We start from the raw sequence: 72,089 nt of genomic DNA, 5'->3' as shown, positions 1-72,089 counted from the left end.
GTACCGTGAATTATGTCGAAGAAAACTAAATGGTATTAATCTCTTCGGTTGTGACAAGACAACAGAGGCAGTGGGATCGTCATATGTTATATAAGATGATAGAACACTTTTGGAATCAAGAAAAAATATCTCCTTTATTTGCTACTAGTTTTCAGACTTAGTCATTATCTTAGAAAAGTAGTATTTGTTTGAACAAACACTTTCTTATCTATTGACAATGGGATGGTCCACCCCTAATCACTTAGAACAGCTAACAAACCATGGTTAACAGTTCTAGCTTTTCTTAAGATTTTGATTAGGTCATCCATGAATCTAGTAATGATTTACATTAAGTATACAACCATTACATCATTCTGAAATTGTATTACCGTAGAAGGAATTAGGCAACGACTAGTAACTAATCATCAACATGCAACTCGAAATTTCTGGGGAGGTAAGTTTGGATATAATTCAAAAATCAAATTAATGATCTTTGAACTGCATATCTACTAACTATTTCTCCACCCCTATCAGTTCGCAAGATATTTAACCACTTACCTTAATGGTTTTAACCATTGCTAGAAATTAATGAAATTTTTAAACATTTCAAATTTCTTGCTAAAAGTTATAATCTAGAGTTATCGTTTTAAGAATACAACGAAAAACTCATATCCACCCCTGAATGTACATCCATCTGCGAATGACATGAACTACTTTCAGTGGATATAGGCATATTAACTCTTTGCAGAGATTGATCTTGTCCAATCCACTATGAACAAGATACAAATGACATAGATTAAAGAAATGTGGTAGTGTCTTTTGATGACTTAGGTTTATAAAAGAATTCTTAGGATAGTGCAAGTGGATCCTGGTCACAGAATACCAAACTCATATTCCATCCAGTTTGAATCCATTAATAAAAGATGGATATTAAACACTTGAGAAAGTGTTAACTGTATTGTATCTGGAATTAGAAATATAAGAAAATTTCTATTTGGATTCTAAAATTAAAGTCAAAGACTTAAATTCAACCAAATATAATGAGTAATTCTATCTTGGACCACCACTACTAATAGAACTCTAAGTCTAATTTGCTTATACAAGTAGGAGATTTCTAAGATTGAGGTTTTATATCAATTGGGAATAGAATTTTGGGATTATAATCATATGTGTCATTTAATTTCTTAAGAGAAAATATAAAATGACATGAAATGATTTATAGACCATTCATCTAATGATATGTTTTGAAGCTAATTCGAAATGAATAAGCTAAGAGGAATTAGGATAATTTCGTTTATAAACAAGAATCCAACGATGCTTCGATTAGCGAATGTCAAAGTAATCTTATTTATACAATCTTCTTGTTTCATATCGTAAAAATACTAGTCTAAGGTGTCATCAATTGATGAACAGCTAGATGTCGCATATACAATATTTATCTTTCGAGATCTAACACTATTATGTATGTCTAATGGTGAAAATCCACTAGGGATTTATCTCATTAGATAAACAAGCCAAGTTAGACCAACAATGAAGATTCGAAATTAAACTACAACTTAATAACAGAAAATAACATGGTTCAATATAAATTCATACACAATTCAGAAATTATAAACATATAGCAAGTAGGAATGACAAGTGAAAATACTAAAACATACAATCCTAAATAATTTCCAAGGTTTTCAACAAACTGATATCAGTGTCCCGTTTAGGCGAGAGTCAAAGCTACCATCCATTGAATAGAGTTGTCAGCTCATCTAAAATGTTAAACATTCTAGCAACCTTTTATTCGATCAAGATTGGAATTCAGCGTTGTCCCGTTTAGGCGAGAGTCAAGGCAATTCTATCTTATGAGCTTCCACCATTGTTTCATAATTTCCAAGTCAAGTATGGTCGCCACCATTAGGGTGATCCATACCATACAAAACACTTACAAACTACTTATCATTCGAGATTAAACGGTGCGAAATTGCTAATGAACGTTCCTCCATTAGGGAGGATTACTCACTAAAACAAACGCGGTGTAAAACCCACAATGGAGATCGAATGTCTCTTGATTAAAAGCTCATTATTTAAAGAGAGTTGTATTTTCTTTGATTCTCTTTATTTAATCTATTTATTTTAAATATATATTTATTAAAATTTCCAATTTAGAATGAAAAATTCTGAATATAAATTTTAATTTAATATTTATAAATTTTACTTAGATGGATATGAAAATAACATGAATTATTTCCATCTTAGTAATAATTTCAAATAAATATTTAGAAAAATATTCAATTTAAGTTGTTACAAAATTAATTTAAATTAATTTACAACTCAAATTTAATTTTCTATAAATATATATTGCATTTCGAAAAATTAAAGTATTCAAGGACACAATTTTCGAAAATGCATGTTAAAATAAAAAATTAATCCTGGAAAAATTATTCTAATTTAATGTTGGCCCAAAATTAATTAATAAAATTAATTTACAGCAAAAAATATAATTTTCCTGTTTAATTAGATATATAAGAAAAATTTCAAATTTTTAAGTATGATGATGAAAATCAACTTAAATATTAATTTTCTATTTAATTAAATACACTAGAAAAATACTTCAAGCAAAATATCATCTATCTAGATTTTCCTTTGACTAATTAATTCAATTTCTAATAATATACTTTAATTCAATTTATTTTAAATTAATCAATAAATGAAAAAGTCATTGATTTAAGTTGATCCAAGAATTAAAATAAATAATTAATTTACAACTTAATCTATTTTTCAAGATAAATTCAAAATCATCTTGCATTATGAAATGCAATTTCAAAAATTGATTAATAAAATAAAGAAAAATATATTTTACTTCATTTATTTTAATTAATCATTAAATGAAAAAATTATTGATTTAAGTTGGTCCAAAATTAAAATAAATAATTTACAACTTTAATCGATTTTTCAAACAAAATTCGAAATTCTAGCATTTAAGAAATGCAATTTCGAAATTTGATTAATAAAATAAAGAAAAATATATTTTGAAAATTATTTAAATTTAGTTGAAAAAATAAATTTCAACTAAAAATAATTTTCTATTTAATTAAGTGTCATGAAAAAAAAAAATATTTAAGTATCATGATGAAAATCAACTTAGATATTTAATTTTCAAATTAATTAACTGTATTAAATTCAAGAAATAAATAATTAAGTGTAGAGAAGGCTTAATTATTAATCTCTAGTTTAATACTAGGAAAAAATATACTTAAAATAAATTGTACCAAAATTAATTATTTAAATAATTAATTTCACAATTTATAATATTTTCCTATTTAATATTAGAAATAATAAGCAGTCTAGAAATAACTATCTAGAAAATATATTATTTGACTAAGTATCTTTTCTAAAAAATTTGAAAAAATATCTAATTTAAGTTGTATTAGAAAAAATCTAGAACTTAAATATTTTCAAATTTGAATTTAATTAAATATCAAAAATTAAGTTGTAACCACTTAATTTAAAAATATTCCATTTTAAGTTAATATTCGAAAAGATATTAACTTAAAAAAAAATATCTAAAATATTCCATTTTAAGTTAATATTCGAAAAGATATTAACTTAAAAAATATCTAAAGAATCTTAATAACCAATGCCTAAAATTCGTCAACTTAATTTTGAAATTTTAAATCCAAAAGATATTCAGATTTAAGTTGGTTAGTTGTAAATAACTAAATATCAACTTAAATAGGAATATTTAATGAAAAATTTAAATTAAGCTTCAGAAAGAATGTAGATAGTTATAATTCTATATTTAATTAAATACAAGAAAATACATATAGTTTAGCTTAGAATAAAAAATTCTTTAAACTATAATTTTCTTAAATTAATTTCAAAATAAATGAAATTAATTATGTTGCTAATCAATTTTATTAGGTTAAACTAGTTTAATTAACCTAGTACAGTTATTCAAATCAGGCAAATGGGCCTTCACAATTGGGGTGGTTCATGTGAGGGGGTGCTGGGTTCAGTATGTCGTACCCACTACTATGGCTCCCAACTCTCACACAAAGCCCAAAAGAGAGGAATTTAACCTTAAAACGAACAACTGTTATTAATTGAATAGGCCCAAAAACTAAATGGGCCTAAATAAAATCTATCAAGAACTATGATATTTTATTTAGCAACAACAACCTATATGCATCTATAATGAAATTAAACACATAGGCTCACATAGGCACACTTTGGATGGGTCCTATCATGTTGCTAGGTCATACACAGATGAAAGAAGATTGTGAAAATTACCTGTTACAAATTATTTACTTGACCAAGGGAGCCATGAGTTAAAATCAGATCATTGGATCTGTCAACAAGTTAACCATGGCTATTTGCAATCAAGCAATAATAGGTTTTGAAAACTTACACATAAGCTAAAACAAAAACTCCTGCAACAAGGTTAGTTGGATAGTTGGATGTAGGATTTATTTAATTTTAAATTAAATAATTAATTTCGAAAATAATTAATTAAATAAAAAATAATTTTCGAAAATTTAAAAAAAAATATTTGAAAAATTCGAAAATTTAAAAATAATTTAAATTTAAAATTAAACCTACAATTTTGAAAAATTAGGTTTCAACCAACCTAAATATCATTTCAAAATTTGCTAACTACTTTTAAAATTTAAATGTTATTTTATAAATAAAAATTAAATAAAAAATTAAAAAAGATAAATGAATATCTTTTTCAGATTTTAAATGCAATTTAAATAAATCAAATAAAAAAATTTAAAAGTTAGCAAAATATCTTACATCTATTTAAAATTACATGATTATAGTTATCTTATTTTAAATTTAAATAAGGTCAAATTATTTAAAAAAAAATTAATTTAAAAATTTAAAATCTGACCTTAAATTTAAAAATAAGATAAGATATAATCAAATTTAAAAATAAGATAGATTATTAAGCAAAAAAGATAGATACTAACTATTTTTAAATTCAAATTACACTAATATTTTGATTTAAATTTAAAAAATATTAAATTAATTCATAATGATAATTAGAATTGAATTAGGAATAGTAATAGTATAAATACATAACTACACAAAAAATCGGAAGTTAAATCCATGAAAAAGCAAGAAAAATCGAAGAAAAACGAAAAAAATGCGAGTTGTACGGACAGTTTTCGCGCGCGTGGGACAGTGACACCATCCCGATATTTTTTGAAACTTCAAAAAATCATATATAATTCAAATTAAATCGAAATTGAGTTCTGTAAAAAAGTAAATTGCTTAATTTTTTCCATACTATCCAATAAAAATAATTCCAGAAACAGATATTCAATTATTTTTCACGAAAATTCACAAACATCAATCAATCATCAAATAACACTCAATACAACATGATACCATCCAAAACATCAAACATTCGTTTTAAAGTCCAAATTTCTTGCAAGTAAATCAATTACCATGTCTCTGAGGCCAGTTGATGGAAATTATTTTACCAGGATCTTAGATCTACTCACAAGTATGTTGATTAACACCCTAAATATGAACTTTCTAATACGATGAAATAAACACATATAAAGTTTAGGAAACCTTACATTGGTTGCAGCGGAATTAAATGACTCTTTCCGTTCAGATATCTAGCCCTTGATTCCTTTCTGTAGCAGAGCATTATCAATATCTGAACCTGGATCTCTTTCTCTGAATCTTTGATGCTGAAACTCCTTCTTGCTGAAAGTCTTTCTTCACGATCTTCCTCACTATGATTGAGGTATCACTTGCTGTGTGTGGGCACTACTCTCACACTAAGGATTTCGAAATTCAAGAGGGAAGAAAGAAGAAGTGGCAGCTAAAGATAGGGAGAGAGAAAGGCTCAGGTTTTTCTCTGAAGGAAAAATAGAAAATTTAAGTGTAATTTTCCTGAAGCCTTCACTATCTATTTATAGCATTCCACCAGGGTTAGGTTTGAATTATTTGGCATTAAAATAATGAAAATATCAGTTTAAATTCCCTACAAAAGTGGTCGGCCCTACATAGTGGATTTGGGCCTCACTTTTTGCAATTTTACAGTTTTATCTTTTCTGCATCTGATTTTCTCAAAAACGCCAATTTTCAAATTCAACCATTTAAATGTCAATTCTAACTATTTAATAACTATAAATAATTATTAAATAATATTGTCATTTATCATATTTATTAATTGAACCATACAAAGTATCATAATTAACAATTATGCCCCTAAAACTCTTTCTTTACAATTTCGCCCTTACTTAGTGAAAATTTCACAAATAGACATCGCCTAAATTGAGAATTATAATTGATTAATCAAAACCAATTATATGAGTCTTACAAGCAATATTATCTCAACTAGTGCGGGGACCATGGGTCTATATAACCGAGCTTCCAATAAGTAGATCAAGAATTTATTACTAAAATTCACTAACTTATTAATTCTTCATTGAATCCACGCATAGAACTTAGAATTGCACTCTCAGTTTATAGAATGCTCTATATGTTCCACCATATAGACGCATCATTAGTTATCCATTGTTATAATCCTAATGTGATCAATGATCCTCTATATGAATGATCTACACTGTAAAGGGATTAGATTACCGTTACACCCTACAATGTATTTTATCCTTAAAACACTTGACCCCGTATAAATGATATTTCAGCTTATGTGAAATGAGTACTCCACCATTTATGTTCGTTTGGTCAAGCTCGAAGGAGATCATCCTTTGCTTACTATTCGCTAGATAGAAGCTATAGATTCCATGTTTATGCTAGCACTCCCACTCAATTGCACTACCGTGTTCCCAAAATGTACGTATCACCCTAACCTAAAAGTAGGCTTAACTAACAAATCAAAGAACACGAATAGCCTTTCAAGATTGAGCCTAATCATGACAGGATTAAGAACATTTGATCTAGGATCAACTAGGCGATATTGACTTGAATAGATATTACGGTAAGTTTAATAAATCTAAGTCAAAGTTCAATATCGGTCCCTTCTGATGCATACTCCATGCATCCAACCTGAGCTTTACTTTAATTAATGCTCTGGAAAGAACATAGCATTTCTCCAAATGCAAGTTAACTCTGTTGTAGATTATCATATCAGTAAAACCCTATGTCTGATAAATCTAGAAAACTTTATTCACATAGTCATGTTTACTTTCCAATGTGTTGACAGCACAATAAACAGGATCAAGTATGTGAAAAGGGTTTCAGATGAATTTATACATTATGTACATATAATCATGAAATAAATCATGTGAACCATGCAACATTAAATGTTATTTTTGATCTATATTAATAAGTAAATCTGATTATATTGAAATGAGTTTTATTTAGGGCATAAACCAACATGTGCCACTTAACATTGGCCATCTGCAAAAATTGCGAAAAAGGCATCGTCAAAAATAACGCCTTTTGAGGAGTAAGATTTCTATTGATCTCCTCAATAACCCACGGGTTATTCCAAATCTAGAGCTTACTTGCGAACCGGTGCTCCAGTTTCATCTTCAAGTAAACATCCTGTAAAAAAAAAAAAAAAAAAAAAAAACTAGTTATAAAATAAGGTATAGCCAGTGACAACAACAATAAGCACATGATAAATAAAATAACTGGTTCTATAAACAAAAATTAAATCACATTAAAAATAAAAACAGAACATATATGTAAAATGAAAAACTTAAAGTACTTACTGTTAGGAATTATTTTACCAGGATCTTAGATCTACTCACAAGTATGTTTATTAACATCCTAAATATGATCTTTCTAAAACGATAAAATAAACACATATAAAGTTAAGAAAACCTTACATTGATGCAGCGGAATAAATGTCTCCTTCCACTCAGATCTCTAACCCTTGATTCCTTTCTGTAGCAGAGTATAATCAAGATCTGAGCCCGAATCTCCTTCTTCTTCAAGCTTTGATCCTTCACAGTCTTCCAATCTATGATTGAGTTACTGCTTACTGTGTGTGGGCACTTACTCTTTCACTAGGGTCACGAAAAAGATGAAGGAAAAGAGGGAGAGAGGTTTCGGCCAAGGTAGAGAGTGAGGGAAGGCTCAGTTTTTCTGAAGAGAGAAATTTCTGTCAGAAAGGCTTATGAAAACTTGTGTTTTGACTGAGCCATCACTTTCTATTTATAGGCAACTTACTAGGTTTAAGTTTAGAATTATTTGGCATTAAAATAATAAAAATAATAATTTGAAAAAGCCTTATAAGTGGCCGGCCATAGGTGTTGTAATGGGCCCCACTTAATTTTGCAATTTTATCAAATTTTATCTCTATTTTCTCAAAAATGCCAATTTTCCAATTCTAACCTTTTAAATGCCAAAACTAATTATTTAATAATTAAAATACATTATTAAATAATATTGTCATTTAATTTAATTATTAATTAGACATATAAAGTCTATTAATAAATAAATAAACCTAGAAAACTCTTTTCCTTACAATTTCACCCCGGCTTAGTGAAAATTCATAAAATCAGACATAGTCTAACTTTAGAATTATAATTGATCAATCACGAATCAATTAATGAGTCTTACAAGCAGAATGTTCTCAACTAGAATGGGGACCATGGATCTATATGCTGAGCTTCCAATAAGTGAACCAAATTTACCAAGTAAATTCCTACTTATTAATTCTTCGTTGAATCCACTCTTAGAACTTAGAATTGCACTCTCAGACTTATATAGAGCATATTGTATGTTTCACGATACCAATATACTATCTCATTTAACCATTGTTATAATCTTATTGTGATTTAAAGATCCTCTATATAGATGATTTACATCGAGATGGGATTTCTTTACCGTTCTCACCCCTCAATGTATTTTGCCCCTTAAAACACTTAGCTACCTGTAAATGGTGTTTAATGATCTAATAATTAGTCAGTTAAACAAGAGCTCATCCATTTACTTCTATTTGCTAAGCTCGAAGGGAATCATCACTTAACTTCTATACACCAGTAGAAGCTATAGATTCCATATTTATGTTCAGCACTCCCACTCAATCATACTATCATGTTCCCAAAATATACGTATCACACGACCCAAAAGTAGGCTTAACTAATAAATCAAAGAACATGAATAGCACTCCTGAGTTGAGCCCAAGCATATCAGGATTTAGATTCTTTTCAATCTTAAGATCAACTACTGATATTGACTTGGAAAGATATGTATAACGGTAAGTTTGTAATATCTTAACTTAGTTGCAATATCGGTCAAGTCTAATGTATACTCCATACATTCGAAACTAGTATACTTTACTAATGTCCTGGAAAGAACATAACACTTACTCCAAGTGTAAGTACACATCATCGCTGATTATCACATTAGTGTAAATCCAATAACACTGATGAAACAGGGACCAAAACTTTTGATTCATATGATCACAATCACATTCCACCGTGTTGACGATACCGTAATTGTGAATAAACATATGATCCGGATTTAGCGATTTTGTGTGTATGAATGTAATAAACATATTAAACATATTAAACCATCAGCATGTAAAATTCATGCAAACATAAATCACTTCAAATTTCTTATATTGATAACTAATCAGATTGTAAAGAGTTTTATTTAGGGCATAAAACCTAACAAACTCCCACTTGCACTAATATAAAACAAACTGCGCAAATAGGTCAATCTGATGTCTTGATCTTCAGATCAAGTGTAGTATATTTGAATCCACCCAAACTTCTGGAAACTAGTTCATAAATACTCTTATGAAACATCCTTTACTATATGCTTTACTCATCAAGGGATACTGAAATCTTTACTGTTTTAAAAGTACATCTGAATTAACAGAGGACATATCTCTCATATTTTAAAATATGTAATTGAGATAATACAGTGTAGACTTTTCTTCAGTGATATAACTTTCTGGTATTTTCGAATAGACCAAGTTATAGTTCTTCTCTGGTAGAGCTTGAATTATTATACAATAATTCCTCCACCCCCAAAGTAAGCACCATCTTAAGAATTTCAAAATTAGATGGTGTGATACAAAGACAACTGATACACAGTTCCTTAATATCTGACATATAGATCACTTTCATAAATCCTTCTTGAATATCTTCTAATGTTCCCTATTTGATTACATCTCAGATAGCTCCCACTCAATAGCAGATGTCTGGTTAAATAATACTTTTAACCTCTGATTGTTTAGAGAGTTACATAGTTGTGACTTTTGTATTAGTCTGAAACTTTAAGTTAAGACTAAGTCATCAACATAGCAGACTAGTATTTGAAGTGAAAAATACATGCCAGAGATAAAGTAATCAAAATTAAGATACCATCAAATTTTATGAGGATTAAGAATTCTATGTTCAAGTCATTTGAATGGACTGAACTAGAGTTCTTTATCTTATTCTCATAATTCTGATAAGCTATACCTATCCATGTGAATGGTTAGATTTGCTTTTCAGTAGTGTTCTTAAGTACCTATCACAATTATCAACCTAATGAAGATGGGTATAGAACTTTAAAATTCTCCCACTCAATTAAGGTAGTGTGAAACTTTAACAAAGAACTTTCAAAGGTATCAAACTCTTACTTACAACAGTAAAATTGAAATGGAACATACAATCAAGATCAAGAATTTATATTGACAATAGCTGACTCATTATATTACTTCTATGTTTAAACAAGATATGTGTTTCATAGGGAATTGTGGATTAGACTCCACCCCTAAGAATATACATATAGGGTACTATGGAAAATCTCCACCCCTAAGTATATAGAGATTATGATCCACCCCTAAAGGTTGTAAAGATCATGATTCTCTGTGTGATAGAGTTTATGTGGAGTTGAATACTATCCAGAGTTCATTAGATATAAAAGATCGTTGAACTGCATAGTTTTCTTAACTTTTCTCCACCCCTATCAGATCATAAGATCCTTTTATTAAACAAATTCTTAATAATTGTATGAGAATTAACAATTATTGATAAACATAGAAATAATTTCTAGTGTTTATATAATATAACTCTATGAAGAGTTGTAAATATTATAGAATTTGCATCAATAATAAAAACACTTACACATACAAACATACAAATATAATGTGGTAATAATTGATGAAGATAAAATAAATGAAGCTCAATCTCATAATTTGCAATAGTGAATTTCGAAAATAAAACTTTATTAATAAAAAAAAATATTGCAACAATATGAGAGAAACAGGGATAAATATCCCTAACTAAAATTTGAAATCCAAATTGTCTTAAACTAAAACAATTAATTCAAATTGAAGAGCTTCATCTTCATCTGGACGATTTTACCCTTTGGTCCAGCTTTCTGATCGAACTCAATTGAGTTCAAGTAGCTGGGCCTATCAGAAGAAGAAAATAAACAAAGTTTAGTCCAGAATCATAAATCCAATTGGATAATAATTCACTAAAACTTTTAAAGTTTATGAAAGGAAATACCTTGTTTCTTTGCAAGAAGTTTAGGACACTGGGGTTTCCAATGACCTTTTTCATTGCAGTGGAAACACTTTCCTTTAAGTGTAGCATCACCGGAAGGAGCAGCCTTTTTCATGGCTTTTGCTCGCTTCTTGGTGTTCTTCCACTTCTTCTTCGATTTGGGCTTTGAAGCAGAGGCAACATTTGCTTCAGGTTTTATCGTCCCATTACCATTACCAGGATGAGGTTTACTCCCTTTCTTCTTGGGTCCTCCAATCAAATTTTCATAAGTTTGAAGGTCATTGACTAATTCATGAAAGTCAATTTCCTTCTTATTCATGACATAATTTGATGTGTATGGTAGAAATGCTGGAGTCAGGCTGTTCAAGATAAGACTAACTTGAGTAGCACTGTCCATTTCAGCACCATGATCCTGGGCTTCTTGGAAATAACTGGACATGAGGAGGACATGATCACGCACGTTTTGATGAGGTTCCATCCGTGCGTTAATGTACTTCTTAGTCGCGTCAAAGCGTGACTGAAGTGATGCCTTACCGAATAGCTCATTTAACTTCGTCATAACTTCAGCAGCCTTCTCAGTTTTAGAAAACCGAGTTTTGAGGGTGTCAACCATGCTAGAAAGCATAAAGTATAGAGCTTTGTCATTTGCCTTACGCCAACGCTCATACTTTTCTTTCACGGCTTTGGATGCATTATCCCTGTGCACTTCAGGTGACGGCTCAGTTAAAACAAACAAGGCACTTTCTCCTATGAGAGCAATATTAATGTTCTCATTCCATTTATTAAAGTTAGATCCATTCAGCTTATTTTCAGTCAACAGTGATAACATGGGATTCATTTTGACAAACAGGATACTACAAAATAATAGAAATCAACAAATAGAAATTAATAATGGTTTAACACACAAAATCAATTCAGAAATTATAAGCACATAGCAAGTAGGAATGATATGAGAAAATACTTAAAAATTCAATCCTAAATAATTTCCAAGGTTTTCAACAAGGCGATATCGTTGTCCCGTTTAGGCGAGAGTCAAAGCTACCATCCATTGAATAGAGTTGTCAGCTCATCTAAAATGTTAAACATTCTAGCAACCTTTTATTCGATCAAGATCAGAATCCAGCGTTGTCCCGTTTAGGCGAGAGTCAAGGCTATTCTATCTCATGAGCTTCTACCATTGATTCGCAATTTGCAAGTCAAATATGGTCGCCACCATTAGGGTGATCTATACCATATAAAACACTTACAAACCACTTATCATGCGAGATTAAACGGTGCGAAATTGCTAATGAACGTTCCTCCATTAGGGAGGATTACTCACTAAAACAAACGCGGTGTAAAACCCACAATGGAGATCGAATATCTTAATAATAATAAAGCTCATTGTTTAAAATGTATTTTCTTATTATTCTAATAAATAAATCTCATTAAATTCTATTTAAGAATTAAAATTCAAAAATAAGAATTTAATATAATATTTATAAAATTATACTAGATGGTGATTGAAATAAAATTAATTATTTCCATCTTAGTAATAATCTTAAATATAAATATTAAGGAAATTAATTTAAGATGAATTAAATAAATAATTAACAACTTAAAATTTCCTTTGAGAATATATTTATTGGGTTCGAAAATTAAGTATAAAAAAAATTATACAATTTTCGAAAATAATAAAAATAGAAAAGCAATACTTCAAGCAAAAATATCACCTATCTAGATATTCTTTTGACTAGTTAATTCAATTTCTAATATATATATTTTAAATTCACTTATTTTAAATTAATCTATTAAATGAAAAAAACATTGACTTGAGTTGGTCCAAGAATTAATTAAAATAAATAATTAATTTACAACTCAATCTATTTTTCAAAAAAAATTCGAAAATATTGCATAATTAAAATGCAATTTCGAAATTGATTAATAAAATAAAGAAAAATATATATTTTGAAAATTATTTAAATTTAAGTTGAAAAATTAAATTTCAACCTAAAAATAATTTTCGATTTAATTAAGTGTCATGAAAAATCAATAAATATTTAAGTATCATGATGAAAATCAACTTAGATATTTAGATTTTCAAGTTAATTAAATATATTAAATTCAATAAATAATAATTAAGTGTAGAGAAGCCTTAATTATTAATTTCTATTTAATACTAGGAAAAATATACTTAATAAAATTGTACCAAAATTAATTATTTAAATAATTAATTTCACAAAAGTATAATATTTTCCTATATAAGTATTAGAAATAATAAGTAGTCTAGAAATTACTATCTAGAAAATATCTTATTTGACTAAGTATCTTTTCAAAAATTTGAAAAATATCTAATTTAAGTTATATAGAAAAAATCTAAAACTTAAATAATTTCAAATCTAGATTTAATTAAATATCACAAATTAAGTTGTAACCACTTAATTTGAAGATATCTTTTAAAGTTAATATTTGAAAAGATATTAACAAAAAAATATCTAAGATATTCCATTTCAAGTTAATATTTGAAAAGATATTAACTTAAAAAATATCTTAAGAATCTTTAATAACTAATGCCTAAGATTCCTCAACTTGATTTAAAATTTAAATCAAATATTCAAATTTAAGTTAGTTAAGAAAAATCAGTTGATACAACTAATTTATAACTTAAATAGGAATATTTAATTAAATAAGCTCCAGAAAGAATCTAGTTAGTTAAAATTCTATATTTAATTAAATACAAGAAAAATACAAATAGTTTGTCTAGAAATAATATCTAAACTAAAAGTGTTTTTCTTAAAATTAACTTTAAAATATTAAAATGAAAAAAAAATTTCATATATTTTAAAAGTTAATTATGTTGCTAATTCAATTTTATTAGGTCAAACTAATATAATTAACCTAGTACAGTTATTCAAATCAGGCAAATGGGCCTTCACAATTGGGGTAGTTCATGTGAGGGGGTGCTGGGTTCAGTATGTCGTACCCACTTCTATGGCACCCAACTCTCACACAAGGCCCAAAAGAGAGGAATTTAACCTTAAAATGAATAACTGTTATTAATTGAATAGGTCCAAAAACTAGATGGACCTAAATAAAATCTATCATGGTGTGGCATTTTATTTAGCAACAACCTATATGCATCTATATATAATAAAATAAACACATAGGCTCACACAGGCACACTTTGGATGGATCCTATCATGTTGCTAGGTCATACACAGATGAAAGAAGATTGTAAAATTTACCTGTTACAAATTATTTACTTGACCAAGGGAGCCATCAGATCATTAGATCTGGCAAAAAGTAACCATGGCTATTTGCAATCAAGTAATAATAGGTTTTTAAAACTTACATACAAGCTAAAAACACATACTCCTGCAACAAGGTTAGCTGGATAGTTGGAAGTAGGATTTATTTAATTTTAAATAAATAATTTGGAAAAAAATAAATAATTAAAAAAAATATTTTAATTAATTTCGAAAAATAAAAAAAAAATTTAATTAATTTCGAAAATAAAATAAATTTAAAATTTCGAATTTTTTTTTTTTTAAATAAATATTTAAAATTAAACCTACTATTTGAAAAATTAGGTTTCAACCAACCTAAATATCATTTCAAAATTTGCTAACTACTTTTAAAAATTAAATGTTATTTTAAAAATAAAAATTAAATAAAAATTAGAAAAGATAAATAAAATATCTTTTCAGATTTTAAATTCAATTTAAATAAATAAAATAACAAAATTTAAAAATTAGCAAAATATCTTATATCTATTTAAAATTACATGATTATAAATATCTTATTTTAAATTTAAATAAGGTCAAAATATCTAAAAAGATTTAAAAAATCTTAATAGATAAGATATTTTTAAAATATCTTAAAAGATAGGATATTTTTAAATATCTTAAAAGATATTATAAATATCTTTAAAAGATATTATAAATATCTTAAAAGATAAGATATTTTTAAATATCTTAAAAGATATTATAAATATCTTAAAAGATATTTTAAATATCTAAAAAAATCTGACCTTAAATTTAAAAAAAAATATAATCAAATTTAAAAATAAGATAGATTTTTAAGCAAAAAGATAAATACTAGTTCTATTCAAATTCAAATTACACTAATATCTTGAATTAAATTAAAAAAATTAAATAATTCAAAATGATAATTAGAATTGAATTAGGAATAGTAATAGTATATATATAAAACCATACAAAAAATTGGAAGTTAATTCCATGAAAAAGTATGAAAAATTGAAGAAAATTGAAAAAATTCGAAACTGTACGGACAGTTCTGCGATCGCGAAACTATCAAGACAAATTTCCGATTTTGTCAAATCTTCAAAAAATCATAACTAATTCAAATAAAATCCAAATTGAGTTCTGTAAAAGGCTAACTTGCTTAATTTTTTCCATACTATCCAATAAAAATAATTCCAGAACCGAAATAACAATTATTTTTCACGAAAAGTTCATAATCATCAATCAATCATCAAATAACACTCAATACAACATGATACCATCCAAAGAACATACAAACAATCGTTTTAAAGTCCAAATTACATGCAAGTAAATCAATTACCATGGCTCTGAGGCCAGTTGTTAGGAATTATTTTACCAGGATCTTAGATCTACTCACAAGTATGTTTATTAACATCCTAAATATGAACTTTCTAAAACGATAAAATAAACACATATAAAGTTAAGAAAACCTTACATTGATGCAGCGGAATAAATGTCTCCTTCCACTCAGATCTCTAACCCTTGATTCCTTTCTGTAGCAGAGTATAATCAAGATCTGAGCCCGAATCTCCTTCTTCTTCAAGCTTTGATCCTTCACAGTCTTCCAATCTATGATTGAGTTGCGCCATCTTGTGTGTGGGCACTTACTCTTTCACTAGGGTCACGAAAAAGATGAAGGAAAAGAGGGAGAGAGGTTTCGGCCAAGGTAGAGAGTGAGGGAAGGCTCAGTTTTTCTGAAGAGAGAAATTTCTGTCAGAAAGGCTTATGAAAACTTGTGTTTTGACTGAGCCATCACTTTCTATTTATAGGCAACTTACTAGGTTTAAGTTTAGAATTATTTGGCATTAAAATAATAAAAATAATAATTTGAAAAAGCCTTATAAGTGGCCGGCCATAGGTGTTGTAATGGGCCCCACTTAATTTTGCAATTTTATCAAATTTTATCTCTATTTTCTCAAAAATGCCAATTTTCCAATTCTAACCTTTTAAATGCCAAAACTAATTATTTAATAATTAAAATACATTATTAAATAATATTGTCATTTAATTTAATTATTAATTAGACATATAAAGTCTATTAATAAATAAATAAACCTAGAAAACTCTTTTCCTTACAATTTCACCCCGGCTTAGTGAAAATTCATAAAATCAGACATAGTCTAACTTTAGAATTATAATTGATCAATCACGAATCAATTAATGAGTCTTACAAGAGAATGTTCTCAACTAGAATGGGGACCATGGATCTATATGCTGAGCTTCCAATAAGTGAACCAAATTTACCAAGGAAATTCCTACTTATTAATTCTTCGTTGAATCCACTCTTAGAACTTAGAATTGCACTCTCAGACTTATATAGAGCATATTGTATGTTTCACGATACCAATATACTATCTCATTTAACCATTGTTATAATCTTATTGTGATTTAAAGATCCTCTATATAGATGATTTACATCGAGATGGGATTTCTTTACCGTTCTCACCCCTCAATGTATTTTGCCCCTTAAAACACTTAGCTACCTGTAAATGGTGTTTAATGATCTAATAATTAGTCAGTTAAACAAGAGCTCATCCATTTACTTCTATTTGCTAAGCTCGAAGGGAATCATCACTTAACTTCTATACACCAGTAGAAGCTATAGATTCCATATTTATGTTCAGCACTCCCACTCAATCATACTATCATGTTCCCAAAATATACGTATCACCCTGACCCAAAAGTAGGCTTAACTAATAAATCAAAGAACATGAATAGCACTCCTGAGTTGAGCCCAAGCATATCAGGATTTAGATTCTTTTCAATCTTAAGATCAACTACTGATATTGACTTGGAAAGATATGTATAACGGTAAGTTTGTAATATCTTAACTTAGTTGCAATATCGGTCCAGTCCAATGTATACTCCATACATTCGAAACTAGTATACTTTACTAATGTCCTGGAAAGAACATAACACTTACTCCAAGTGTAAGTACACATCATCGCTGATTATCACATTAGTGTAAATCCAATAACACTGATGAAACAGGGACCAAAACTTTTGATTCATATGATCACAATCACATTCCACTGTGTTGACGATACTGTAATTGTGAATAAACATATGATCTGGATTTAACTGATTTTGTGTGTATGAATGTAATAAACATATTAAACATATTAAACCATCAGCATGTAAAATTCATGCAAACATAAATCACTTCAAATTTCTTATATTGATAACTAATCAGATTGTAAAGAGTTTTATTTAGGGCATAAAACCTAACACTTACCACATTCGAAAAACTAGTGGATTTTTTAACGGACTCTTCAGCTATCGAAGGACTAGGGCTCTTCGAAGCAACAGATTTAACGCCAGAACGTGTTGTACGACATACTGGCGGATTGGGAAGATCAGAATCAGCCACTGCGACCTGAAAAAAACAGGAAACAAAAAACAGAAATATACATAAGAAAAACAGCATTCACAAACAGTAACAAAGAACAAAATTATAAACATATAAACACCTTTTTTTACGGCCACAAGTTTTCCTAACAGAGGGCTGAATCTCTTTCTCAACTGGAACTTTAGAACTAGTTCCAAATTCAATATGTTGAACAAAATCGTCATCAGAAGGATCAGCATTAACCTTGAAACACAAAAAAAAAAAAAAAAAAACCGGTTAAATAAACATACAAAAACAAAACTTTTAAAAAAAATTTAAAAACCTGTTATAATAATAAAACAACAAATGAAACACAAAATATGTTAAAAAAACTAACAAAAGAAACCGTTTAAAAAAAAGTATAAAACTCAATTACATAATATAAACATTTGAAAACCCATTTCTTAAAGAAAAAAAAACCAGTTATAAATAATATAAAAATTAAATTACATCAATTAAACATTTATAAATACATTTCTTAAAAAAAAAAAAAAAAAAACCAGTTATAAAAAGTATAAAAACTAAATTACATACAATAAACATTTAAAAACACATTTTTATAATAAAAAAAACCAGCTAAAAAACAAAAACAATAACAGAACCAGTTAATAAACTCACCTTCTTCTTCTTAGTACGAGAATTCTTAACCTCTGGTTTCTTAGGTACATCAACTGGAACTTCGGAACCAGTTCTAGAATCAGCACCAACAAACGCAACATTACCAGCTCAACCTGTTAACAAAATAAAAAATACAATATTAAAACTGGTTATAAACCAGTTATAAACACAACAAGAATAAAAGAAAAGAATTCAAAAACAGAATAAATGAACATGAATTAACACAAATATGGAAAAAGAAACCAGTTATATACTTGGTCCTTTAAATTTTTGGAAAAAGAATCAGATTGATGAGAGTCCTTCTGTTGAACTCCAGGATCAACATAAGGAATAATGTCCTGAAAACATTGAATATAAAATAAACAACACAAAAACAAGAAAAAACAGTAAAATGCAAAAAACAACAACAAAATAAAACATGAAAATTTAAAAACATACCTTACTTACTTCACCCATTTTCCTTTTCTTTACATAGACAATTGAATCAAGGGACTTATCCATTGTATATAACCTAAAACCAAACAAAGTATACAGAGAAAACAAAACAAGTTAATAAGTGCACATTAAAAACTAACACCAAATATATATAACCAGTAAATTGTAACTGCCAACCCACATAAAACACAAAAAATAAAAATAAAACTGCCACATCGTGGCAAAAACAGGGGTAAAACAGTTACCACCCCCACTAAATACTCTAACTAATGAAAAAAAAAATATTAAAAAAGCAATTTAAAAAAAAAAAATAGAACAAAAAATCAAAATACAAAAAAACATAAAAATTAAATACAAATAATACTATTAACCTAAAAATTCAAATCTGTTGCACAAAAATAACCGGTTACATTTTATAAGCATCCTCAAAAACTGAATTGCATGCAAATGAAGAAACCCAAAACAAATACCAAAAATAACAAAAATTCCTCTAATCTGGAAAACAGATTCAACACAAAGAAAAAAAAAAAAAAAAAAAAAACCTAGAAAATTCATGAAGATTTAACAAAAATTAACGAGAGAAAAACAAAATCAACACAAACTCAAACTTAAAAAAAAAAAAAAAAAAAAACTAAATAGAACAATGATCAACAACCAAAATAAGAACACATTTTGAAAAAATTAGAAAGAATAAACACCAAAACACCAAACATAACCTAAAAACCCAATCGATCATCCCAAAAACAACAATAAACCCAAGAAAACCCAGCCGATCATGGAAAATCATCAAGAAAAAAAAAAAAAAAAAAGCAGAACAAACATCACAATACCGAACTATAATCACTAAAACTAAAGACATTACAAAAAAATAATGAACAACTGAAAACTTACCTCACTTAAACAAGTAACTGGGCTCCAAAATGACCATAACCGAATAACCCACGGCAGCACTAGTCGAAGCTTGAAAAAACAGCAACAATGGCAGCACTGTCGAAGCTTGAAGACGAAGAACAAGAAAAATATGAAGGAAAAGAATAAACCCTAAGCTGAAACTAAGGGGAAGCGAAGAGAAGCTGAGAGAGAGTAAAAGTGAGAGAAAACCTCTTGCTCAGAATATGAAATGACAATGGGATTGATTGAACTGTAAGAAACAATGAGTACAAAGCTAAGCTATTCCATGCAAATGCTATAAGCTTAAATTTTTTTTTTTTAAAAAAAAAAGAATAAAATATGGGAATTGGGCCAAATATAACAAATATATGGCTTTCATAAAACCCATAAAAAGGAACACAAAACAAAAAGCCCATATGACAAAAGTTTTATTTAAAAATGGCATAAAAAAATAAACAGTAAAATAAATTCTATATTTTGGGTAATTTTTACCATAAAAAATGGGAAACTTACAAAAATACTAGAATTTGGGTTAACTTTTACAAAAATACTGTCACACGGAAATTTTTTCAAAAATACTGTGTTTTTATAAAACACCAGTAAAACACAAAGCAGTATAACTCAAAACAACAGTAGAACACTAGTAAAATACTAGTAGAACACCAGTGAAACTTAACACAATATACTGCAGTATGAAACTTATAAAAAAATACAGTAAAAAAGTAAAAAATACCGTCTGGCAGTATTTTTGTAAAAAAATGGCAAAAGTTAATATACCATGTAAATTTTCCTAAAAAATAATAATAATAAAAAAAACTGAATGTGGGCCTTCTTCGAGAGAAGCCCAAAATCTTCGATGTCCACGTGTAAATCCTGAGCGAGCATTGGTGTCCATCCTTTGCATTTCTATTGGTCCAGTGACATCACCACTTACAAGTGATCCACGTCAGAAGTCTAAACAGAAGCAGCCGTGCACGTGGATTTATCTTCCACGTGTCAGAATATGCTTCCACACCTCCATTCCTTGCTAGCTAAGGCTCACAAACGCGCTTCCTTCCCAAATACCATTAATTTATTAAGTTAAAAACAAAAATGGATTGGCTCATTTTCGTCAATTAGAAAATAGACTAGATTAGCAAACTCTCTTGGAGACCAAAGCATCGTTTGTTGATGGAATTGGGTGATGAATTGATCGAAGGTATCGATTGGGATGCTTTGTTGGAGTGGGAGCCCCCCGTTCTCACTACTGATTCCTCAACTTCTTCACCCTCGTCCGACCCTTCGTCCTGGATCGATGAGATTGAAAACTTGTTGATGAAGGAAGACGATCAGGAGACCACTGATCCCAACCCTGACCACGAAGAAGACAACGAATTTTGTCAAAACTTTCTTGCAGATATACTTGTAGAATCTCCTGCCAACGAATCTGATGAGGTCCACACTGCCGCCGAGAATGATGCCAACGTTTTTAGCGATGGAAATTGTAATTCCGGGGAGGAGGCAGTAGCTACTGAGGCCGACAACCAAGACGCCGATGATCCTGTCTCCAAAAAACGCAGAAGGTACCAGTAATTATGTTCAAGTTACTGAGAGCTTTTGAATTGAGTTACTTTTTGTTTGATTGTGTTAGTCAGATTAGGTTAAAAAAATATATCATTAGGTTTTTTTATTAAAAAAATTATAATAAAGTAAAAGTACTGTGTGTGAATGTACGAAATGAATGAATGAATTAGGGTGGTGTGAATATAGGCAGGTGAGGAATAGAGATGCGGCTGTGAGATCAAGGGAGAGGAAGAAGATGTATGTGAAGGAATTGGAGATGAAAAGCAAATATTTAGAAGGAGAATGCCGAAGATTGGGGCGTTTGCTCCAATTTTGCTATGCAGAGAATCAAGCTTTACGCATTGCGAGTAGTAGTTCTTACGCGTTTGGTGGTTCCACCACAACCAAGCAGGAGTCTGCCGTGCTCTTCTTGGGTATGTATCATCAGCACTTTTTGTTTTCCTTCTTTGGTCTATATTCTTTCCATAATAATATTGTTACAAATTATGAGTGAATGAATTGTTTATGTTTGGTTACAGAATCCCTGCTGTTGGGTTCCCTGCTATGGTTAGTAGTGGGCACCATCACATGCCTGTTTACCCTGCCACTCACCCCTCCTCAACAAAAACTACTACTAAATCAAAATCAAGAACAAGATCTAAGAAAATCAAGAAGTGAGAATTATGGGTTTTCAATTCAATCTTTTGTAAAGAGCAGGAGATGCAAAGCCTCCTGGCCCAAGATGAAATCTCCACCAACCTTTCAATTTCATGCTTCTCTCCAAGTTTTTTAATATGTTCAGTAATATGGAGCGTTACTTAAAATAACTTTTAATTATAATTAGTACAGTATTTGTATCTGTATTTCTTGCTCTGGTTTGGATTATTTTTGTTACTTGCATAGCTAGCTAGTTTAATTATTTAAAATTAAAATTGAGAACCAATTTAAAAAAAATGGAACAGGGCTAAAGATCTTTCTAAATTTGATAGAAAAATCAACTTTTTGTAAAATATGGAAAAATAAACTTCATGTATATATCTTGGATTCTTATAAAAATAAATTCTGCATTAAATAAGTAGTATATTAGTGCTAGAGATTGACACAAATCAAAATTATAAGAAGATAGATCTCTATGGATATGTGTATCACCACCTTACTTGTGAAAGTTAAGATATTGATATAGTATACTATACTGTATATTTCAAAAGAAACAAATTTGTATTGCTTAAATGTGGTTTGTAAATTCACGATTAACCGCTAGCTCAAGTGGCTATAGGTGGGTGTGTGAGTGTTGGAGGTCCTGGGTTCGAGTCCCAGGTAAAACATGATGTAATATATAAACGCTTGAATCAAAAAAAAAATAAATGTGGTTTGTAAATTTTGAAGAGGTAGTTTTACCGCACTATGTTAGTTAGTAATATTTTTTAAAATTTATTAAATTAAGTTCTGTTTGGGAACCATTTTATTTTTTGTTTTTTAAAATTTTACTTAACAAAATTTTGGAGATTCTTCATGATTTTTGATTAATTAATTAAAAAACTGATTTTTTTAATGGTTGCCGAACACTACTTTATATTATATAGAATTTAATGGGAAAATTATAGTAAATGGTTTCAAATCATAGGAGTATGTTAGTTTATGTCTTTTTTTCAAAAAAAATATAGCAAATGGTCCTAAATCATAAGACTATGTTAGTAAATGTCCTTATTTCAATTTATTTTTTATTTTTTTTATTTTTTTAGAATTAGAAACAAATTATTTAAACATTATATCTATATTAGTTTTGTTAAAATCTTTTTTATTTTAAAATTATGTCAATTTTTTTAATTTTTTATGAGTTGTTTTGGGTTGTTGGTATATAGATTTTGTTGTACGGTATATTTTTATTTTGTTGTATGGTATATTATTATTCTTAGATGATATTTATTTTTTATTATGATATGTATAATAGTAGTATATAATTTTATTAGCATAATAAAAATATTTTAATGTATGTATATAATTTTATTGCCATGCTACATATATTTAATTATTATTTTTATATTTTTGATTGTGTGATTAGTTATTTTAAATAATATTTAATTAATTTTTATTTTATTATATACAATGGTCATGGTATATATATATTTTAATTGTGGTATATAATTTGGTTCGTATAGTATACATACATATATATATGTATTAGTAATCTATATTTTTATTATTATTATTTTTTGTATGTATGTTTTAGTGTATGGTATATTTTTTGTTATACGGTATATAATTTTTTTAAATAATATTTAAGTTTTATTTTCTATTGTACTTTTGTTGACATGATATATAATTTTATTAGCATCCTATATATTTTTATTTTTATTTGTTGTTATTATTATATATATTTTATTGTAAGGTATATATTTTATGTTATATGGTATATAAGTTTTATTGTATAGTATATCATTTTATTTTAGATAATGCATGTTTAGTTTTTATTTTAGTATACATAAAGGTGATATATAATTTTGTTAATATGATATATATAATTTTTTTTTAATAATATTATATTATTTTGTTTTATTTTTTATTGTGGGTATATGATTTTTATTGTCTATAATATATTATTTATATTTAATATGATATTTAGTTTCTGTTTTATTGTATATAAATTTTTTTGTATGTATTTATATTTTAATGGTGATATATATAATTTTGTTAGCATGATATATATATTTTTTGAGTATTAATTTAGTATTGTTATAATTTCTTTGTGGTATATAATTTTATTAATACGGTATATTAATTTTCTGTACTATGATATATCTAATACTGCTGTATATATTTAAATGATCTAATATATTTATTTATTTTTGTTACAATATAATAATATGCAATACTAAAAAAATTATGTAACTTAATTTTGTTATTATATATATTTTGTGATAAATCTATTATTTATAATTTTTATTAGCTAATTTATTAGATTTAACCATTTTCTTAATTTTTTTTAAAAGTGAACATTTACTAACTTAGTTACCAAATTTAGGGTCATTTTACATCTCAACCCAATTTAATATTTAATTGGAACAACATCAAACCGAATAATATTTAATTGCCAATGCTATCAACTTTAAACCCAGGATTTCGTCATTCGATTCCAGTACTCTTATGGCACGTTTACTATACAGTAATCAGAATCGGAATAAATTAATGGAGAAATGTAACGGAATAAATGAAAAATAATCGGAATCAATATTTGTAATATGTTGTTTACTAAAATTTTTTAGAAATGGAATAGTTGTGATTTATCTTGTTTACTTTATTAGGAAACGTAATCGGAATGCTTAAATTGATTAAATTGCCCTTTTGAGTTAAACTATATTATATGGTAGTTATTTTGCAAGACATATTTTAAAGGACAAAATTGTCATTATATATTTAATATTAAAAAATAAAATAAAAATAATAAAAATCCATTACCCTTAATGGCATTCCTTACAAAATTGGTGGGAGAAGTTCTCCCTTTCTTTTCTCCCTTATTTAATCAACTTCTCCCTTTCCTGATTTTAATAATGCAAGTAAACAAATGTAAGTGAATGATTACCTTACTACTGATTTCCATTACTTATTAGTAAACATGCCAGCAATAAGTTAGGAAAAAGCAAAAGAAACTGTATGCACAGGTTTCGTGAGCAATGGCATCATTAACTGTAATGTAGAGAACCGAAATGAGTTCAACTTGCGCTCCCCATATTCTAGTTTGCAATAAAATACAGCCAAACACAGACAGACTAAGCAAAACTATTACTTTATAGCAACAATGAAAAGAGGGAAAAAAAAAGAAGAATAAATAAGTAGAATTACAAACAGAAAAAAGCTACATTACTGGTGAAATAACCATGAATGCCTATGAAGCACCCCCAGCAGCAGCAGCTAATTCAGTCTTCTTCTTTCCTTCCATGAGTTCCTTCAACCTTTCCTCAGTATCAATTATTTCACCGGTTTTTATGAGATATCGAACTCGTTTCCCATTTTCAAGGGTTTTATGGCCAACTCTGCTTGCTACTTCCTTTTCTTTCGAGTACAGCATCACATTGGAGCTATGGATGGGTGCTTCAATCTAGAAATACCAGAAATGAAACGCAAAATTCAAGGACAACTATAATACATAACAAACATATCAATGAACAAATTTAAGGTTGTCCAAATTTCAAATTCTCATACATACTTGAGATGGACATCACCAATTTTCCTGAAGGAGCAAAAGAGCTCTAACTAAATACTTGTTTTCACTTGTAAACAATATGCAGTAGATTTCATTTATGCATGACATGTAGAACTAAAAAGAAATTACTAATTTCAAGTTTATGAGATTGAAAATTAACCTTGATTATTTGTCCTGGTTCACCCTCTTCTCTGCTCTTCACATGTTTCGTCTTTAAGTTAATCTCTGATATTACCACTGTACTATTATGCTTGAAGATCTTGGTTATCTCTCCAATTTTTCCCTTGTCACGTCCAGATATTACTTTCACTGTATCACCAACCTTAACATGCATTTTTTGTAAGACAGGAAGACTGTTTGGCTTACACTCCTTCCGCTCCCATCGCTTAAGCTGTGAACAAGAACAAAGCATTTTTATGTCAAGTGAATGATCATATCAAGATTTTTATCATTCTTTTTTTATTTGATCATATAAGATTATTAATAATCACTATCCGGATTATCTCATAATTCTCACTCACTCTTAGTCTTTCATTTCCTTATGTCTATTATATTTTGAAACTAACCTTTGCGGAAATGAGACATGGCTTCTCTGTTGACTTAATCTGGCAACAGAAACAAGTGAAATTTGTCAGAAAATCATGTGTTAATATTACAGTTCTAGCAACAATAAATCTGTTGACATAATAAAACATTTCAGAACAAAAGTAATAACCCCAAGGAAGAAACAATTCACTTGACCAACTTGCTAGCACAGAAAAACCTAAAAGTAACAAGTTATGACCATCGAATCGGTATAAAAGGTGCAATAAAGTTGCGAAACCGAAGCTTTACTGTTACAATTCTCACTTCGATCTCCAGCAGGCATTACTAGACAAGAAATCTGGAAAATTATAGAGCTGTATACAAGCAGGATGAATGCTGGCATTTCTGAGCTGAAGAGCGGAAAAAATTAACTAGCTAAACAACCGACTATCGATATACATTCTCACTAGCTGAATATACAATGTATATCTTATATCTATCTAATTACCAGTAAAGCAGGTACTAGCTCCTTTCATAGCTTAAGTTTGGTTATTCCTTGTAAAACTACCTAACACTATGCTGGAGTTTCCATTTCTTCCAAGGATTATAGGGACACAGTAAGTTTTATAAAACAAAAAACAAAATGTTGGTCCATCAATGTAGTTTTCAATTAAAACAAGACAAAGAAAACTAATCATTTAACGGCACCAACAGAGGCACCATATCTACAATACTCACTCCATTGGCAACCTCATGTAAAGATACAGCCGTTGGACCCAAAACTTCCACCCAAGAAATTAGAAACAACATTTCTAGTCTCACTACTTGAGCTGAGTTTTCACTTCACTATATTATATATAGAAACTATAGTTTTATCTTCTCCTTCACTACAAAAATGAAAAACCCATTTGAAAATAATTATCAATGGAACAAAGAGAAAACATAGCAAAGGGAGAAATTTACAAACACTATCACAATGTAATTCAGTAAATAACGAAATAATTGCGAAAGATGAGTTGGCAGAGTCCAATTCGAGCCTGACCCATTACAATGTTACTGATAAGGAACTCAATTGACCATAAAAATGGGGAGGAAGAAAAGTTGAAAGGAGATGAATCAAGGACTGGGAAAGAAAGCTACACTTACTGGCACAAGACAGAGAGTGGCTGGGGAGAGACGTTGTCCCAAGAAGGAATTGGAGGTTAGGGAAAAAGAGGTCATGGAGCTTTGCAGTGCAGCCATGGCTGCCATCGTCGTTGTTTCTTTGGTTCGGATTCTCAGAGTCTTCGCCTTGTTATCTCTTCTTCCACTTCCCCCACGCTCGTTCTTTCGAACTGATATCTGATAATATGGATAATGATAGAACGGAGGGGAAAAGGGGAAAATTACAAGAAAGAAAGTATTTGAGCAAACTTCTTGCCAAAAAAAAGAAAAGAAAAGTATTTGGGCAAACGACGTCGTAGCCACGTTAAACAACGACGTGTCGTTTATGCTCTTAATTATTTTAATATTTTGTAAGAATTTTTTTTGTTTTTCATTTGAGGAAGATTATAATTAAAAATTATAAATAATTAATTTTTGTTTTCAAACTTTTAATTTTTCTATAAAAATAAAAATAGTTTTTACAGAATAAATTTTTACTTTTCTAACTAGAAAATAAAAACTATTGAAAGTGTTCTCTAAAAATTTCTTACATAGTGGTATCTGCTTTTCCAGATTGATGACGTGTACAATACCAATACCGAATATCAGTCAAAGCAGGCCCATTCATGGGCCAATTAAGTTAATACATCATCCAATGAGCAGAGTCAAGTTATGACTTCGAATCTGGGTGTAAGTCCAGCTTACATATGCGACAAGGCTTGATCACTTTGGTTGGGGAAATGTGGTTTCGCCTTTTGGCGAAAGGTCCATCAGGATTAATTCGAATACCCTCATGGGTAAAATCTGGATACATACAATTGAAGAGACGTCTAGAAGCCTCTGGATATCATCTTATGTGGCATCCTCCAAACACAGGGCCCCACTATGCCAGGGGTTCATCCCCTATGTCAGACTCAGGGAGTGCGCGCATCGCCAAAAAAATTATATTTTTGTCCAACGCCATATTCTCATACATTCTCGGTATCAACACGGTTGTGTACGACACCTGGCATCACCAAACAGTTCACATGTTGAGATTTTGTGCCTTAAATAAAAATCATTTCAATGTAATCTTATTTACTAATTAATAAAACTTCAAAAATCATTTTATGTTGCATGGTTCACATGATTACTTTCGTGATTATATGTTTAATATATAAATTCTATTAAAAATCCTGAATATATAGTTACTTATGATTATAGTATTGTCTACATTGTGGAAAATAATCATGATTATATGCTTCGAACTATTTAGTCCCACAATTTATCAGTGCATTGGATTCACACTGACTTGATAATCAACGATATAGTTTACTTACACTTGTATAAGTAGAATGTCTTTTCCATTGCATTAGTAAAGTGAACTTGTATCGGATGTATCGGGTATATATTGGACTGGACCGATATTGATAGTGAAAAAGATATTAATGTTATGTCTTTCTAAGTCAAAGTCACTTAGTTGATCTTAGGTCAATTGATCTCAATCTTGACATGGTTAAGTTCTAGCTTAATTGTTCTATATGGGTTCTTTGACTTGTTCGTTACCCGCTTACCTGTAGGACTAGCCCATACTTACTTCTTAGAAATTCGATAGAGCAATTGATTGGGAGAGTTAAAATGATAGTTTCCTCTGAGCTTGACTAAATGTGATAAATGATAAAGCGCTAATTTCAGTAATTCATTAGTTTATTGAAATATTATTTACAAGTAGCCAAGTGTTTTAAAGATAAAATACATTGAAGAGTAAAATGATAAATTTATCCCTACTCAGTGTAAACTTTCTATAGAGGATCAATGATTGTTTATGTTTTCCAAATTTTATCCACCTGACATGGCATGTCCATGTAAGCCAAGACAGAGTACATGTGGAATACAACCCTCCCAATAGTAAGACAGGGTCTTCATACAAGATATAGTGAAACTGTTGGAATTATTTTACCATGATCTAGATTTACTACCAAGTATGTTTGATTAACATCTTAATATGAATTCTAAAACAATGAAATAAACACATAAGAGTTTAAGAAAACCTTACATTGGGTGCAGTGGAATATAATGACTCCTTCCATTCAGATCTCTAGCCCTTGATTCCTTTCTGTAGCAGAGCATAATCAAGATCTGAATCTGGATCTCCTTCTCTCCTTCTTTGATGCTCATTTCCATAGTCTTACATACTATGATTGAGGTACAACTTGATGTGTGTGGGCACTACTCTATCACTCAAGGGAATTTCGAAATAGAGAAGAAAAGAGAGAGGAAAGTGGTGCTCAGGAATTCTCTCTGAAAAGAATGAGATCAATTGTGTGTTGTTTCCTGAAGCCATTACTTTCTATTTATAGAATGCCCTCTAGGTTTAGGTTAGAATTGTATGGCATTAAAATAATGAAAAAAATAAAATGGTAAAGGGCTTTGCATAGTGGGCGGGCAGAATAGGAAATTGGGCCTCACTTTGCAACTTTCCCATTTTGTTATTTTTCATTCCCATTTTTTCAAAAATGCCAATTTTCCAATTTAACCTTTTAAATGCCAATTATAATTATTTAATAACTTAAAAATATTTATTAAATAATATTGCTATTTAATATATTTATTAATTTAGACATATAAAGTATCTTAATTAATAAATAAACTTAGAATCTCTTTTCTTTACAATTTCGCCCTTGCTTAGTGAAAATTCATAAAGTAGACATAGTCTAACTTTAGAATTATAATTGATTAATTAAAATCAATTAACTGAGTCTTACAAGAAGTATGGTCTTAACTAGTATGGGGACCATGAGTCTATATAACCGAGCTTCCAATAAGTTGAACCGAATTTACCAAGTAAATTCCCTAACTTATTAATTCCTTATTGAATGCACACTTAGAACTTGGAATTGCACTCTCAGTCATATAGAACGCTCTATATGTTCCATGATATAGACACGTCATTAGTTATCCATTGTTATAATCCTAATGTGATCAATGATCCTCTATATAGATGATTTACACTGTAAAGGGATTAAATTACTGTAACACCCTACAATGTATTTTATCCTTAAAACACTTAACCCTGTATAAACAATATTTCAACTAAGTGAAACGAGTACTCCACCATTTATTTTCGTTTGGTTAAGCTCGAAGGAAATCATCATTTACTTTCTATTCGCCAGATAGAAGCTATAGATTCCATATTTATGTTAACGCTCCCACTCAATTACACTATCGTGTTCCCAAAATGTACGTATCACCCTGACGCAAAAGTAGGCTTAACTAACAAATCAAAGAACACGAATAACACTCTTGAGATTGAAACTAATCATATCAGGATTAAGATCATTTGATCTAGGATCAACAGGTGATATTGAATTGAATAGATATTACGATAAATTCTAATATATCTAATCAAAGTTCAGTATCGGTCCCTTCCGATGTATACTCCATACATCCAATACTGGTAAACTTTGTCAATGTCCTGGAAAGGACATAACACTTTTCCAAGGTGTAAGAATACCTATCGCTGATTATACCATGTCAGTCTAAATCTAGTGTTCTGACAAATTAGAGAATAAACTTTCGAACATATAATTAAGATTATATTCCACTGTGCTGACAACACTATAATCATTAACAAATTCATATGTTCTGGACTTAAATGGAATTCATACATTATATATATAATCATGAAATAAATCATGTGAACCATGCAACATAAAATGTTATTTATGATCTTTATTAATAAGTAAATCTGATTATATTAAAATGGGTTTTATTTAGGGCACAAAACCCAATAAACTCCCACTTGCACTAATATAAAACAAAATGTACATTTCAAATAATTTCAACACCTTGATATACAAATCAAGTGTAATAGTAGTAAACTCCTCGTAATAGGATCTGACAGGTTGAATTAAACACAACCTATTCTCCACCATTACTCTTCCTTAATCACAAAATCCTTGATAATGTGAAATTCCTCTCTATATGTATACTCTCTTGGGATACTGGATTCTATACTTTTGGCAACTACTTCTTGGTTATTCAGGAAGTAACACTAGTAGTTAAGGCAAGTTGGAACGGTGCCACAAATGTATAGAACTTTCCTTAGACTGGATAAGTACCTTTCCTGCAACTTTAACATTCAGTCTCTTTCTGGTAGACTAAGAAACTTCAGATAGCTTTTTACACTTCTCCAAAATCACTACTCCACCCCCAGAGTAATCACCATTTTATCAGCAGATTTTCTAGCACAAAGGCAAGTCTTAAAATCTGATGTGGTGTAGTCTAAGAGTTTTAAACACACCCTTATTGACTAACATATAGTTCCTCTTCTTAATCTTAAGATTTACTTGATTGTCTTCCAATGTTCCTCTCCTGGATTCATCTGATACCTACTCATTACTCCCACTCAACAGCAGGTGTCTGGTCTAAGGCATACTAAAGCATATCTGAGACCTCTCACTGTTGATTTAAGAAATTCTTTCATGGCTTTATCTTTTCTGGAATAGTTGAGACTTTTCCTTAGATAAATAAAATCTATGCTTATAAGTTGTGCAGCTTCTATAGATTTCCATTGGAAAGAAAATGCTTCAGCATCTTATTAAAGTAAGTTGCTTGCATTAGAGTAAGTAATTACCAGGTATACCACAAGCCATAAGTTTAGCTAAACTCAAACCTATAATACTAGGAACAGGAAGTTTTGTTAAGTCCATTGAATAGACTTATTAACAAAAATTTACTTTTATGTCCTTGTAATAGAAAACTTAAGGTTATTCCATGTGAATGGATCAAACCATAGTTCTATTAGCTTTCTTCTTAGTTTCTTATCTTGACAATCCATTACTTGTTTAAACTCACAATGGATTTTAATCACTAGTGTCTTCCAAGTCATAAGAAGGTGAGTTCCTAAAAACTCTCCCACTACGACAAGGTACCGTGAATTATGTCTAAGAAAACTAAATGGTATTGACCTCTTCGGTTGTGTCAAGGCAACAGAGGCAGTGGGATCATCATATGTCAAATAAGATGATAGAACACTTTTGGAATCAATAAAAAAATATCTCCTTTATTTGCTACTTTATTTTCAGACTTAGTCATTTTCTTAGAAAATTAGTATTTGTTTAAACGAACACTTTCTTATCTGATGACTATGGGATGGTCCACCCCTAATCATTTAGAATAGCTAACAAACATGCAAACCAGGGTTAGCATCTAGTAATGATTTACATTAAGTATACAACCATTGCATCATTCTGAAATTATATTACCATAGAAGGATTTAGGCAACGACTAGTAACTAACTATCAATATGCAAATTGAATTTCTGGGGAGGTAAGTTTGGATATAATTCAAAAATCAAATTAATGATCTTTGAACTGCATATCTACTAACTTTTTCTCCACCCCTATCAGTTCGCAAGATCTTTAACCACTTACCTTAATGGTTTATCACCATTGTTAGAAATTCATGAAATTTTTCAAACATTTCAAATTTCTTTTTGCATAAGGTAAAATCTAGAGTGATCGTTTTAAGAATACAATGAAAACTCATATCCACCCCTGAATGTACATCCATCTACGAATGAGATGAACTTAATTTCAGTGGATATAGGCATATTAACTCTTTGCAGAGAATGATCTTGTCAAAACCACTATGAACAAGATACAAATGTCATAGATTTATAAAATATGTGGTTGTATCTTTTGATGACTTAAGTTTAGTTACATCAAAGAGTTCTTAGAATAGTGCAAGTGGATTCTGGTCACAGAATACTCAACTCATACAGTTTGAATCCGTTGATAGAAAATGGTTATTAAACACTTGTGAAAGTGTAATTGTATTATGAGTAATTCTTTCTTGGACCACCACTACTAATTTAACTCTAAGTTGATTTGCCCATACAAGTAGGAGATTTCTAAGATTGAGGATTTATATCATTTTGGGATAGAATTTCAGGAATATAATCATATTCATCATTTAATTTCTTAAGAGAAAATATAGAATGGCTTTATATGATTTATAGACCATTCATCCAATGATATGTCGTTGAGCTAATTCGAAATGAATAAGCTAAGAGGAATTAGGATAATTTCGTTTTAAATAAGAATCCAACGATGCTCCGATTGGCGAGAGTCAAGGTAATCTTATTTATACAATCTTCTTGTTTCATATTGTAAAATACTAGTCTAAGGTGTCATCAATTGATGAACAGCTAGATGTTGCATATACAATATTTATCTTTCGAGATCTAACACTATTATGTTTGTCTAATGGTGAAAATCCATTAGGGATTTATCTCATTAGAAAAACAAACCAAGTTAGACCAACAATGAAGATTCGAAATTAAATTACAATTTAATAACAGAAAATAACATGGTTCAATATAAATTCATACACAATTCAGAAATTATTAAACATATAGCAAGTAGGAATGACAAGTGAAAATACTAAAACATACAATCCTAAATAATTTTCAAGGTCTTCAACAAACTGATATCAGTGTCCCGTTTAGGCGAGAGTCAGTGATACCATCCATTGAATAGAGTTGTCAGCTCATCTAAAATGATAAACATTCTAGCAACCTTTTATTCGATCAAGATTGGAATCCACGTTGTCCCGTTTAGGCGAGAGTCAAGGCTATTCTATCTTATGAGCTTCCACCATTGTTTCATATTCTTGCAAGTCTTATACAGTCGCCACCATTAGGGTGATCAATACTATATAAAAAACTTACAAGATTACTTATCTTTCGAGATTAAACGGTGCTAACTTGCTAATGAACGTTCCTCCATTAGGGAGGATTACCCACTAAAACAATAGCTATGTAAAACCAACAATGGAGATCGAATATCCTAATAATAAAGCTCATTATTAATCAAAGTTGTATTTTCTTCTGAAACTTATTTTAATTTATTTTTTTTTAAATATATATACTTATTTAATTGAAATTTCCAATTTAGAATAAAAAAAAATCTAAATATAAATTTTAATTTAATATTTATAAATTATACTTAGATGGATATGAAAATAACATGAATTATTTCCATCTTAGTAATAATTTCCAATAAATATTTAGAAAATTATTCAATTTAAGTTGTTTTAAAATTAATTTAAATTAATTTACAACTCAAATTTAAATTTTTTATAAATATATATTGCATTTCGAGAAATGAAGTGTATAAAAATACTACTTTCGAAAATACTTTAAAATAAAATAAAAATAAATCCTGGAAAAATTATTCTAATTTTATGTTGGCCTAAAATTAATAAAAATTAATTTACAACAAAAATATAATTTTCCTATTTAATTAAATATTTAAGAAAAATTTCAAATATTTAAGTATCATGATTAAGAATCAACTTAAATATTAATTTTCTATTTAATTAAATACACTAGAAAAATACTTCAAGCAAAACGGATAATATCTATCTACACTTTCATTGACAAATTAATTCAATTTCTAATAATAATATATTTTAGTTCATTTATTTTAATTAATCATTAAATGAAAAAATCATTGATTTAAGTTGGTCCAAAATTAAAGTAATTTTCAACTTTAATCTATTTTTCAAATAAAAATTCGAAATTTCTGCATTAAAGAAATGCAATTTTGAAATTGTGGGAAAAAGATTAATAAAATAAAATAAAATATATTTTGAAAATTATTCAAACTTATTTTTAATTTTCAATTTTTATTAAATAAGATAACAATATTTTCAATTTTCAATTATGAAATAAGATTCCAAACTTATTTTCAATTTTTATTAAATAACAGGAAGATAACAATATTTAAGTATCATGATAAAAATCAACTTAGATATTGAAATTTTCAATTTAATTAAATGTATTAAATTCAAGAAATAAATAATTAAGTATAGAGGAAACTTAATTATTAATTCTAGTTTAATACTAGGAAAATATTCTAAACTTAGATTGTACCAAAATTAATTATTAAACAATTAATTTCACAATCAATGATATTTTCCTATTTAATATTAGAAATAATAACTAGTATAGAAATAACTATCTAGAATATGTATCATTAACAAAGTGTTTTTTTAAAATTAACTTTAAAATATTAAATGAAAAATAAATTTCATATATTTTAAAAGTTAATTATGTTGCTAATTCAATTTTAATTAGGTTAGACTAATATAATTAATCTAATACAATTATTTAAATAAGGCAAATGGGCCTTCACAATTGGGGTAGTTCATGTGAGGGGGAGCTTGGTTCAGTATGTCGTACCCACTTCTATTGGCCCCCATCTCTCACACAAGGCCCAAAAGAGAGGAATTTAACCTTTAAATAAACAATTGTTATTCAATGAATAAGCCCAAATCTAATTGGGCCTAAATAAAATTACTTATGTCAAATTTTATTTTAGCAACCTAGTCCATTTACTTAGTAAAAAAAACTTAAATGGGCTTCCTATATGCATCTAAGCCCAATAGCAAACATATAGGCTCACACAGGTCAAATGATTTGGATGGGCCCTATCATGTTACTAGGTTTACACAGATGAAAGAAGTACAAAATTTACCTGTTACAAATTATTTATAAGATCTATTGACAATTGGACTATGATTAAAATCAGATCATTGGATCTGTCAACAAGTTAATCATAACAATTTAGATCAAATAAATAATAGGTTTGTTAAAAAAAATTTGAATAAAAAATATAAATAAATAAACAAACATTGTCCATGTAACAGATGTGAAATAAGATATTAATATAATTAAATTATTATTCTTAAACTAACCAAATAAAGTTTTGATAATTTAGGGTTGTTAAAAACAAACCTCAAAAATCTTAAAATTAGAAACTAATTTTAAAATATCTAGGTTTATTTGAACCAAATTAAATTAAATATCAAATAAGATCAATGATTTGAAAGAAAGAATCTTCAATATCACTTTCAGATCCTATAATTAATAAAATTAAAGTAACAAAATAAACAAATTTTAAAATAGATTTGGTTAGATAATTATTATTTTAGGAATAAAATAATAAATAAATAATAATTACCATAATTATATGTCAAAATATCTCAAATTAAGCAATATTCAAATTTCTACAAAATATCTAAGTTATTTGAATATTTAAGATATGATTTATAAATTTCCAATAAGGAAAAAAATGATATATATATATAGAAAAATATCATTTTTAAACTTATAATTTATAAATAATTAAATATTTAACAAAATAACAAATTTTGAATTTGAAAATATTATGGTAAGTGTATCTATAAAAATATCTATGTTAATTTCAAATTTATTAATTATTTAATTTGTCATATAAGATAATTTTAATGTAATATTTTAAATAAAAAGACAAAGTTATCTTTTAATTTAAAATATGTTAAATATTAAAATATCTAATCTCATAATTAAACAATATATAAATATTAAAGAAGTTAACAAATTTTTAAATCTTACCATAATAGGAAATATTCCAAAATAGAAATATATAAAAAAAGGAAATATTTCAAATTGAAAATATTTAAAATTGGAAATATTTCAAATTGGAAAAATCTAAAATTGGAAAAATTAAATTTTAGGAAACAATCCCATGAAAAAATTGGATTTTTGGGAAAAAACCCAAAAAATCGCAAGTTGTGGGGACACCATTGAACCCCGATTTTCTAAAAATCATAACTCTTACAATTTTTATCGGAATCGAATTCTGTAAAAAAGAAAATTGCTTAATTTTTCACAAGGAATCCACATAAAATATTTTCAAAAATAGAAAAAATACTTTTCATGGAAAAAATTCGTACAACATATACATTCATCACATAAGCACGTAAACCAACATGAAACCATCCAAATCAACACAAAACATATAAAACATCGTTTTAATTCATATTACATGAAAGTAAATCATTACCATGGCTCTGATACCATTTGTTGGAAATATTTTACCAGGATCTAGATTTACTACCAAGTATGTTTGATTAACATCCTAATATGAATTCTAAAACAATGAAATAAACACATAAGAGTTTAAGAAAACCTTACATTAGGTGCAGCGGAATATAATGACTCCTTTCATTCAGATCTCTCGCCCTTGATTCCTTTCTGTAGCAGAGCATAATCAAGATTTGAATCTGGATCTCCTTCTCTCCTTCTTTGATGCTCATTTTCCATAGTCTTACATACTATGATTGAGGTACCACTTGATGTGTGTGGGCACTACTCTATCACTCAAGGGAATGTTGAAATAGAGAAGAAAAGAGAGAGGAAAGTGGTGCTCAGGAATTCTCTCTGAAAAGAATGAGATGCAATTGTGTGTTGTTTCCTGAAGCCATTACTTTCTATTTATAGAATGCCCTCTAGGTTTAGGTTAGAATTGTATGGCATTAAAATAATAAAAAAAATAAAATGGTAAAGGGCTTTGCATAGTGGGCGGACAGAATAGGAAATTGGGTCTCATTTTGCAACTTTCCCATTTTGTTATTTTTCATTCCCATTTTTTTAAAAATGCCAATTTTCCAATTTAACCTTTTAAATGCCAATTATAATTATTTAATAACTTAAAAATAATTATTAAATAATTTTGCCATTTAATATATTTATTAATTTAGACATATAAAGTATCTTAATTAATAAATAAACCTAGAATCTCTTTTCTTTACAATTTCGCCCTTGCTTAGTGAAAATTCATAAAGTAGACATAGTCTAACTTTAGAATTATAATTGATTAATTAAAATCAATTAATTAAGTCTTAGAAGAAGTATGGTCTCAACTAGTATGGGGACCATGGGTCTATATAACTGAGCTTCCAATAAGTTGAACCGAATTTACCAAGTAAATTCCCTAACTTATTAATTCCTTATTGAATGCACACTTAGAACTTGGAATTGCACTCTCAGTCATATAGAACGCTCTATATGTTCCATGATATAGACACGTCATTAGTTATCCATTGTTATAATCCTAATGTGATCAATGATCCTCTATATAGATGATTTACACTGTAAAGGGATTAAATTACCGTAACACCCTACAATGTATTTTATCCTTAAAACACTTAACCCTGTATAAATGATATTTCAGCTAAGTGAAATGAGTACTCCACCATTTTTTTTTCGTTTGGTTAAGCTCGAAGGAAATCATCCTTTACTTTCTATTCGCCAGATAGAAGCTATAGATTCCATATTTATGTTAGCGCTCCCACTCAATTGCATTACCGTGTTCCCAAAATGCACGTATCGCCCTGACCCAAAAGTAGGCTTAACTAACAAATCAAAGATCACGAATAACACTCTTGAGATTGAACCTAATCATATCAGGATTAAGATCATTTGATCTAGGATCAACATGTGATATTGAATTGAATAGATATTACGGTAAATTCTAATATATCTAATCAAAGTTCAATATCGGCCTTCCGATGTATACTCCATACATCCGATACTGGTAAACTTTGCCAATGTCCTGGAAAGGACATAACACTTTTCCAAGGTGTAAGAATACCTATCGCTGATTATACCATGTCAGTCTAAATCCAGTGTTCTGACAAATCAGGGAATAAACTTTCGAACATATAATTAAGATTATATTCCACTGTGCTGACAACACTATAATCATTAACAAATTCATATGTTCTGGACTTACATGGAATTCATACATTATATATATAATCATGAAATAAATAATGTGAACCATGCAACATAAAATGTTATTTCTGATCTTTATTAATAAGTAAATATGATTATATTAAAATGGGTTTTATTTAGGGCACAAAACCCAACAAAACTGTCAAGCAGCAATTGAAAGGAGTAAGCGAGCCATCAAGGAGTTGTACCAACATGTCTGGCCAACCAAGAAAAACCTATAGGCTAGCCAAAGTGAGCTTGTATGGTTGGCCAAGATCTAGGCACAAACTGGCTATCCATAAAGTGACTTTCAGACCAAGTGAGCTTCCGTTGGACTAAGGGAACCTAACCTCTACAAGGAAACGGTGTACAAAGCTATCCTCCACTTGCAAAAGGCTGGCCTCCACATCCAAAGGCTAGCCTCCTCTTGGTAAATCTAACAGGAACATGACCTGCTAGGTCCTAGCAGGAGCATGGCCATGGCCGGCCAGAGGGGGGGGCAGCCCCGAAAAAATTAAAATTAATATTATATATATCAAAATAAAAATACAATATATGTATATATATAAATTTTGGTTCAATAGTTTCCATAAAATGGCTTATAGCACAATTGGTAAGAGTGAGATTTTGTGTTAATGTGTGGGTGCTGGGTTCAATTCTTAGCTCCCTCACATTTTAGCTGTTTTAAAAATTCAAAAGTACTGGTTAAAAGGTTTATTTATTTATTTATTTATTTTTATTTATTTAATAAAAATATAATATTTTAAAATATATTCAATGCATTACTTAAAAAAAATATATAATATAATATTTAGGAATAGATCTATAGAAAATTGTTGGGATTTTTTTCTTAAAAAAGTACATGATTTAAAAAAGAATAAATATTATATTATAAATATTTTTGGTAAGGAGCAAAGATTATGCTTAGTAAACAATTTTTTAAAAATTACTCTTGGTGCAATCAAACGGATATAAAAAATTTATTGTAATACTAATAAATAAATCAAATATTTTTAAAAAATAACTAACAAGAATAGTATAACTTAAATAAAAAAAATATATTTATTAATTATTATTTATCTTCTTAAATTTATAAAAGCTTATAACATATATTAAAAAAGTTAACATAATTTTTAACATACTATTGATTTTTTTTCTTCTACAAAAGTCCTAAAATATATAACATTTCAATAAAGATGCTATTAATTATAATCAAATATTACGTTAAGTTACCTTATGTGGTGAGAAAAATTATTTGATATATGAAGATAAAAGAGTTAAATGATATTGTGTCAAAATTTCAATAATAAATAATATCTCAAAGCAAAAATAAATAAAATTAAATAATATTTATTTTATTTTTTTGTAAAAAAAAAGAAGCCCCGTTTTAAATTTCACCCTCGGCCTCTCAGCATCTTGAGACGGGCCTGAGCATGGCTGGCTAGACCTCAACCTACAGTCCTTGCATGGCCGACCAAACCTCCCCTCTAGGTGTATGCACGGCTAGGATTAACCTGGCAAGATTCTCTATACATCCTGATACGTGGAATGCAAGCTACCTGTGAATTGGGCTCTTAACAGCCTAACAAACTGGATGGAAAATATCTACTTTCAAGGGGCAATTTAGTTTTTTGTATTAAATCAATTTAATATGTAAATATCTAAGGGTTTCAGTTGTATATTAGGGTTTAGGATCTCCTATATAAAGGCTTTTACTCTAACCTAGAAGACCTATGTCTAATTCTAGCCTCCAAATCACTCTAAGTCTGAAACCCTAATCTCTCTCTCTCTCTCTCTCTCTCTCTCTCTCTCTCTCTCTCTCTCTTGTACACTCCTAAGGGGCTCTCTCCTCCTCTCTCTCACATGCGTCTAAGGCTTTACCTATGTCTCATTAGAGATCTTCCTACTTGATCCATGCTTTGTAACCTTATAGAGAGTTATATCAGATCTCACCTATAGTGATATGAATAGTATTATCTCTACGTATCAATACAACTAAAAGAGGAGTAGGTCATTACACGCTAACTAAGGGGGTTGAACCTCTATAAAAATCCTTGTCTTATTTACTTTATTATCCTTGTTGTGTAACACGTGTCAAACATCAACTTTACACGCCCCTACTATCAGTTGATCAATTTTTGAGGTTAACAGTTTGGTGCTTTTATTGAGAGCGAGTTGATATCATATTTGATCAAACGCCATGGTTAACACGAGAAGAACTCCATTTGCACCATCTACATCTTCGAGTCTTCTCAAGACCCACAGATTGTAGAACCTGATGTCCATGTTCCAGCCACAACTTGAATTCCCATGAACACAGCAGATGTGGTCAATCCTGCCACCATAGCAAGCACCATGAATCTAGCCACTACAGTTGGCCAGGATGGCATGAACATCCAGGTGGATCTGAACAATTGGCCCCGTCCTCCAATGGAGGACCCTCCACAGACACCTCCCACTAAAGAAGGACCCTTTAGAGAACAATCCCCAAGAACAATAACCGAATCTCATCCCTGGTATTATGCAGGAGAGATAGGACCAGGAATTGGTGAGTCTCATGTGGACTTAGGAGAAGATTTCGAGTTAGCCAGACTTAGAGAGGCCATCTACCAAGCCGACCTAATCGAAGAACCACGTGCTGCTGATTGCGATGTATTTGCTCAGCAGAGACGCGAATTCCTTGAAGAACCACGCGCTTCTGATCGCGATGTATTCGCTCAGTAGAGACGCAAATTCTTGAGATGGATGAATGATCAAGAGTACATCCTTTGATCATGCCAGGTGGAGTTAGATTGCCGCAACAGAGAGGCCAGCAATATGATAAGACAATTCAGCCAGAGAACTAGTGTAAGAGGGCAGGATCTCGTTAGAGATCCACTTCAAGGAAGACTATGATGCGTGTCGTAAGCCATAACAAATTTACTAATATTTCTTTCCAATACCTCCAATTATTTTAGTATAATTGTAAGTAAGGGTCGATCCGACGAGGACAATGTTTATTTAATTACTCAAAAATTAGTGACAAAAGTTATTAAAGGGGGTTTTGAGGTTTAGAGTAAAATAGTATAAATAAAAATAAAAATAAATTAAAATTGAGACTGTGATGTGAGAAACTAGTTAAAAGGTTATTTGCCATCATCAACAATCATTCCTAATTCCTATTAATGAATGTAATTTCAATTTCCAATCAAACTATTAATCCCAAAGATAAAGCTGAAGCAATCAATTATCTCAATGTCCCTATTACATGTAATTAAGGCGAAGCGCTCAATAATTAACTCTTTTACCTAAGCAGTAAATCCACGAAGCATGCAATTTATTTAACTTAGATAAAACTTTGAGATTTATGGAGATAGACTAATCTAGGAAATAAATCAATGAAGCATATAATTTATTTAACCTAGGTTCTATTCTTCATCAAAATTAAAAATACTTTTGACAATATTAAAAATTACAATTTATCACAAACACTTAAAATCCTAGACTATTAGGTGAATAGTAATCTTAAGATGATGGTAGATTAAAGTAAAACCTAATTTAGCGATCGTCTAAACAAGATTAAAATAATAATCATGACATTGAACATAGAAAAAAAGAAGCAATTTGATATATGATGGAAACTAGAAATTAATATTCAATAATAAAATTAAGAATTCATGTCTCGAATTTTGAAATAACCATTAACTAAAAGGAAACTACTCAGAACTAGACATTATAATAATAATCATAATAAATAGTAAGAGTTTAAGGAGAAGAAATAATGAAGAACACTTTGAAGTCGCGATCTCTGTTTCTTTATTTTTCTCTCTCTAAGGGCCTGTTTGGTTAATGGTAATGGGCCAGAAAGGAATGGAATAGAATACTAATGGGCTTGATTTTTTTGTTTGGTTGGAAAATAACACTTTTGGAAAAGAATTCCACAGTAATGCTATTCCCCCAAACTAATGGAATTGCTTTTCCATTTTTCATTTGGTGTAAATATAATTCCATTCCACTACTTTAGCATATCAACAAATTATCTCTCTTCTACTCCAGCCATGGGCCAAACTCAACAAACCCTAACCCTAGCAAATTGAAGATTAATCTGCTGCCATTATTGTGACTGTCTTCTTGGATCATCTTTGCAACTGCTGAGTGCTGGGTTCCTTGATTGGTGGTAGCGTTGCCAGAGGTAAGTCTCTCTCTCTCTCTCTCTCTCTCTCTCTCTCTCTCTCTCTCTCTCTCTCTCTCTCTCTTCATTCTCTGGTTTGGTGATTCTGAATCTGTTCTTATTATTTTGTGCATGAATGTTTGAATTTGTTCTGAATCATTTTCATCCTCTTCGCTCATTAGAGATTCTGAATATGTGCACCTTATTTTTCGATGCATACCATGTGTTTGTAAAAATACCTCATTAGACTCGGATTGTTTTATAAGTCGTGGGAAGCTTGTTTTAGAGCTTCGAGGACTTTCAAGACTTACGGGGGCTCTTGTTTTTGTGAGTCCTCCATGGATGTTAAGCTCTTCTTCTTCTTATACGCAAAATTTTATCACAGATGTTTTGGTCTTGACTCCTCTCTCTCCAAAATCTTTCTCTCTCAACAACCAGTCATGTCTTTATTTATTTGATTTAATTTTAATAATATTATTTTCGTAAGTAGAACTACCAAACACGTTTTTTAATAAGCTTCTTTTTATTTATTTATTCATTAGTATTATTTTTGGCTATTAATAAGACAACCACTTGGATTCTGCTCTTTTAATATTATATATAATGATAGAATTTTGGTTTCTCATGTGCTTTCTAGTCCTTCCTATCTTTTTCTCTATCTTATTTTATATATATATTAAAACAAACAAAAATGAAACGGGTAAATCATGACATGATGATGCTTTTGAAGATTTTAAAAGGGTTTTAAGGAGAATATGGTGGAACTTTCAAACATCAATTAAATAAATAAAGTTTGTTTTTGTATTAGTGACTCTACTAGAGTAAATTTAATATCACATTTATTCGAATACTTCAAAATATATACTGCAATGCCTTATATATATTTGTATTCTATAGTTATACTCTTTTGTCCTGGTGGCTGTAGTTGCTCTTGTCTTTGTTTTTTTTACTGTGAAGAGGTTTCGAGAATATTAGAATGTCGTGGTAACTTTAGAGAATAGGAGATCAAGTTTACATGGAGATTGTAGTTGTAGAGCTAAGAATCATTCATTAACAGAATTGGAACTGTGGTATTATATAATATATCTTAGTTGTTATAAATATTGTAATGATTTTGAAAATAAAAAATCTCAAACTAAAGTGAATAGTGAACTTAATCTAACAACCATATTTTAGTTTCACTAAATTGGATTAACTTGTAGTATTCTTCACAATAAAGTGAAGAAATGGGGGAGGCAGGCCCATTTCTTGTATGTGTATATTTTTGTTGTATGTGTGCTGAAATTATTTAGAGTGCTGAAATTTGAATTTATATAGTTTGTTGTATAGGTGCATATTTTTTTATTTTCTTTTATGTGATATGATGAAGAATTATTCAGTGGATTGTATGAATAATGGTAAGTTTCTTTTGCTTAATTATCGTCATTGTAAGATAATGGCTCGCTTAACTGTAAGTGAAAGACAAAATTTGAGAAAGAAGAAGATCATGACTCTTTATATGTATTGTATGAATGTATTGCATGTAGTGCAATGGTTTTTTAAATTATGGGAAAAATTATTGAACATACTATTGAATCAAGCTCTTTGGGAAGACAATTATACATACTTGATATTTTTGTCAATAGGCAAATTGTGCACCAAATAGCTTATGAGAGTGATGTCATTTGTTTTGATCAACTTAGGATGAATAAGAAAGCATTTAGCACTTTATGCATAATGCTTGAAACTAGGGGTGGGTTAAAAGCATCTAAATATTTACAAGTAGATGAACAAGTGGCTATGTTTTTACATGTAATTGCTCATCATGTGAAAAATAGAGTCGTTAGATTTCGATTTATGAGATCGGATGAGACAATTAGCAAATATTTTTATAATGTGTTACATTCAATCATTCGGCTACATGGAGAGTTATTGAAAAGACCTAAACCTGTTCTTGAAAATTCAACAGATGAGAGGTGGAAATGGTTCAAGGTATAATATATATTTCTTGAATTCTTGAATTAAAATGGTTTTGGTGGAAATGGTTTGTTTGTTTGAAATACTAATAAAAAAAAATTTGTTTATGATATGGTAGAATTGCTTAGGAGCACTAGATGGAACTCATATTAGAGTGAGAGTACCTATCAATGATAAACCAAAATATCATACTCGAAAAGGTGAAATAGCTACAAATGTCTTAGGTGTATGTGTTAGGTTTTATGCCCTAAATAAAACTCCATTTCAATGTAATCTATTTTATTCAACATCAATAAAGAAACAGAAGTATTTTTCATTCATTTGTGTATATTTTGGTTCACTTTATCAATTGCTTGTCTATTTGATTTATAAATTCATCTTAAACCCTTTTCACATACTTGATCATGTTTATTGTGCTGTCATCACATTGGAAAGTAAACATGACTATGTGAATAAAGTTTTCTAGATTTATCAGACACAGGGTTTTACTGATATGATAATCTACAACAAGAGTTTACTTGTATTTGGAGAAATACTATGTTCTTTCCAGAACATTGGTTAAAGTAAAGCTCAGGTTGGATGCATGGAGTATGTATCGGAAGGGACCGATATTGAACTTTGACTTAGATTTAATTAAACTTACCGTAAAATCTATTCAAGTCAATATCGCCAAGTTGATCCTAGATCAAATGATCTTAATCCTGTTATGATTAGGCTCAATCTTGAAAGGCTATTCGTGTTCTTTGATTTGTTAGTTAAGCCTACTTTTAGGTCAGGGTGATACGTACATTTTAGGAACACGGTAGTGCAATTGAGTGGGAGCGCTAGCATAAACATGGAATCTATAGCTTCTATCTGGCGAATAGTAAGCAAAGGATGATCTCCTTCGAGCTTGACCAAACGAAAATAAATGGTGGAGATCTCATTTCACATAAGCTGAAATATCATTTATACGGGGTCAAGTGTTTTAAGGATAAAATACATAGTAGGGTGTTACGGTAATCTAATCCCTTTACAGTGTAGATCATTCATATAGAGGATCATTGATCAAATTAGGATTATAACAATAGATAACTAATGATGTGTCTATATGGTGGAACATATAGAGCATTCTATATACTGAGAGTGCAATTCTAAGTTCTATGCGTGGATTCAACTAAGAATTAATAAGTTAGTGAATTTTAGTGCTAAATTCTTGATCTACTTATTGGAAGCTCGGTTATATAGACCCATGGTCCCCCCACTAGTTGAGATAATATTGTTTGTAAGACTCATGTAATTGGTTTTGATTAATCAATTATAATTCACAAGTTAGACTATGTCTATTTGTGAAATTTTCACTAAGTAAGGGCGAAATTGTAAAGAAAGAGTTAATAGGGGCATATTTGTTAATTATGATACTTTGTATGGTTCAATTAATAAATATGATAAATGACAATATTATTTAATAATTATTTATAGTTATTAAATAGTTAGAATTGGCATTTAAATGATTGAATTAGGAAATTGGCATTTTTGAGAAAATCAGATACAAAAGGTGTTAAAATTGCAAAATTGCAAAAAGTAAGGCCCAGTCCACTAAGCCATGGCCGGCCACCTTTGTAGGCTTTTTAAGTTGATATTTTCATTATTTTAATGCCATATAATTCAAATCTAACCCTAGTGGAATGCTATAAATAGATAGTGAAGGCTTCAGGAAAATTACACTTCACATCAGAAAAACCTGAGCCTTCTCTCTCTTCTCTAGCCGCCACTCTCTCTCTCTCTCTATTCTTCCTTCATATTTCGAACCTACCTTAGTGATTAGAGTAGTGCCCACACACATCAAGCAATACCTCAATCATAGTGAGGAAGATCGTGAAGAAAGATCATCAGCAAAGGAGATTCAGCATCAAGGATTCAGAGAAAGAGATCCAGGTTCAGATCTTGATAATACTCTCCTACAGAAAGGATTCAAGGGTTAGAGATCTGAACGGAAGGAGTCATTTAATTCTGTTGCACCCAATGTAAGGTTTCTTAAACTTTATATGTGTTTAATTTATCGTTTTAGAAATTTCTTATTTAGGATGTTAATAAACATACTTGTGAGTAGATCTAAGATCCTGGTAAAATAATTTCCAACAACTGGCCTCAGAGCCATGGTAATTGATTTACTTGCAAGAAATTTGGACTTTAAAACGATTGTTTGTATGGTTTTTGGATGGTATCATGTTGTATTGAGTGTTATTTGATGATTGATTGATGTTTGTAAATTTTCGTGAGAAATAATTGCGATTCTGTTTCTGGAATTATTTTATTGGATAGTATGGAAAAAATTAAGCAAGTTAGCCTTTTACAGAACTCAATTTCGATTTTATTTGAATTAGTTATGAATTTTTGAAGATTTGAAAAAATCGGAAATTTGTCTTTGAAATTTTCCTGCGATCGCGAAAACTGTCCGTACAGATCACAATTTTTTCGTTTTTCTTCAATTTTTCATGCTTTTTCATGGAATTAACTTCCCATTTTTTGTATAGTTTTGTATTTATACTATTACTATTCCTAATTCAATTCTAATTATCATTTTGAATTAATTTAATATTTTTTAAATTTAATTCAAGATATTAGTGTAATTTGAATTTGAATAGAATTAATATCTATCTTCTTGCTTAAAAATCTATCTTATTTTAAAATTTAATTATATCTTATCCTATTTTAAATTTAAGAATAAGATAACTATAATCATGTAATTTTTAAATGATATAAGATATTTTGCTAATTTTTTTAAATTTTGTTATTTTATTTATTTAAATTACATTTAAAATTTGAAAAAGATATTCATTTATCTTTTCTAATTTTTTATTTAATTTTTATTTATAAAATAACATTTAAAATTTAAAAGTAGTTAGCAAAATTTTTGAAATGATATTTAGGTTGGTTGAAACCTAATTTTTCAAAAATTGTAGGTTTAATTTTAAATTTAAATATTTAATTAAATTTCGAAATTTCGAAATTTTTTTTATTTTTCAAATTTTTTTAATTTTCGAAAAATTTATTTATTTAATTAATAATTTTCGAAATTAATTATTTAATTTAAAATTAAATAAATCCTACATCCAACTATCCAACTTACCTTGTTGCAGGAGTATGTGTTTTAGCTTATGTGTAAGTTTTCAAAACCTATTATTACTTGATTGCAAATAGCCATGGTTACTTTTTACCAGATCTAATGATCTGATGACTCCCTTGGTCAAGATAATAATTTGTAACAGGTATATTTACAATCTTCTTTCATCTGTGTATGACCTAGCAACATGATAGGACCCATCCAAAGTGTGCCCGTGTGAGCCTATGTGTTTAATTTTATTATAGATGCATATAGGTTGTTGTTGCTAAAATAAATTATCATAGTTCTTGATAGAATTTATTTAGGCCCATTTAATTTTTGGGCCTATTCAATTAATAACAGTTGTTCTTATTAAGGTTAAATCCCTCTCTTTTGGGCCTTGTGTGAGAGTTGGGAGTCATAGAAGTGGGTACGACATACTGAACCCAGCACCCCCTCACATGAACCACCCCAATTGTGAAGGCCCATTTGCCTGATTTGAATGACTGTACTAGGTTAATTACACTAGTTTAACCTAATTAAAAATTGATTAGCAACATAATTAATTTCATTTATTTTGAAATTAATTTAGAAAATCATAGTTTAAAGAATTTTATATTCTAAGCTAAACTATATGTATTTTCTTGTATTTAATTAAATATAGAATTATAACCATCTAGATTCTTTCGGAAGCTTAATTTAAATTTTTCATTAAATATTCCCATTTAAGTTGATATTTAGTTATCTACAACTAACCAACTTATGAATATCTTTTTAATTTAAAATTTCAAAATTAAGTTGAGGAATTTTAGGCATTGGTTATTAAGATTCTTTAGATATTTTTAAGTTAATATCTTTTCGAATATTAACTTAAAATGGAATATCTTCAAATTAAGTGGTTACAACTTAATTTTAAATTTAATTAAATCTCATTTGAAAGATATTTAAGTTGATTTTTTAGATTCTTCTAAAACAACTTAAACAAGATATTTTCAAATTTGTTCCATTCAATATTCAAATTTATTTTTTGAATTTAATTAATAATTGAAAATTAATTAAAGTTGATTTTTTATTTAAATCAATTTTTGATTTGTAATTTTTCATTATTATATTGTGGAACTTGTTCGATATTTATTTGAATTTATTTTTCAAATTTAAATAATAATTGAAAAATAATTAAAGTTGATTTTTTATTTAAACCAACTTTAGTTTGTAATTTTTCATTATTATAATATCGAATTAAAATGATTATACAAAATACATATGATATTTTTAAATAATGAGCTTTTAATCAAGAGATATTCGATCTCCATTGTGGATTTTACACCGCGTTTGTTTTAGTGAGTAATCCTCCCTAATGGAGGAACGTTCATTAGCAATTTCGCACCGTTTAACCTCGCATGATAAGTAGTTTGTAAGTGTTTTGTATGGTATGGATCACCCTAATGGTGGCGACCATACTTGACTTGCAAGTTATGAAACAATGGTGGAAGCTCATAAGATAGAATTGCCTTGACTCTCGCCTAAACGGGACAACGCTGAATTCCAATCTTGATCGAATAAAAGGTTGCTAGAATGGTTATCATTTTAGATGAGCTGACAACTCTATTCAATGGATGATGCTTTGACTCTCGCCTAAACGGGACACTATATCAGTTTGTTGAAATACCTTGGAAAATAAACTATGTTAGATTTAGTATTTCTATAACATATGTCATTACTTGTTATTTTCTAAACTGTGTATGAATTTATGAGCCAAAACCTTACTTCTGTTTTATTGATGTGTTGTAGTGTCATTATGAATAACCCTCACCCCGATCCTCTCTTAGTTACTATCTTAGCAAAAGAACTCTATAGTGTGAAAATGCATCCTGGTAGTTGCATTAACTCGCACCTGTTGATGATGAATTTGAAGTTCCAAAAGGCAAATCTACTAGGAATTGATTTATCAAGAGAACAATGGGTCCAACTTATCCTTAATAGTCTTCCTCCGACATGGACAAGCTCGAAGCAGAATTACGAGCCCATGAACAGAACTTGATTGCAATGGGTCCCCCTGGGTTTGCAATCAATAATCGAAGGAAAAGGACTAAGTATGAAGGATCTAGCAAAACTGCTTCTTCAAGTACAATTATCAGACATAATCTTCTATGTTCGAATTGTAATGGAAAGGGTCATCATGAAGAACGATGTCCCAGGCTTCTAAACAATTCAAACGAAGGTAATGCTTTTGTCTTTGAATCATGTGTTTTAGAGAACGACAAATCCATCTGGATTGTTGATTCTGGGTCTACTAACCATATATGTTCTTCACTGCAGTTGCTTGAAACTTGGGAAAATCTGCTTCCAGGAGAGTTACAGCTTAAAGTTGGCAATGGCGAATTAGTATCGGTCAAAGCTAGAGGAAAAGCCCGCATCAAGTTTCAACAAAGATTTTTAATTTTAGAAAATGTTTTATTTATTCCAAACTTTAGTAGAAACTTGATCAGTGTCTCATGTTTGCAAACACAATCTTATATATTGAATTTTTCGAGTATAAATTGTTCAATTTCTCGTAATGGATTTCAAATATGTGTTGCTATAATGGAACAAGGGCTTTATGTTTTAAGACCGAGTACTCAAATCTCACTAAATAGTGAAATTTTTCAGTGTAGCTAGACCTAGAAACCTAAAAAGAAAAGAGATTGATAATGATGATCAAACTTATCTATGGCATTTACGTTTAGGTCATATAGGCTTTGATAGACTCAATAGACTCACCAAAGACGGTCCATTGAAAAATATCGTCTTAGGTGAACTGCCAGTATGCGAGTCCTGCCTAGAAGAAAAAATGACTAAACGTTCTTTCTCTGCAAAGGGAGAGCGTGCCAAAATCCCTCTAGGGTTAGTGCATTCCGATGTCTGCGGACCTTTGAATGTCAAAGCCCGAGGTGGTTATGAGTATTTCGTCACTTTCATTGACGATTTCTCTAGATATAGTTTTCTTTACCTAATGCAAAAGAAATCTGAAACGTTTGAAAAGTTTCAGGAGTTTCATGCTTTGGCCCAAAACCAATTAGGTAAATCATTAAAGATCTTGCAAACTGATAGGGGTGGAGAATATATGGATATGCAGTTCAAAGATCATTTAATTGAACTTGGAATTGAATCCTAATACACTGCCCCAGCTACTCCACAACAAAATGGAGTTGCAGAAAGAAGAAATCGCACTCTTTTGGAAATGGTTAGGTCTATGCTGAGTTATTCAACTCTGTCTACGTCCTTCTGGGGATATGCTATACAAATGGCAAATGACATTCTAAATGTTGTTCCATCTAAAGCAATCCCTAAGACACCCGTCGAACTTTGGAATGGTCGAACACTTAGTTTACGCCATTACAGAATTTGGGGGTGCCCTGCTCATGTCTTAAGAAAGAAAGAAGGCAAACTTGAATCACGTACCGAAGTATGCATGTTTGTCGGAAATTCTAAAGAGACTAGGGGTGGACTATTTTATAGTCACAAGGATAATAAAGTGTTTGTTTCTACAAATGCTACTTTTCTTGAAGAGAACTATATTAAAGACTACAAACCGAAAAGTTGTTCTAGAGGAATTGCTATCAGATATAAGTCCTTTTAATGTTCCGTCCTCTTCCACTCGTGAAGAAGACAATCCCACTCCCTCAGTTGAACAAACTGAGAAATCTACTACTAAAGTTTCTTTTCAGAAGACAACCGTACCTCGTCGTAGTGGGAGGGTTTCAACAAAACCTGCTCGTTATGGCTTGGATGGTGAAATCAACATGGTCGTAGGTGACGGTATTGATGATGATCCATTAACCTATAAACATGCAATGGCTAGTCCGCAACGGAAACGACGGTCAGCCGGCATGGATTCAGAAATGGATTCCATGAAAAAGAACAAAGTCTGGGAATATGTAGACGCACCTGACGACTATCATCCGATAGGATGCAAGTGGGTTTACAAGAAGAAAAGAGGAGCTGGAGGCGAAGTCAAAACTTTTTAAGCTAGACTTGTAGCCAAGGGTTATACCCAAAGAGAAGGCGTGGACTGTGAGGAAACTTTTAGTCCTGTTGCCATGCTCAAATCCATTCGAATTCTTCTCTCCATAGCTGCTGCTTTCGATTATGAAATCTGGAAAATGGATGTCAAGACTGCCTTCCTTAATGGGGTACTTAAAGAAACCATCTATATGGAGCAACCAGAAGGTTATGTTCTTCCTGGGCAGGAAAAGAAAGTTTGCAAGTTAAACAGGTCTATCTATGGACTTAAGCAAGCTTCTCGCTCATGGAACAAGAGGTTTAATGAAATCATCAAGACCTACGGCTTTCTTCAGAATGAAGATGAACCTTGTGTTTACCAACTCAAGGAAGACCAAATAGTAGTATTCCTGGTCCTTTATGTTGATGACATTTTGATCATTGGAAACAATGTCAAGAAAATGACTCACATCAAGGAATGGCTCAACACTCAATTCGATATGAAAGATTTGGGTGAAGCAGCCTATGTTCTTGGTATTAAGATTATAAGAAACCGGAAGAACAGATCTCTTGCTCTCTCTCAAACAACCTACATAGACAAAGTCTTAGAGAGATTCTCCATGAGCAACACCAATGGGGCAAACATGCCTTCTAGATATGGTATTCGTCTATCTAAGGAACGCCTCCGATCGATCCTCGAGATAGAGGACATGGCGAAAATTCCTTATGCCTCTAGGTTGGAAGTCTAATGTATGCAATGTTATGCACTTAGACACGACATCTGTTATGCTGTTGGAATCGTGAGCAGGTATCAGTCTAATCCAGGATAAGAACATTGGAATGCAGTTAAGTATATTTTGAAATACTTAAAGAGTACAAGGAATCTTGTGTTAGTCTACAAGGGTGGTGCTTTAAATCCCATAGGCTACACTGATTCAGATTTCCAGGCAAGTCTTGAAGACAGGAAATCTACATCTGGGATGGTGTTTACTCTTGGGGGTGTAGCAGTGGTTTGGAGAAGTGCTAAACAAACCGCGATATCGGACTCAACTATGGAAGCTGAATACATAGCGACGGCGAAGCCGCTAAAGGACTTGTACGGCTAAGAAAGTTCTTCACTAGCATAGGTGTTGTTCTGGAATGGAAAAGCCTGCGGTACTACTCGTGATAACAATGGAGCAATAGCAAACAAGAAAGAACCTCGAAGCCACAAGAGAAGCAAACACATTGAAAGGAAGTATCACATTATCGTAGAATACGTGGCAAGAGGGGATGTACTAGTTGAGAAAGTTGACACGAGAGGACAACCTAGCCGATCCATTTACCAAAGTCCCGGCCGTGACGGCCTTTGAAAAGCACCGTCGAATTTAGGATTAATTGATATGTACTAATTAGTTTTATATTAGTGCAAGTGGGAGTTTGTTAGGTTTTATGCCCTAAATAAAACTCCATTTCAATGTAATCTATTTTATTCAACATCAATAAAGAAACAGAAGTATTTTTCATTCATTTGTGTATATTTTGGTTCACTTTATCAATTGCTTGTCTATTTAATTTATAAATTCATCTTAAACCCTTTTCACATACTTGATCATGTTTATTGTGCTGTCATCACATTGGAAAGTAAACATGACTATGTGAATAAAGTTTCCTAGATTTATCAGACACAGGGTTTTACTGATATGATAATCTACAACAAGAGTTTACTTGTATTTGGAGAAATACTATGTTCTTTCCAGAACATTGGTTAAAGTAAAGCTCAGGTTGGATGCATGGAGTATGTATCGGAAGGGACCGATATTGAACTTTAACTTAGATTTAATTAAACTTACCGTAAAATCTATTCAAGTCAATATCGCCAAGTTGATCCTAGATCAAATGATCTTAATCCTGTTATGATTAGGCTCAATCTTGAAAGGCTATTCGTGTTCTTTGATTTGTTAGTTAAGCCTACTTTTAGGTCAGGTGATACGTACATTTTGTGAACACGGTAGTGCAATTGAGTGGGAGCGCTAGCATAAACATGGAATCTATAGCTTCTATCTGGCGAATAGTAAGCAAAGGATGATCTCCTTCGAGCTTGACCAAACGAAAATAAATGGTGGAGATCTCATTTCACATAAGCTGAAATATCATTTATACGGGGTCAAGTGTTTTAAGGATAAAATACATAGTAGGGTGTTACGGTAATCTAATCCCTTTACAGTGTAGATCATTCATATAGAGGATCATTGATCAAATTAGGATTATAACAATAGATAACTAATGATGTGTCTATATGGTGGAACATATAGAGCATTCTATATACTGAGAGTGCAATTCTAAGTTCTATGCGTGGATTCAATGAAGAATTAATAAGTTAGTGAATTTTAGTGCTAAATTCTTGATCTACTTATTGGAAGCTCGGTTATATAGACCCATGGTCCCCCCATTAGTTGAGATAATATTGTTTGTAAGACTCATGTAATTGGTTTTGATTAATCAATTATAATTCACAAGTTAGACTATGTCTATTTGTGAAATTTTCACTAAGTAAGGGCGAAATTGTAAAGAAAGAGTTAATAGGGGCATATTTGTTAATTATGATACTTTGTATGGTTCAATTAATAAATATGATAAATGACAATATTATTTAATAATTATTTATAGTTATTAAATAGTTAGAATTGGCATTTAAATGATTGAATTAGGAAATTGACATTTTTGAGAAAATGAGATACAAAAGGTGTTAAAATTGCAAAATTGCAAAAAGTAAGGCCCAATCCACTAAGCCATGGCCGGCCACCTTTGTAGGCTTTTTAAGTTGATATTTTCATTATTTTAATGCCATATAATTCAAATCTAACCCTAGTGGAATGCTATAAATAGATAGTGAAGGCTTCAGGAAAATTACACTTCACATCAGAAAAACCTGAGCCTTCTCTCTCTTCTCTAGCCGCCACTCTCTCTCTCTATTCTTCCTTCATATTTCGAACCTACCTTAGTGATTAGAGTAGTGCCCACACACATCAAGCAATACCTCAATCATAGTGAGGAAGATCGTGAAGAAAGATCATCAGCAAAGGAGATTCAGCATCAAGGATTCAGAGAAAGAGATCCAGGTTCAGATCTTGATAATACTCTGCTATAGAAAGGATTCAAGGGTTAGAGATCTGAACGGAAGGAGTCATTTAATTCCGCTGCACCCAATGTAAGGTTTCTTGAACTTTATATGTGTTTAATTTATCGTTTTAGAAAGTTCTTATTTAGGATGTTAATAAACATACTTGTGAGTAGATCTAAGATCCTGGTAAAATAATTTCCAACAGTATGCTCCCAAGACTTGCAATTCATATATGTGTTACCTAGTTGGGAAGGCTTGCAGCAGATGGTAGAGTTTTACGTGATGCCATACGTAGAACAAATGGTTTGTGTGTTCCAAATGGTAAGCTTGGTGTTTTAGATTGTACATTCTTATTTTTGATTAGTAGCTCATTTAGGAGACAACTTAATCCCTATCTTTATTTTATTTTAGGTTAATATTACCTTGTAGATGCTGGATATACTAATTGTAAGGGATTTCTTGCTCCATATCGAGGCCAACATTATCACCTCAACCAATGGGAAGATGGGAATCCTCCTAAAAATCCACAAGAATTTTTTAATATGAAGCATTCATCTGCTAGGAATGTCATTGAGAGATGTTTTGGTGCAATTAAGAGTCGATGGGAAATTCTTAGGAGTCCGTCATTCTATCCAATAAAGACTCAAAATCAAATAATTTTGGCATGTTGTTTGCTTCACAATTTTATTAGAAGAGAAATGCCTACTGATAATACTTATATGCATTCAAAGAATGAGATTAACAGTGGAGACGAAGAAGATGTTGATGGATCCATAAGAAGTATTGAAGCTTCTGAAGAGTGGACAACATTTAAAAACAACTTAGCACATGAGATGTATAGTGAATGGAGGGAATGTTGGGAATTATTTTACCAGGATCTTAGATCTACTCACAAGTATGTTTATTAACATCCTAAATATGAACTTTCTAAAACGATAAAATAAACACATATAAAGTTAAGAAAACCTTACATTGATGCAGCGGAATAAATGTCTCCTTCCACTCAGATCTCTAACCCTTGATTCCTTTCTGTAGCAGAGTATAATCAAGATCTGAGCCCGAATCTCCTTCTTCTTCAAGCTTTGATCCTTCACAGTCTTCCAATCTATGATTGAGTTACTGCTTGCTGTGTGTGGGCACTTACTCTTTCACTAGGGTCACGAAAAAGATGAAGGGAAAAGAGAGAGAGAGATTTCGGCCAAGGTAGAGAGTGAGGAAGGCTCAGTTTTTCTGAAGAGAGAAATTTCTGTCAGAAAGCTAATCTGAAAACTTGTGATTTGACTGAGCCATCACTTTCTATTTATAGGCAACTACTAGGTCTAGGTTTAGAATTATTTGGCATTAAAATAATGAAAATAACAATTTGAAAAATCATATTAAGTGGCCGGCCTAGGTGTTGTAATGGGCCTCACTTAATTTTGCAATTTTATCAAATTTTATCTCTATTTTCTCAAAAATGCCAATTTTCCAATTCTAACCTTTTAAATGTCAAAACTAATTATTTAATAACTAAAATACATTATTAAATAATATTGTCATTTAATTTAATTATTAATTAGACATAAAAAGTCCATTAATAAATAAATAAACCTAGAAAACTCTTTTCCTTACAATTTCACCCCTGCTTAGTGAAAATTCATAAAATTAGACATAGTCTAACTTTAGAATTATAATTGACCAATCACGAATCAATTAATGAGTCTTACAAGCAGAATGTTCTCAACTAGAATGGGGACCATGGATCTATATGCTGAGCTTCCAATAAGTGAACCAAATTTACCAAGTAAATTCCTACTTATTAATTCTTCGTTGAATCCACTCTTAGAACTTAGAATTGCACTCTCAGACTTATATAGAGCATATTGTATGTTTCACGATACCAATATACTATCTCATTTAACCATTGTTATAATCTTATTGTGATTTAAAGATCCTCTATATAGATGATTTACATCGAGATGGGATTTCTTTACCGTTCTCACCCCTCAATGTATTTTGCCCCTTAAAACACTTAGCTACCTGTAAATGGTGTTTAATGATCTAATAATTAGTCAGTTAAACAAGAGCTCATCCATTTACTTCTATTTGCTAAGCTCGAAGGGAATCATCACTTGACTTCTATACACCAAATAGGCTATAGATTCCATATTTATGTTCAGCACTCCCACTCAATCATACTACCATGTTCTCGAAATATACGTATCACCCTGACCCGAAAGTAGGCTTAACTAATAAATCTAAGAACATGAATAGCACTCCTGAGTTGAGCCCAAGCATATCAGGATTTAGATTCTTTTCAATCTTAAGATCAACTACTGATATTGACTTGGAAAGATATGTATAACGGTAAGTTTGTAATATCTTAACTTAGTTGCAATATCGGTCCAGTCCAATGTATATTCCATACATTCGAAACTAGTATACTTTACTAATGTCCTGGAAAGAACATAACACTTACTCCAAGTGTAAGTACACATCATCGCTGATTATCACATTAGTGTAAATCCAATAACACTGATGAAACAGGGACCAAAACTTTTGATTCATATGATCACAATCACATTCCACTGTGTTGACGATACTGTAATTGTGAATAAACATATGATCTGGATTTAACTGATTTTGTGTGTATGAATGTAATAAACATATTAAACACATTAAACCATTAGCATGTAGAATTCATGCAAACATCAATCACTTCAAATTTCTTATATTGATAACTAATCAGAATGTAAAGAGTTTTATTTAGGGCATAAAACCTAACAGGGAACGTAGGAGAGCAAGCTAGTTTTTTTTCTTAGATTAAATGCACAATGATTATCTAGGTCTTTATATTTCTTTTCACTTGGCTATGCCAAGTTATTTTACTGGTTGTGTAATTCACAACATTGAAATTTATCTTTGAATTTATGTTTTGTTATTGGTGTGTGTATCAATTCAGTTTTGTTTCTTTACTGTTGAATGTCTTTATTTTTCACTCAAGTTCAACATTTCAATTCTAGTTTTTAGTTTTACATTATTTTGATTCCCTATTTCAGCATGGAGACTTCAAAAGGAAGAGGTCCAGGACAAAATAAATGATTTTGGAGTAAAGATGAATACAAACACTTGATTGAATCACTTATGGAGCTAAATAATAAAGAGAAATTTAAAGCTGAAAGAAACTTCAAGCCAGGTCATCTGAGAGCTATTGAGATGAAAAAGGAGCGAATGCCTGGATGTGACATACAAGCTAAGCCACACATTGAGTCTAGAATGAAAACTTTGAAGACTCATTTTCAAATAGTACATGAAATGTTGACTGGACCTTTTTGTAGCGGGTTTGGATGAGACAGTAATAGAAAAACTGTAATCGCGAAAAATCAGTGTGGGAAGCATATTTGCACGTACTTATGTTTATATATGCTCTATTATAATATAACTAGTGCTTTAAAAATGTGTTGGACTTTTTGACTTGGCATAATGTTTGGAACTTCTTATGAAATACTTTGGTATATATACTTTAGAGATATGTGAAGTAAAAGATAGGTTATGCAGTGAGATTTATTGGTTTTTATTTTGTATACATGCAGAGTCATAAGGAAGCAGCCCCATTCAAGATTAAGTCATTCCCTTGGTATGACAACTTGTGTGCAGTTTTTGGCAAAGATCGTGCAACTGAAAAACATGCAGAGATTGTAACAGATGTTTTTGAAGAACTTGAATCTGAAAAGGAAAACACTACACTTGGAGAAGATGATTTCAGCAATGCTAATAATGTGGATGAAGTGGAATCTATGTCTGTTTCAGATGCAACAAGAGGTGCTCAATCTCACACTCAATTAGATGGGTCTTCAAAGAAGAAAAGGAAAGCTGCAAATCATGAAGAACTTTCAAATGCACTTACACAACCAGCTTGTATTCTCGCAGAGGTAATTGAAAAAGCTTCAATTCGTTTTAGTAAAGCTATTGGTGAAGACTTGAATGAAAAGCATATGCAGCTCGAGAAAGAGTTAGAAAGGACCACTACAGTTACTACAGCTCAACGTCATAAGGTAGCTCGCATGATTATGCAAGATAATGCTCTGGTTTCTTACTTTTTCAGTGTCCCAGATGATGAGAAGGATGAATGGGCGAGACTTCTGATTGATGGCTCTCTTTAGTACACAGCTCGGGAAAGAGTTAGAAAGATCATGTTTATTCACTTTGATTAACATGATCTAAAATAATTTGCAGGACAATGTACATTGCCTTTGACATTCAGTAGTATACAAATTATAATCTTTTCGATCTGGTGTAATGTGTTATGCTCATAATTTTGCAAACAATTGTTTTGAGCATAAATATGGGTATTGGACATGAATACTTATACTTTTTGTAGTGATATTTTATGTATGGACAATTTTTGATCTTATTAATTAAAAAATTGTAATGTGAGGTTTTTTTTTTTTTCAAAATTATGATTATATAGTTTTTTTTTTTTTTTTTAAATTATGATTATATAGTTTTTTTTAAAAAAATAATTCATGTGATTATATAGTTTATTTTAAAAAAAAAATATATGTGAAGTTTTTTTAAAGAAGTAATATTTTATAGTAAATTCAATAAATATAAATTTATATATATGAGATTTTTTAAATAAATATTAATTTTTTTAATACATATCAATTTTTTTAAAATATATGTAAATTTGTTTTTTTAAAAAAATATATATAAGTTGAATATAATTAATTTAATTTTTTAATCATGTTTTAAAAAAAAATGGTATTATTTGTTCAAAATTAATTTATTCCATTCCATTCCACTATATAGTCAACCAAACATAAGAATATGCATTCAATTATTGATTCCATAAATCTAACCAAACAACCTAATCCTATTCCTATTCTTATTCCATTCCATTACCATTCCTATTCCATTGTTTTCATTACCTCCAACCAAACGGGCCCTAAGTTTCTATCTCATTTCATTGATAGTGCTTGAAAAGATAGATGAATCCCTTTAAAATTAGATTTTTTTTTTTTAAAAAAAAAGATTAGTACGACGCTACTGATTAGTATTTTGGCTATAATTTTTTTAATACAACTCAGAATTGGATGATTTAAGATGTTTTGGAATGCTAAGAACGAGATCTAAAACTTTTATGTTGAGCTCCAAGTTCAATTTTGCTTCTAAGGTCGTCAAATTTAATATTAAGCTCTGCCTTGTAAAACTGAGCTTGTTGACTTCCACTATTTTCTACCAAAATATGCTAACATCCTCCAAATAACTCTAATTTTAGAAAGGTACTGTAATTTTGTAAATAAAAGGAAAGAAACCAGTTGAGATGTAAATTTCTCTTTAATAATGCCCAATTCCAAAGTTTTGAGAAATGCGTAGTCACATGAGTGTATTGTTTGACAAAGTTACTAATATAAAAGTTGTTAGGCTTAGGCTCTTCAAAAGTAACAGAAAAAAGGGTAATTTTTACTTTCATTTCCATTCCTCAGTATGAAGTATTCAATTTACAAACTCTGTTGTCTATCACTCTAGCAAACAGAAACTTAACAAGAAAAGCTTGTTATCTGAATCCTATGTCACTCAATCTGAATCTCAAACTCCCTCTACTTCTTTCTGGACTGCACATGTATCAAAAGAAAAACCAAATGAACACCCCCGCCCCCCCACCAAAAAAAAAAGAAAATAAAATAATAATAAAAATAATAATAGTGAGAAAAAGAATCCCCTCATTTCTAAACTTCATAATCAATTGTACTCTCCACAGACTCTTCTCTTCTGTGATCAGGGACGTGCGAGTTGGTTTCTGGTCCATCCACATCAATGGTAACTTCATCTGTCATGGCCGATAAGGACTTATGGTGCCTCTTGTCGTGTCTCAGCTTGAGTATCCTTGATAAGATTTGCACAATGTCTCTCATGGAAGGTCTTTTTTTCGGAATACGATTGATACATTTGTATCCAAGTGCTGCCATTTCATTAAGCCCTTCTACGTCGAACTTCCCGTCAAGACGAGAATCCACAATCTCCTCCCATCCTACTTTCCCCTCTGTGTTCATTGCAGCCTACATTTCATACACATAATATGTTGTCATGGAAAAAGATGCAACTAGGTGGCCATGATGCAACAGCATATTACTTCTCGTTTCTTCATGTACACACAAATATAGAATTATATATATATATATATATATATATATTTATATACATATATAAAGAGAGAGAGAGAGAGTGATTAGATTCATACAAGCTCGACATATTCCATGAGTCCTTGTTGAGGAGTTCTGCCAGCTATAAGTTCGAAAAGCAGAACTCCAAAGCTGTACACATCACTTTTCTTGGTGAAAGTCCTTGTAGATATGTACTCTGGATCAAGATAGCCAAAAGTACCCCTTACATTTGCTGCATGACTGTTCACCATCTCTTCTCTTGAAAGCCCAAAATCTGCAACCTGTTAATTAAACATAACCAGATCTAACAAATTTCATAATATAACCCCATCAATACTACAAACCTTGTTTGAAGTTAAATATCCACAAGTAACAAGGCTATATCAGAATCCATAATTCATATCAAAAACCAAAATAGAAATTTATCATGGCAATTGTGCTTTAAAATGAAGTAACAGAATCACAATCAACGATAAGTGAACGTACCCTGGCTCTCATAGATTGATCTAGGAGAATGTTATTAGATTTGATATCCCGGTGTATTACAGAAGGAACAGCCTGAACCAATAGCATAACATAGAAAAGTAAGCACAACAAGCATACCTGTGAAATAAATACAGGAGTTTCCAAGTTGGAACATGAGATTACTTACCCCATCGTGAAGATACTCCATACCCCTTGCTACATCTAAAGCTATATGAACCCTCAAATCCCAGCTCAGTGGCTCCCGGTCTTCATCTAAACAATGAAATTTGTTGGTATTAATCTACATTTCATTGTTCTTAATAGTTAGTGTTACAGAATTTGTACAGTTCACCAACTTATTTGTAAGAATTTGACTCTAAACAATTAGCGTTTCCAATATCCAATTACTATATGTTGCATAATTTCAAGTCTAGAAGTGATGATTTTATACAAGTCCAATGATCCAGTGAAATCAGTTGACACCATAAAATGTTGTAGTGCAAACACAACACAGAAAGCTCGTTTACATACTGTTCTCAGCCAAATTAACACAGTTTCATGCATAATAGTGTATCAAAAAATACATACATTTCCGCACAAATTATGAGAAAAAAAGGGTCATCGCCAACTTACTGTACAAATGAGATGCCAAGCTGCCTTTGCTCATGTAGACATATATAAGCATATGCTGCCCTTTCTCTGCACAAAATCCAATCAAATTCACAAGGTTTCTGTGATGCAACCTCCCCAATAACATAACCTGCGATAGAAGAAAGCAATAAATTGAGGCATATTAAAGATCTGCTTCACACAAATATATCAGCAAAAATTAGGTTCATGAGACGACGAGGTGAACAAGAAACATTCAATTGGTCATGTTAAGAAAATTACAGAAAGAGGTCCTCAACTTGTGGCAAACTGAAACATATGATAGTAATGGATTGCTCTCTAAAGTAAAGAATTTGGAATTTACTATCACTACCTCAGTCTGAAACTCTTTCTCCCCTTGCTTAGAGTCAGTTGCTAGAACTTTAACAGCAACAATCTCTCCTGTTGACATCTGGGCTTTGTATACAGGACCAAATGCACCTTGTCCTATTAGTGTTGTAAAATTATAGGTTGCTTTTTGCAGATCCCTACACCAGTGACATTAAAACAAGCAAACTAAAGAACATATATAAAATAAGGAAAATAAATACATAATATTAAAATATGTCCCCACATATTCTATTACCAACATTTACAGTTTTTGGGTTAAGTGGTAATCAGTATTCCCAACGCAAGTGCAGAAATCTCAATCATAATCATTGTAAGATGAAATTTAAAAGGGAAATTACTTATAAGAATACTCAGGTATTCCTGATGCTGAAATCACATTGCTCTTCCTGAACCCATCAAGCCAGAATGAGGAGCCATTCCGCCCTGATTTGACAGGGGAATCCGGCCCAATGGTGGAATCAGACAGAATGGAACAAGAATCAATACCATTGGCCCGTATAGGAATAGTCGCTGCTCTTCTAGAACTGCTGTTCCCAATCTGGGAACGCTTTCTATGATACCGAAAGCAAAAGAACCCAGAAATGGCCAAAAGTACTCCAATCACCACACCAATAGAAATCCCAATGATTAGCCCGGCCGACTCGTCTTTCATCTCCTTCTGAACTCTTTTACCATTCCCTATTCAGTTCAATTCTCCAACCCATTTACACAACTGCAAGATAAACCCCATCAACCATTTAAGAGGACTTGGTCAGAAAAAAAAACCAAGGATAAAATAACAAATTTTGATATTTTCACGCTGTTTTATCGTCTCACACAAGAAAATCCGAAAGATGATGTCAAATGTTTGACGATTCATTTGGCATTCACAGCCATAAAATAAGTCAACTCAATAACATAATTTTCCATATCTACAAAACCAACAATCTAGAATTCAAGAAGAAAACTCTGATTTGAAATTAGCAAAACAGAAGCTCAAATTTTCAAGTTTTTGAAGACTAGATTTTACTTTTTGTTAAGGAAAATATTGTTACAAAATCTTAAAAATACATAATAAAACCAGCAATAATTATCATCACGGAATCTTATTAAACCTTCGATGAAAAAGACTAATACCCAACAGTTTTTCTTTAACATAAATCTGAATAAGAGCTACATAAATGTGGGAATTCACAAAACTCAGCAACCAGTTGAAACTCCATTTTACTTCCGTTATAGTCGACTTCGTTGAAAAAAAAAACGAAAGAAAAAGATCTACTCTTCAAATCAGAGTCTATGCATTTTAACAAAATTCTTATAAATAAGATCATATTTTGGACTCCCCTACAAAAAAAAAAAACAATAAAAGAAACGCTCATTCTTAATCACAGGAAACGCCCATTTGTGGTTCAAGCAAACTCAAGAAGATTTTGAATATGAAAGCATAGAAATTACCTTTAAAAAAAACCAGAAATGAAAATGTTAGGAAGGAAAGAAGATGAAGAGCTGCAGCGTACTATAGAAATGTGGCAAACTAAGATTCCATGGATGAGATGAGAGTAATGAGAGAATTACAATAAAAGTACTTTGAAGAAAGGAAACAGTAAGAAAAAAGGATCTAAAATAAAACAATGCTTAAAACAGAGAAAGGGAGGAATGAAATGATTCAATTCAAACTTCGGAAAGTAAAGAAAGGAAAACAGAGTGTCTTTAAATTCCGTGAGTTGCCGTTCTTACAATAATCTCTGTCTCTGTGAATTAACTTTTTTTTTTCTTTTTTTTTTCTCTCTCTCTCGTTTCGTTTACCCAAAAATGGCCTTTTGGCCAATTGTTTTGGACGAATTTGTCCCTTTTGCGTTGGAATTTCGAGACATCATATTTAAAATTATAATTAATAATTAATTATTGTTAGAATTAGTACTACCATTAAAATTATATTTTACAACACTTCTAAATAAGTATTATTTATTGATTATTACTTAATAAATTTTATAAATATTAATTTATTTTTTTGAAATAGATTTCATTAAAAAACAGCCTCACTATTACAATATTTTTCAAAGCAAGAGGAGCATTCAGCTCATTAAACAAACAACCTGACAAATAACAGGATCCCCGGACAAGACAGTAGGCAGCCCTATTAGCAGATCGATAAACAAAAGAAATTAAAATATTCTTTAAATTGGATACAATCAAGCGACAATCCTCCACCAACAAACCAAACTGAGACGTCATATGGACAGAGCTATTGATTGCTTAAACCACAACTAACGAATTTGTCTCAATAATCACATCCTCCCAACCTTTCTTCTTTATCCAACTCAACGCTTCCTTTATGCCAACTACTTCAACAATTTTAGGCAACACAGCACCATCTCTAGAATCTGAAATTGCTTCAATAAGATGACCATTTTGATAACGGGCCACACAACCAAAACCAAACCTTTACTGAGCTTCAAAAATAGCACTGTTGACATTAACCTTGATCTTATTACCAATCGGTTTGCTCTAATGGTTACTATTAGAATACACACCATAGCATAAACAGATGCTGGTGATTTATTTTTAGCAACCCTCCATTGATCAAGGACCGTCCTTACCGACTTAACCACATCCAAAGCAAAGCTTGTTTTTTGCTGTCAAAAAACTTCATTACGTGTCTTCCAAATGCTCCATGATACCATGGCAGCATCAACGACAACATCACCTTGATTACCATCCAAAAGCTCGAAAAACCAGTTGCTAAAATTGTCCAGACCAGAAATTATAGCAGCAGCCGAGAAAAACCAGCATGATTGGGCAAAACGACACCCAAGAAGCACATGAAATATTGTCTCATAATTGATATTACATAAAGGGCAGATGAGATCAACATTTACATGCTTAAAACTAAGTTGTACCTCCTGGAATATATTTTATCAGGATCTAGATTTACTAACAAGTATATTTTTTACATCCTAAACATGAACTTCTTAAACGATATAAAATAAACACATAAAAGGTATGAGAAACCTTACATTGGTTGCAGCGGAATTAAATGACTCCTTCCGCTCAGATCTCTAACCCTTGTATCCTTTCTGTAGCAGAGTATAACCAAGATCAAAGCCCGACACTCATTCTGATGTTTGGATTCTTCACAGTCTTACACACTATGATTGAGGACTAACTTGCTATGTGTGGGCATGCACTCAATCACGAAGGCTCGAATTCGATAGTGAAGTAAGCTATAGGATTTCAAAATTAGAAGAAGAAGTCTCATAAACCTAGTTGTCAAAGAGAAAGAAAACTAGGTTTAAAGCTTTTGAAGCATTAGTTGGATAATGAGACCATATCTTTCCTTTTATACTAATTTCACATAGGGTTAGGGTTGATTTATTTGGAATAAAAAAATGATAAAAATAGAGCAAAAATACCCTTAAGTGGCCGGCCATGAAGTGGGCCCTACACTAGTTAGATTTTTGCCATTTTTCTTAACTATTTATCTATTTTTCATAAATACTACTTTTTACACTTTCAACTCTATAAATGCCAAAACTATTTATTTAATAATTAAAATAATTATCAAATAACATTGTCATTTATAATATTTTAATTAGACTCCATAAAGTCTCTTAATTAACAAATAAACCCTGAAATCCTATTTCTTATCATTCAAGCCTTATCTTAGTGAAAAATTAACAAACTAGGCATAGTCTAATTTTAGAATTATAATTGATTAACTAAAATCAATTAACTGAGTCTTACAAGAAGTTTGTCTCAACTAGTATGGGGACCACGGGCCTATATAACCGAGCTCCCAATAAGCAGATCTAGAACTTACCAAGTAAATTCTCTAACTTATTAATTCCTCATTGCACCACTATAAAATTTGAAATGCCACTCTCAATTATATAGAACACTCTATATGTTCCACGATATAGATACGTGTTGGGTTTTATGCCCTAAATAAAACTCATTTCATATAATCAGATTTACTTATTAATAAAGATCAGAAATAACATTTTATGTTGCATGGTTCACATGATTTATTTCATGATTATAGGTATATAATGTATGAATTCTTTTTAAGTCCAGAACATATGAGTTGGTTAAAGATTATAGTGTTGTCAGCACAGTGGAATATAATCTTTATTATATGTTCAAAAGTTTATTCTCTGATTTGTCAGAACACTGGATTTAGACTGACATGGTATAATCAGCGATAGGTATTCTTACACCTTGGAAAAGTGTTATGTCCTTTCCAGGACATTGGCAAAGTTTACCAGTATCGGATGTATGGAGTATACATCGGAAGGGACCGATATTGAACTTTGATTAGATATGTTGAAATTTACCGTAATATCTATTCAATTCAATATCACCTGTTGATCCTAGATCACATGATCGAAATCCTGATATGGTTAGGCTCAATTCCAAGAGTGTTATTCGTGTTCTTTGATTTGTTAGTTAAGCCTAGTTTTGTATCAGGGTGATCCGTACATTTTGGGAACACGGTAATGCAATTGAGTGGGAGCGCTAACATAAATATGGAATCTATAGTTTCTATTTGGCAAATAGAAGTAAAGGATGATTTCCTTCGAGCTTAACCAAACGAAGATAAATGGTGGAGATCTCATTTCACTTAGGTGAAATATCATTTATACAGGGTTAAGTGTTTTAAGGATAAAATACATTGTAGGGTGTTACGGTAATTTAATCCTGTACAGTGTAAATCATCTATATAGAGGATCATTGATCACATTAGGGTTATAACAATGGATAATTAATGACGTGTCTATATCGTGGAACATATAGAGCGTTCTATACGACTGAGAGTGCAATTCCAAGTTCTAAGTGTTGATTCAATGAGGAATTAATAAGTTAGGGAATTTACTTGGTAAATTCGGTTCGACTTATTGGAAGCTCGGTTATATAGACCCATGGTCCCCATACTAGTTGAGGCCATACTGCTTGTAAGACTCAGTTAATTGATTTTAATTAATCAATTATAATTCTAAAAGTTAGACTATGTCTACTTTATGAATTCTCACAGTTTAAGGATGAAATCGTAAAGAAAAAGAGTTTCTAGGTTTAATTATTAATTGAGAGACTTTGCATGTCTAATTAATAATTATTTTAAATGACAATATTATTTAATAATCTATTTTAGTTATTAAATAATTAGTTTTGGCATTTAAATGATTAGAATTGGAAAAATGGCATTTTTGGAGAAATTGAAATAAAATTGAGGAAACTGCAAAATCCAAGTGAGGCCCATATCACCCTATGGCCGGCACCTCTTTGTGTGTTTCCCAATTATTATTTTCAATTTTAATTGCCATGTAATTGCTAATCAAAGCCTAGCAAAAATAGGAAAGTGGTGGATCACACTAAGTAAGGCAGTTAATTGATTACACAGTAATTAAGGAAACTGTTTTATTTGGAAAGTTGTGCTCTCCCTTCTCCCTATATATAGCAGCCCTTGTTCTCTTCTCTTGCATACCATATGAAGCCATCAGCCACGAAATTAAGAGAGAAAAGAGAGAGAATTTTCGAAATCCTTGTGAGATGAGTAGTGCCCACACACATCAAGTGGTATCTCAATCATAGTATGGAAGACTATGGAATTACTGCATCAAAGAAGGAGAAAAGAAGATCCAGGTTCAGATCTTGGTGATGCTCTGCTACAGAAAGGAATCAAGGGCTAGAGATCTGAACGGAAGGAGTCATAATATTCCGCTCCACCCACTGTAAGGTTTTCTAACTTTATATGTGTTTATTTTCATTGTTTTAGAATTCATATTAGGCTGTTAATCCAACATACTTGTTAGTAAATCTAGATCCTGGTAAAATAATTTCCAACAATACGCTATAAGATTATCCATTTGTTGTTATTCTAATAATCAATTATCCTCTATAGATGATTTACATTAAATAGGGATTAATTTACCGTTACACCCTTCAATGTATTTTATCCTTAAAACACTTAGCTACCTATAAATGATATTTCAGTTAACTAATATTGTTATCCCAATTTTTGCACTATGATGTGGCATCACGAGAATGGTGACACGTGGAGTCCACTTGGAACATCTGTTCGGGAAGATAGGCTGAGCAGGATGCCTCGCTGGCATGCCCAGAACAAGATATTCAGCGATCCGCGCAGAGCAACCAACACTTAGCGAATGCAGCTTTCGCATCATGAGTCATCAGCACAATCCCTATAACTCAGGGATCAATTTACGTGGATATGGCATACACACGATCCCACTATCAGTGTATTCATCCTCAATCCCACGATCCTTGCATTCAGCATTGATCCCACGATCTTTCTGTTTATACGCATTGTAGCGAAAGGGGAAACTCTTCCTCTCCAAGTTTACTTGCCCTATAAATAATGATGCATGTTCACTGGGCAAGGGATCAGTCGAAAAGCAGTTGAGCTACGACTATACTATTATCTAAGAATTATATATTCAGAGATACTGTTGTAAGAGCTATAAGAAAAGGAATCTTTCTCCTTGATCTTAAGTCAATACAAATAACCAGGATTAGGCTATTACCGAACTGCTCGGGGCTGAACCTCTATAAAATCCATATGTCTTTTTTATCTTATATCTGTTATTATATATCGTTTATCGCTTACAAAATAGACTCAGTGTCGTTGGCTAAAAACGAAATCAACATTTTGGTACTTTCATTGAGAGGGGGATCACAAATTGCTCTTTATTCAACATCCAACCGCCAATACGATGGTGCAAACTCGTAGAGGCCTGATTGATCCGAAAAATTCACAGACGCTAGATCCTACATCGCCGAACCCAGGGAGCACAATGGTTCCGCCTGCTGTTAATCCTAGACAGCCGGCAAAGTGGGGAATGGTGAGATACTTCCTATAGGTGGAATTGCGCCTAGTGTGCAAGAGACTGGGAATAATAGTTCCGCACCCAACCAGGGCATCCATAATACGACTGTTTTGACTGCAACCAACGACCAGATGACTATCGGAGATGCAACCGAATTACAAAATCTCTGTGACGCGCTCGGACTCATGCAGGGTCATAACTGTTGGGTTTTATGCCCTAAATAAAACTCTATTTCAATGTAATCCAGATTATTCAATATCAATATAGTAACAGAAGTATTTTTCATTCATTTGTGTATGTTTTGGTTCACTTTATCAATTGTTTGTCTATTTGATTTATAAATTCATCCAAACCCCTTTCACATACTTGATCATGTTTATTGTGTTGTCAACACAGTGGAAAGTAAACATGACTACGTGAATAAAGGATTCCTAGATTTATCAGAACACTGGGTTTTACTGATATGACAATCTACAACAGAGTTTACTTGCATTTGGAGAAATGCTATGTTCTTTTCAGAACATTGGTTAAAGTAAAGCTCAAGTTGGATGCATGGAGTATGCATTGGAATGGACCGATATTGAACTTTGAAATAGATTTATAAAACTTATCGTAATATCTATTCAATTCAATATCACTAAGTTGATCCTAGATCACATGATCTAAATCCTGATATGGTTAGGCTCAATCTCAAGAGTGTTATTCGTGTTCTTTGATTTGTTAGTTAAGCCTACTTTTGGGTCAGGGTGATACGTACATTTTGGGAACACGGTAGTACAATTGATTGGGAGCGCTAACATAAACATGGAATCTATAGCTTCTATCTGGAGAATAGTAAGCAAAGGATGATTTCCTTCGAGCTTAACCAAACAAGATAAATGGTGGAGTACTCATTTCACTTAGCTGAAATATCATTTATACAGGGTTAAGTGTTTTAAGGATAAAATACATTGTAGGGTGTTACAGTAATTAAGTCCCTTTACAATGTAAATCATCCATATAGAGGATCATTGATCACATTAGGATTATAACAATGGATAACTAATAATGTGTCTATATGGTGGAACATATAGAGCATTCTATATACTGAGAGTGCAATTCTAAGTTTTATGTGTGGATTCAACGAAGAATTAATAAGTCAGTGAATTTAAGTAGTAAATTCTTGATCTGCTTATTGGAAGCTCGGATATATAGACCCATGGTCCCCCCACTAATTGAGATAATATTACTTGTAAGACTCATTTAATTGATTTTAATTAATCAATTATAATTCTCAAGTTAGACTGTGTCTATTTGAGAATTTATCACTTATTAAGGGCAAAACAGTAAATAGAGATTTTGAAAGGCATATTTATTAATTAGAAAACTTTAATTAGTTTTATTATTAATAAATAAATGACAATATATTATTTGATAATTAATTTTAATTATTAAATAATTAGATTTGACATTTATGTGGTTGAACAAAGGAATTGGCAGTTTTTGACAAAACAGGAAACTAGCAATGTAGGAAAAGGAAAGTTGGAAAAGTGGCAAGTCTTGTTTCCACAATGCCTAGGCCGGCCACCTTACTTACCTTTTCACATTGATTTTTCAATTTTTAAATGTCAATTAATTCAACCATAGCCTTAGGTGGTCTTCTATAAATAGAAGGTAAAGGCTTCAGTTTTTGTACACAACATTTTGACAGAATTTTCTCACACAAAAACTCTCTCCAAGCTGCCACCCTCTCTCTCTCTACCTTCTCTGTTTTGAAATCTATGAGTGATAGAGTAGTGCCCACACACATCAAGTAATACCTCAATCATAGTGAGGAAGGCTGTGTAGAATTCAAAGACAACAAAGAAGGACTATCGGGCTCAGATCTTGATTATAATCTACGACAGAAAGGAATCAAGGGTTAGAGATCTGAGTGGGAGGAGACATATTCCGCTGCACCCAATGTAAGATTTCTGATATTTTTATGTGTTTAATTTCCCATCGTTTTAGAAGTTCATATTTAGGTTGTTAAATCAACATACTTGTGAGTAGATCTAAGTTCCTGATAAAATAACTTCCAACAACTGGTATCAGAGCCATGGTAATTGATTTGCTTGCAAGAAATTTAGACTTAAAACGATTTGTTTGTGTTTTGGATGGTATCATGTTGCTTTGTGTGTCATATTGATGTTTGATTGTTGTTTTGTAATTCTGGGAAAAATAGTTACTTTTCTGTCTCTGTAATTATTTTTATTGTATAGTTTGGAAAATTCTAAGCAATTTACTTTTTTACAGAACTCGATTTCGATTTAATTTGAATTAGTTATGAATTTTTGAAAATTGGAAAAATCGGGATGATGAACACCTTCCCACTCTCTTTGAAATGGTTAGGTCTATGCTGCGTTATTC

General features: G+C 30.7%; 4 protein-coding genes across 6 annotated transcripts; 2 read left to right on the top strand and 2 right to left on the bottom strand.

Moving 5' to 3' along the window:
• The first annotated feature begins 21,033 nt into the window (after window positions 1-21,033).
• On the top strand, window positions 21,034-22,412 carry LOC115725441 (bZIP transcription factor 60). Its single transcript, XM_030654959.2, has 3 exons — window positions 21,034-21,559; window positions 21,747-21,973; window positions 22,079-22,412. Exons 1-3 carry the CDS (start codon window positions 21,168-21,170, stop codon window positions 22,330-22,332), a joined length of 873 nt encoding a protein of 290 aa, XP_030510819.1. The 5' UTR covers window positions 21,034-21,167; the 3' UTR covers window positions 22,333-22,412.
• A 2,787-nt stretch (window positions 22,413-25,199) lies between these two features.
• Window positions 25,200-27,675, bottom strand: LOC115725519 (large ribosomal subunit protein uL24c). The gene is made up of 4 exons (XM_030655071.2): window positions 27,412-27,675; window positions 26,307-26,345; window positions 25,901-26,131; window positions 25,200-25,635 (listed from the first exon to the last, which is right to left on the bottom strand). Exons 1-4 carry the CDS (start codon window positions 27,514-27,516, stop codon window positions 25,423-25,425), a joined length of 588 nt encoding a protein of 195 aa, XP_030510931.1. The 5' UTR covers window positions 27,517-27,675; the 3' UTR covers window positions 25,200-25,422.
• Window positions 27,676-42,950: 15,275 nt separating this feature from the next.
• On the top strand, window positions 42,951-59,683 carry LOC115724580 (uncharacterized). The gene is made up of 2 exons (XM_061117182.1): window positions 42,951-43,163; window positions 58,840-59,683. Exon 2 carries the CDS (start codon window positions 59,044-59,046, stop codon window positions 59,407-59,409), a length of 366 nt encoding a protein of 121 aa, XP_060973165.1. The 5' UTR covers window positions 42,951-43,163; window positions 58,840-59,043; the 3' UTR covers window positions 59,410-59,683.
• Window positions 59,684-60,691: 1,008 nt separating this feature from the next.
• On the bottom strand, window positions 60,692-64,689 carry LOC115725513 (calcium/calmodulin-regulated receptor-like kinase 1). 3 transcript variants are annotated; one of them, XM_030655063.2, is made up of 8 exons: window positions 64,312-64,689; window positions 63,216-63,589; window positions 62,861-63,014; window positions 62,512-62,638; window positions 62,066-62,151; window positions 61,900-61,971; window positions 61,491-61,694; window positions 60,692-61,308 (listed from the first exon to the last, which is right to left on the bottom strand). In XM_030655063.2, the coding sequence occupies exons 2-8, from the start codon at window positions 63,527-63,529 to the stop codon at window positions 60,979-60,981; spliced, it is 1,287 nt and encodes a 428-aa protein (XP_030510923.1). In that variant the 5' UTR covers window positions 63,530-63,589; window positions 64,312-64,689; the 3' UTR covers window positions 60,692-60,978. The 3 variants fall into 3 exon arrangements, with proteins under 3 accessions (XP_030510923.1, XP_060973164.1, XP_030510925.1); XM_061117181.1 differs by having other exon boundaries at window positions 64,594-64,611; XM_030655065.2 differs by lacking the exon at window positions 64,312-64,689 and adding an exon at window positions 63,994-64,223.
• Between the last annotated feature and the right edge of the window lie 7,400 nt (window positions 64,690-72,089).

This window comes from Cannabis sativa, chromosome 6 (genome assembly GCF_029168945.1).
Source record: "Cannabis sativa cultivar Pink pepper isolate KNU-18-1 chromosome 6, ASM2916894v1, whole genome shotgun sequence".
NCBI lineage: Eukaryota > Viridiplantae > Streptophyta > Magnoliopsida > Rosales > Cannabaceae > Cannabis > Cannabis sativa.
Note: the sequence above shows the minus strand (reverse complement) of the source record. Positions and strands in the feature narration are given on the sequence as shown.

Coding starts and splice junctions, on each gene's coding strand:
- LOC115725519 (XM_030655071.2), bottom strand. CDS start 27,516: ATGGCAGCCATGGCTGCACTGCAAAGCTCCATGACCTCTTTTTCCCTA. Junction 26,132..26,306: donor CATGTCTCATTTCCGCAAAG/GTTAGTTTCAAA, acceptor TCTTGTTCACAG/CTTAAGCGATGGGAGCGGAA. Junction 25,636..25,900: donor AACCAGGACAAATAATCAAG/GTTAATTTTCAA, acceptor TGGTATTTCTAG/ATTGAAGCACCCATCCATAG.
- LOC115724580 (XM_061117182.1), top strand. CDS start 59,044: ATGTCTGTTTCAGATGCAACAAGAGGTGCTCAATCTCACACTCAATTA.
- LOC115725441 (XM_030654959.2), top strand. CDS start 21,168: ATGGAATTGGGTGATGAATTGATCGAAGGTATCGATTGGGATGCTTTG. Junction 21,560..21,746: donor GTCTCCAAAAAACGCAGAAG/GTACCAGTAATT, acceptor GTGTGAATATAG/GCAGGTGAGGAATAGAGATG. Junction 21,974..22,078: donor GTCTGCCGTGCTCTTCTTGG/GTATGTATCATC, acceptor GTTTGGTTACAG/AATCCCTGCTGTTGGGTTCC.
- LOC115725513 (XM_030655063.2), bottom strand. CDS start 63,529: ATGAAAGACGAGTCGGCCGGGCTAATCATTGGGATTTCTATTGGTGTG. Junction 62,639..62,860: donor AGAAAGAGTTTCAGACTGAG/GTAGTGATAGTA, acceptor CTTCTATCGCAG/GTTATGTTATTGGGGAGGTT. Junction 61,972..62,065: donor TGGAGTATCTTCACGATGGG/GTAAGTAATCTC, acceptor CTATTGGTTCAG/GCTGTTCCTTCTGTAATACA.